Below are 72,089 nucleotides of genomic sequence, written 5' to 3'. Positions count from 1 at the left end.
GGGTTATCGAAAGGACACAAATACCCCATAAATAATATTCAGGAAGGATCTATGAGTTTCAATGACTGCGAAGAGTAAACATAAGCACTTCTTAAAAATTTAACTTACAAATATGCAAATATTATGATTTAATTTTGTATCCAGGACTTTAAGTAAACTATGCATACTGTAAACTGTGAATTTATGCTGAGTCATCATATTTAAGGCCCAGGATTCTATCAATCTTCATTAAATATTTATAAAACTTCTTATTTGAGATAATTTCTTTAAAATCTGTGAAATAAAGCAAATTTGGTTTAATTCTGAATGTTCCCCTTTTTCACCCTATATAGGTTGCATTTCTGTAAATATTGACAATGCAATTTCCCATAGGAACTCCTTTTACGGCTAAAACTGTACCACTTTTACTATGAAGTTTTGAAAAAAATCTTATCCTAGAATTGAAAGTTCATATGCACCACAATTTTTTTCAAAGGTCAAAATATAGGGCTGTGCGGCATATTTTCAACGTATATATGCCCTGAACTTCTCAGAGTTTAAACTTACACTAATTTTCTTAACTACCCTTACCTTGAATGAAAGGTTACCACAGATTTCAATGTAAACAATATGCACTTGTTTATTTACTGGTAACATTCCCAAGTTCTGTCTTTGCGATATGGAACACAGAGAGCATAACTGGGAACCAGTATGTAAACAAAATTAATGTTCTATGAATATTCTATTACTCCCCAAAAAAGGCGTGTTTTGAGAAACAGCTGTATTTACAAAGTGCAACCTATAAGTAGTGTGTCAATTCGACGCACCTTTTCTCATCCGGTTTAAAACATAAACTATCCGCCTCTGTTTGTCTGTTTTATATCTATATCTTTATGACACGTTGCCTAAAGATAGGTATACAATCTATATAAATGAATAGTAAACAGTTGCAAAACGTATGCAAATTTAAATAAGTTTATTTTGATATTTTACAGGTAGCACAAGCAATCGTTGCTTTGACATCAGATAAAACAATAAAGAGTACACCAGTGATGAATAATACAATACAGACTATATCAGTGATGAGTTCCACGACAGAGTCTTTATCAGTAATACATGATATAATACAGACTACACTATTGATGAATTATGCAAATCAGACTTCATCTGTAATGAATGATACAATACAGACTACACCAGTGATGAATGATACAATACAGACTACATCAGGGCTACATACTACACCAGTAACGAATGATAAAGTACAGACTTCATTAGTAATTAACGATACAATACACACTACACCAGTGATGAACGACACAATACAGACGACACCAGTGATGAATAATGCAATACAGACTACACCAGTAATGTATGATATAATACAGACATCACCAGTGATGAATGACACAATACAGACGACATCAGTAATGAATGATACAATACAGACTACACCTGTGATGAACGATACAATGATGTCTTCACTACTTACTAATAATACAATACTGACTACACCGGTGATGAACGATACAATGGTGTTTTCACTAATTACGAATGATACAATACTGACTACACCAGTGATGAACGATACAATGGTGTCTTCACTAATTACGAATGATACAATACTGACTACACCGGTGATGAATGATACAATACAGACTACACCAGTGATGAACGATACAATGGTGTCTTCACTAGTTACGAATGATACAATACTGACTACACCAGTGATGAACGATACAATGGTGTCTTCACTAATTACGAATGATACAATACTGACTACACCGGTGATGAACGATACAATGGTGTCTTCACTAATTACGAATGATACCATACAAACTACACCAGTGATGAACGATACAATGATGTCTTCACTAATTACGAATGATACAATACTGACTACACCGGTGATGAACGATACAATGGTGTCTTCACTAATTACGAATGATACAATACAGACTACACCTGTGATGAACGATACAATGTTGTCTTCACTAGTAACGAATGATACAATACTGACTACACCGGTGATGAACGATACACTGATGTCTTCACTAGTTACGAATGATAGAATACAGACTAAACCAGTGATGAACGATACAATGGTGTCTTCACTAGTTACGAATGATACAATACAGACTACTCCAGTGATGAACGATTCAATGATGTCTTCACTAGTAACGAATGATACAATACAGACTACACCAGTGATGAACGATTCAATTATGTCTTCACTAGTTACGAATGATACAATACTGACTACACCGGTGATGAACGATACAATGATGTCTTCACTGATTTCGAATGATACAATACAGACTACACCAGCGATAAACGATACAATGATGTCTTCACCAGTTACGAATGATACAATACAGACAACACCAGTGATAAACGATTCAATGATGTCTTCATTAGTTACGAATGATTCAATACAGACCACACCAGTGATGAACGATACAATCATGTCTTCACTAGTTACGAATGATACAATGCAGACTACACCAGCGATAAACGATACAATGCTGTCTTCACTAGTTATGAATGATACAATACAGACTACACCTGTGATGAACGATACAATGATGTCTTCACTAGTACCGAATGATACAATACAGACTTCACCAGTGATGAACGATTCAATTATGTCTTCACTAGTTACGAATGATACAATACAGACTGCACCAGTGATAAACGATACAATGATGTCTTCACTAGTACCGAATGATACAATACAGACTATACCAGTGATGAACGATTCAATACAGACTACACCTGCAATGAATGATACAATACAGACAACACCTGTAATGAATAATAAAATACTGACTACAACGGTGATGAACGATACAATGATGTCTTCACTAGTTTCGAATGATACAATACAGACTACACCAGTGATAAACGATACAATGATGTCTTCACTAGTTACTAATGATACAATACAGACTACACCTGTGATGAACGATACAATGATGTTTTCACTAGTTACGAATGATACAATACAGACCACACCTGTGATGAACGATTCAATGACGTCTTCACTAGTTACGAATGATACAATACTGATTACACCACTAATGAACGATACAATGGTGTCTTCACTAGTTACGAATGATACAATACTGACTACACCAGTGATGAACGATACAGTGATGTCTTCATTAATTACGAATGATACAATACAGACTACACCTGTGATGAACGATTCAATGATGTCTTCACTAGTTACGAATGATACAATACAGACTACACCAGTTATGAACGATACAATGATGTCTTCACTAATTAAGAATGATACAATACAGACTACACCAGTGATAAACGATACAATAATGTCTTCACTAGTTACGAATGATACAATACAGACTACACCAGTGATGAACGATACACCATTGATGACCGAAACAATGATATCTTCCCCAATTACGAATGATGCAATACTGACTACACCATTGATGAACGAAACAATGATGTCATCACTAGTTACGAATGATACTGTACTGACTACACCAGTGATGAACGAAACAATGATGTCTCTACTAGTTACGAATGATACAATACAGACTCCACCAGTGATGAACGAAACAATGATGTCTTCACTAGTTACAAATGATACAATACAGACTAAACCAGTGATGAACGAAACAATGATGTCTTTACCACTTACGAATAATACAATACTGACTACAACAGTGCTGAACGAAACAATGATGTCTTCACTAGTTACGAATGATACAATACTGACTACACCAGTGATAAACGAAACAATGATGTCTTCACTAGTTACGATTGATACAATACAGACTACACCAGTGATGAACGAAACAGTGATGTCTTCACCAGTTACGAATAATACAATACCGACTACACCGGTGATGAACGAAACAATGATGTATTCACTAGTTACGAATGATACAATACAGACTACACCAGTTATGAACGATACAATAATGTCTTCACTAGTTACGAATGATACAATACAGACTACACCAGTGATGAACGATACAATGATGTCTTCACTAATGATGAATGATACAATACTGACTACACCGGTGATGAACAATACAATGATGTCTTCACTAATGATGAATGATACAATACTGACTACACCAGTGATTAATGATACAATGATGTCTTCACTAGTTACCAATGATACAATACTGACTACACCAGTGATGAACGTTACAATGATGTCTTCGATAGTTACGAATGAAACAATACAGACTTCACCAGTGATGAATGATACAATGCAGTCTTCACTTATGACGAATGATACAATACAGACTATACAAGTGATGAATGATACCATGATGTCTTCACTAGTTATAAATGATACAATACTGACTACACCAGTGATGAATGATACAATAAAAACTACACCAGTGATAAATGATACGATAAAGACTACAACAGTGATGAACGATTTAATGATGTCTTTACTAGTTACGAATGATACAATACTGATTACACCAATGATGAACTATACAATGATGTCATCACTAGTTACTAATGATACAATACTGACTACACCAGTGATGAACGGTACAATACAAACTACACAAGTGATGAATGACACAAAACAAACTACACCAGTGATGAACGAAACAATGATGTCTTCACTAGTTGCGAATGATACAATACTGACTACACCAGTGATGAACGATACCATGATGTCTTCACTAATGAAGAATGATACAATACTGACTACACCGGTGATAAACTATACAATGATGTCATCACTTGTTACGAATGATACAGTACTGACTACACCAGTGGTGAACGATACCATGATGTCTTCACTAATGATGACTGATACAATACTGACTACACCGATGATGAACGATACAATGGTGTCTTCACTAGTTACGAGTGATACAATACATACTACACCAATGATGAACTATACAATGATGTCTTCAGTAATGATGAATGATACAATACAGACTACACCGGTGATGAACGATACAATGATGTCTTCACTAATGATGAATGATACAATACTGACTACAGCGGTGATGAACGATACAATGATGTCTTCACTAATGATGAATGATACAATACTGACTACACCGGTGATGAACGATACAATGATGTCTTCACTAATGATGAATGATACAATACAGACTACACCAGTGATGAATTATACAATGATGTCTTCACTAGTTACGAATGATACAATACTGACTACACCAGTGATGACCGATACAATACAAACTACACAAGTAATGAATGAAACAATACAAACTACACCAGTGATGAACGAAACAATGATGGCTTCACTAGTTACGAATGATACAATACTGACTTCACCAGTAATGAACAATACCATGATGTCATCACTAGTTACGAATGATACAATACTGACTACACCAGTGATGAACGATACCATGATGTCTTCACTAATGATGAATGATACAATACAGACTACACCTGTGATGAACTATACAATGATGTCATCACTAGTTACGAATGATACAATACTGACTACACCAGTGATGAACGATACCATGATGTCTTCACTAATGATGAATGATACAATACAGACTACACCTGTGATGAACTATACAATGATGTCATCACTAGTTACGAATGATACAATACTGATTACACCAGTGATGAACGATACCATGATGTCTTCACTAATGATGAATGATACAATACAGACTACACCTGTGATGAACTATACAATGATGTCATCACTAGTTACGAATAATACAAATCTGACTACACCAGTGATGACCGATACAATACAAACTACACAAGTAATGAATGAAACAATACAAACTACACCAGTGATGAACGAAACAATGATGGCTTCACTAGTTACGAATGATACAATACTGACTTCACCAGTGATGAACGATACCATGATGTCTTCACTAGTTACGAATGTTACAACGCAGACTGCACCAGTGATGAACGATACAATGATGTCTTCACCAGTTACGAATGATACAATACTGACTACACCAGTTATAAACGATACAATGCTGTCTTCACTAGTGATGAATGATATAATACAGACTACACCTGTGATGAACGATACAATGATGTCTTCACTATTTACGAATGATACAATACAGACTACACCAATGATGAACGATACAATGATGTCTTCACCAGTGATGAACGACACCATGATATCTTCACTAATTTCGAGTGATACAATACTGACTACACCAGTGATGAACGTTACTATGATGTCTTCGATAGTTACGAATGAAACAATACAGACTTCACCAGTGATGAATGATACAATGCAGTCTTCACTTATGATGAATGATACAGTACAGACTACACCTGTGATGAATGATACCATGATGTCTTCACTAGTTATAAATGATACAATACTGACTACACCAGTGATGAATGATACAAAACAGACTACACCAGTGATGAGTGATAAAATACAGACTTCACCAGTGATGAATGATACAATGCAGTCTTCACTAGTGATGAATGATACAATACAGACTACACCTGTGATGAACGATACAATGATGTCTTCACTATTTACGAATGATACAATACAGACTACACCTGTGATGAACGATACCATGATGTCTTCACTAGTTACGAATGATACAATACAGACTACACCAATGATGAACGATACAATGATGTCTTCACCAGTGATGAACGATACCATGATATCTTCACTAATTTCGAGTGATACAATACTGACTACACCAGTGATGAACGTTACTATGATGTCTTCGATAGTTACGAATGAAACAATACAGACTTCACCAGTGATGAATGATACAATGCAGTCTTCACTTATGATGATTGATACAGTACAGACTACACCTGTGATGAATGATACCATGATGTCTTCACTAGTTATAAATGATACAATGCTGACTACACCAGTGATGAATGATACAAAACAGACTACACCAGTGATGAGTGATAAAATACAGACTTCACCAGTGATGAATGATACAGTACAGACTACACCTGTGATGAATGATACAATACTGACTACACCAGTGATGAATGATACAAAACAGACTACACCAGTGATGAGTGATAAAATACAAACTACACCAATGATCAACGATACAATACACAGTACATCAGTGATGAATGATACAATACAGTCCTCACTAATGATGAATGATACAATACAGACAACACCAGTAATGAATGATACAATACAGACTTCAGGAGTGATGAACGATACAAAACAGACTACAACTGTGATGAATGATACAATGCTGTCTTCAATAGTGATGAACGAACCAATACAGACTACATCAGTAATGAATGATACAATACAGACTTCACCTGTAATGAATGATCCAATACAGAGCACACCAGTGATGAATGATACAATACAAAATACACCAGTGATGAATGATACAATACAGACTACATCTGTAATGAATGATACAATACAGACTACACCAGTGATGAAGGATACAATTCAGACTTCAGGAATGATGAACGAAACAAAACAGACAACACCAGTGATGAATGATACAATACAGACGACATCAGTGATGAACAAAACTATACAGACGACACCAGTGATGAATGATACAATGCAGACGACATCGGTGATGAACGATGCAATACAGACGACATCAGTGATGAACGAAACAATACAGACAACATCAGTGATGAATGATATAATACAGACAAAAGCTGTTTCATCAGTCAAAGAGATATTATCTTCATCAGTTAAAGAGATAGTATCTTCTCCAGTTGTTGTTTCTTCTACATTTTCCTCTGTTTTGCCTTCAACTTTAAGTGTGGTGGTTCCGGACAATCGTCTTTCAGTAACATTGAACGTGGAAGAAAGTGTTGATATTAATAGTCAGGAATTCAAAGACAAGATCAAGAAAGGTATATCCAATAACTATAAGTATGAACTAACAATGAAAAAATATGAAGAATTGATATTCTGTTTTAGAAATAAGTGCAATTAAGTTTTATTTTTACACAATTGCAAGTACCGTAAAAAACGATTTGTATGTCATCTATTGAAGTTGTGCTCGAAAGAAAAAAACTATCATTTTGAAAGTTAATTGAATGATGAAAGGGTATGTAAGGAAATATTACAGAAAGAAGCAACCTAAAAACGGTGAACTATTGAGTTATGTATAGATAAGAAAAAGTGTAACATTTGTATTTTTCTATTGCTACAGATATAGCCATTTAAATGAATTCATCAGATACGACGATGATTCAAAACCCTTTCCAAATGTTGACCACTTGTTGTTTTAGCATATACATAAGAGACAAGCATATTCAGAGGAGGACTCGACTGAATAAGTACGATGGAAATATCAAAGGAATAGTCAAATTCATCTGTCGGAAAAGAACTGACAATACCATGGCAACAAAAAACCACAAAAAAATACACAAGAGAACAATCTACAAAGCACAAAATCAAAAACCTAAACCTCATCAATATTCTGACTTATTTGCGGTGCTTTGGACCTGTGAGAAGATCATGTTACACATATGGCACACGTGTATGTACTGAATACTAGGATAACAAATTATTTCTCAATTTGCATCGACTTTTTGTAGATTTACATAGTTTTGTCATGTTTTTTCATACGTATTTCAAATTCGTGTTTAGGTCTTGAGGAGAGTTTTATTGCAGCCAGCGGTTCACCGCGAAAAAGGTCGATCAGAGATAAAAGACAAGCACACCAAGGCGTTGATGTTAAGGTATGTTTTAAGCCCTGGTCACAACGAACCCACGACACATCTATGCAGCGCCCCGACATGAAATTTGGTCAAATCACGGGTCATCTGTGATCGTCGTACGACAATCGCACGACAGTTGCACGATATTTTGAACATCGTTGCGCTGTCGTGTGTCGTGGGACGAAAATTGGACATGCACCTTTTTTACTCTACGATTTTTTGTCGTGTCACTGTTTTGTTGCTGTCGTGAGAGTCTCTCACCACATTCGTGCGACTTTTGCGCGATAAACACCTTGTCGTGGGTACCAACATAAATCATTTTATTTAAACAATCGTCGCAGGACTGTCATACGACAATCTCACGACTGTCGCAAGACACTCGTTATACAGTCGCACGATTGTCTGACAAATACCAAATTTCGTACGATGCTCGCACAACATTGATTGTGTGTCGTACGACAGGTTCACGTTCGTCGTGCGCATATTTTCGTGTTATTTAGAAGAATACAATTCGGTAGGAATGAATGTTTGGAAAAACATACCGTCTGCCGTTTAAAGAGGATGGTTATTCCACCAAAACGATTATGCTTGGCCATGCTGAATAGTCACCTTGCCGTACTCCAACAAGAGCAAAATATGGTCCTGTTAACGTTGATTCGAGCACGTGAACAATATAGGTTCGCTCGACGTTGGTTTGGTTAGGCAATGATCGAACGGCGCCTGATGTGTTTGCAGTGGAATACACTGATGCAAGAGTTGGGACGTAAACCTGCCGGTGATTTCGTTGGATTAATGCGGATAGAGCCTGGCGAATGTTTTAAAAACTTTTCCGAAGACTTGCCCTTCTCATAACAGTGACACGATAGTCGTGCGACAGTGGCACGACAGTTCCACGACAGTCACACGCGCATCCCAATACATGAAAACCTGAAAAATAGCCAAAAATTACTCAGGATTGCCGTGCGATTGTCGCACAACTGGCGCACGACTGTCGGACGACCAACTTGCGATAAGCACAATTACAGTTCAATTACTTTTCTTTTTTAATGTCTTCTACCCGTCGTGAAACCATCGTGGGCATGGCATAGCTGATGTGACTACTCGAAATATTTTTTTGTCATTTTGCACGACAGTGCCACGACAACTATTTTATAGATCTTCCACGACAAAAAATCGTACGATATGTTGTGACCGGGGCTTAATATAATGAAACACTGAAATATACTATGTGAACTGAGTTTGAAATGAAGCTGTAGGCTAATGTATATAAATAAAAGGGTATGAGGGGTGAACGAAAATAACACAAAAATTCAATAAAACTTAATTGACTTCAACAGTTCGACACTGGGTAATATAAAAAAAATGTCATATTTTATCTGTTAATCGCATAAAGTGTCGATAAAAAATGCAGAGCCAACCAAGTATATTTCGTCGACACGACATTCCTTTGTGAACAAAACAAAGAAAATTCCTTTAGATATCATTGCATTAACTTCGTTAGAAATTAATGTCATGTTTAGTAGTCCAATCCAAATCACTGTAAGTTGCATTTTCGTATTCAGGTAACAGAAACTCAAAGAGTTAATGGTACAGCAGTTGATGTTACATTTGAGGTTTACAAAGATGGTGCCGTTGTTCCAGCCACAGAAGCCGCAAAAACATTCAAGAAATTGTCTGATGTTGAATTGAGTGCTATAATTGGATATCCTGTACGTTAAGCATTCGACAAAATCTCTTTTTATCATATTTTTCTCTTTTATTTTTTTTTTTAAAGTTTATACATATATTTATATAAAAAAAATCAGAATGGAAATGGGAAATGTTTCAAAATGACAGCAATCCGACCAAAGAGCAGAAAACCGCCAAAGGCCACCTTGAGTCTTCAATTCAGCGAGAATCTCCAGCACACGGTGTCGTGCTTCAGCTGCCCTTTAAACAAAAATGTATACTAGTTCAGTGTTAATAGACGTCCGAAATATACACAATGACTAACAATAAAAATCATACAAGACCAATAATGTATTTTCAAATAATATTACTGTTTCAAATGGTAAATCCAAATTTAATAAAAGTAATGTATCATGTCGACGCACCTTTTCTCAACCAGTTTAAAATATTAACTATTCGCTTCTGTTATATATCTATTTCTTTATGGTATATTTTCTGAAGACAGGTATACAATCTGTATACATGAATTGTAAACAGTTAATCACGGCTGGTAATCTACACAAGCAGAACATTTGGTTCTGCAATGAAAACCGTGAGAGGATCTTCCGGTTGTACTTGAGTGGAGTAATTATCACCGCTTCAAAACGTATGTACATTTCTAAATCGTAATTTTCTTATTCAACTGATCAAAATATTAAATATCGGAGAATGCTATGCTGTGGTGAATACTTTAACGAAGAGATGCGTGTATCGTTTACTGTTGCACGTGGAGTTGAACTCCTACAAAATTAGTTGCCCCACGAGAAATTGCATAAAAAAGTGACATTTGAATTTTGAAATGGTTATATTAACAGACCTACAAGTTCAATTGATATGAATGTCGTTTTTGGCGGCGTGTACGCTGTCCGGTGTTGGTAGACGTCTTTATAAATCTAAAAACTACATTTTTTCATTATTTTATGCGTGTCTTTATATCCAAGCTATGAGTTGTTGAAACTTGCCTTTTGTTCATGAAAAAACATATTTGTGTGCAACAAAAATAATGGAATAGAATTTTAAAATAAATTGTTGGAAGATAGGTTTCATAATATGTTTTACGAAGAATAAAAAGAAGAAAAATTGTGTCAACGATTTTGTTTTCTTGCTACAAGTAAAAATTTAAATTTTCCCTATCAGCCCAATATATAGTTTTTACGAATATAGTTATTTCCCCTTGAATTACTTATTTAAAATTAAAAAAAAATGATTAAGAAAACCCAAATTTTGATATTTGGTTAATAAATTTGGATTGAAACAATTAACCACCAAGTTTTCTTTATATACATTAAACAGTCTAAATTCAAAATTCTATCTCATATTTTATTTTGCACTCAAATGTGTTTTTTTGTCACACGAAGATAAATGATCGATACCTTGCGTAAATTGTGATTTTTCGCAAATTTTGAGACAGATTTGCAACTCATTGGCTAGACTGTTAATTATTATAAGAAACATTCGTGGAATGTTGGGCGTATGACGATAGTGCATTTTTTTAAATTTTCATTTTTCAATTGCGTCGATCTTTTCTTTATATACATAACGAGTCTAACCAATAAATTGTAAATCTGTCTCAACATTTGCAGATTTGGGCAAATAACTAAACCGATCAAGTTATTTGCCCAAATCTGCCCCCAAAAAGACTTGGTGGTTTATTTTATAAATCAAAATATTAAACAAACATCAAAATTTCTGTTTTCACAATAATTTTTTTTCCTTCAAATAAACAATAAAGGAGAGAAAACTATGATAGGGAAAATTAAAATTTTCACTTAAATCAAGAAAAGAAAAACGTTTACACATTATTTTTTTTTATTCTTCGTTAAAGATATTATAAAACCTATCTTTCCACAATTTATTTCAAAATTCTATCTCATATTTTATTTATGCACTCAAATGTGTTTTTTCATGAACAGTCTAAACAAATTTTGGCAACTTTGAACAACTCATAGCTTGGATATAAAGATATGATTCCACATCCCCTCATGCATTCACGATGTCCTCAATTGTCCTCAATCAGAACCGATCTCCTCACGCATTAAATGATGAAAAAATGTAGTTATTAGATTTATTAAGGCGTCTATCAACACTGGACAGTGTACACGCCGTCAAAACGACATTTATACCCATTGACCGAAAGAAAACAAACTAAATTTAAACTTGTAGGTCTGTTAATATAACCATCTCACAATTCAAATGTCACTTTTTTATGCAATTTCTCGTGGGGCAACTAATTTTGTAAGGGTTCAACTCCACGTACAACAATAAATTACAGTATTCACCACAGCATATAGCATTCTTCGATTTTCAATATTTCGATCAGTTCAATAAGAAAATTACGATTTAGAAAATGTACATACCTTTTGAAGCGGTGATAATTACTCCACTCAATCACAACCGGAAGAGACTCTCACGGTTTTCATTGCAGAACCATATGTTCTGCGTGTGTAGATTACCAGCCGTGTAATTCGCAAACCGTATGTAAATTTAATTAAGTTTAATTTGATATTTTACAGGTAACACAACCAATCGTTGCGTTGTCATCAGTTAATACAATACAGACTACACCAGTAATGAGTTCTATGAAAGAATTTTTATCAGTAAAGAATGATACAATACAAACTATAACTACGATGAATGTTACAATACAGATATCACCAGTAATGACCAATACAATGCAGACTACACCAGTGATGAATAATACAATACAGACTAATGAAACAATGCAGTCTTCACTTATGATGAATGATACAATACAAACTACACCGGTAATGAATGATACAATACAGACTACACCTGTGATAAATGATACAATACAGACTACACCAGTGATGAACGATACAATACAGTCTTCACTTATGATGAATGACACAATACAGACTACACCTGTCATGAATGATACAATACAGACTACACCAGTGATGAACGATACAATACAGACTACACCTGTGGTGAATGAAACAATGCAGTCTTCAATTACGATGAATGATACAATACAAAGTATACCAGTAATAAATGATACAATACAGACTACACCAGTGATGAACGATACAATACAGACTATACCCGTGGTAAATAAAACAATGCAGTCTTCAATTATGATAAATGATATAATACAGACTACATCTGTAATGAACGATACAATACAGACTACACCAGTGATAAACGATATAATGCAGTCTTCATTAATGATCAATAATACAATACAAACTACACCAGTGATGAGTGACACAATACAGACTACAGCAGTGGTGAATGATACGATACAGACTACACCAGTTATGAACGATACAATGCAGTCTTCACTTATGATGAATGACACAATACAAACTACACCTGTGATGAATGATATAATCATGACTACAACTGTAATGAATGATACAATACAGACTACACCAGTGATGAATGATACAATACAGACTACACTTGTAATGAATGATACAATACAGACAACACCTGTAATGAATGATACAATACAGACTACACCAGTGATTAATGAAACAATACAGACTACACCTGTAATGAATGATACAATACAGACAACACCTGTGATGAATGATACAATACAAACTACACCTGTAATGAATGATACAATACAGACTACATCTGTGATGAATGACACAGTACAGACTACACCTGTGATGAACGATACAATACAGACTACATCAGTGATGAACGATACAATACAGACTACAGCAGTCGTGAATGAAACAATGCAGTCTTCAATTACGATGAATGATACAATACAAAGTACACCAGTAATAAATGATACAATACAGACTGCATCAGTGATGAACGATACAATACAGACTACAGCAGTCGTGAATGAAACAATGCAGTCTTCAATTACGATGAATGATACAATACAAAGTACACCAGTAATAAATGATACAATACAGAATACACCAGTGATGAATGATACAATACAGACGACGCCTGTGATGAATGATACAATACAAACTACACCTGTAATGAATGATACAATAAAGATTACACCAGTGATGAATGATACAATACAGACTACACCAGTGATGAACGATACAATACAAACTACACCATTGATAAATCAAACAATGCAGTCTTCACTTATGATGAATGATACAATACAAACTACACCTGTAATGAATGATACAATACAGACTACACCTGTGATAAATGATACAATACAGACTACATCAGTGGTGAATGAAACAATGCAGTCTTCAATTATGATGAATGATACAAAACAAACTACACCAGTAATTAATGATACAATACAGACTACACCTGTGATGAATGCTACAATACAGACTACACCTGTGATGAATGATTCAATGCAGACTACACCTGTGATAAACGATACAATGCAGTCTTCACTTATGATGAATGACACAATACAGACTACACCTGTGATGAATGACACAATACAGACTACACCTGTGATGAATGATAAAATACAGACTACACCAGTGATGAACGATGCAATACAGACTACAGCAGTGGTGAATGAAACAATGCAGTCTTCAATTATGATGAATGATACAATACAAAGTACACCAGTAATTAATGATACAATACAGACTACACCAGTGATGAACGATACAATACAGACTATACCCGTGGTAAATAAAACAATGCAGTCTTCAATTATGATGAATGATACAATACAGACTACACCTGTAATGAACGATACAATACAGACTACACCAGTGATAAACGATATAATGCAGTCTTCACTAATGATCAATAATACAATACAAACTACACCAGTGATGAGTGACACAATACAGACTACAACAGTGATGAATGACACAATGCAGACTTCACTTATGATGAACTATACAATACAAACTACACCAGTGGTGAATGAAACAATGCAGTATTCAATTATGATGAATGATACAATACAGACTACACCTGTGATGAACTATACAATACAAACTACACCAGTGGTGAATGAAACAATGCAGTATTCAATTATGATGAATGATACAATACAGACTACACCTGTGATGAACGATACAATTCAGACTACACCAGTGGTGAATGAAACAATGCAGTATTCAATTATGATGAATGATACAATACAGACTACACCTGTGATGAATGATACAATACAAACTACACCAGTAATAAATGATACAATACAGTCTACACCTGTGATGAATGATACGATACAGACTACACCAGTTATGAACGATACAATGCAGTCTTCACTAATGATGAATGACACAATACAGACTACACCTGTGATGAATGATACAATACAGACTACACCAGTGATAAATGATACAAAACAGACTAAACCAGTGATGAATGATACAATACAGACTACATTAGTGGTGAATGAAACAATGCAGTCTTCAATTATAATGAATGATACAATACAAACTACACAGGTAATGAATGATACAATACAGACTACACCAGTGATGAACGATACAATACAGACTACACCTGTGGTGAATGAAACAATGCAGTCTTCAATTATGATAAATGATACAATACAAACTACACAGGTAATGAATGATACAATACAGACTACACCTGTTATGAATGATACAATAAGGACTACACCTGTGATGAATGATACAATACAGACTACACAAGTGATGAACGATACAATACAGACTACACCAGTAGTGAATGAAACAATGCAGTCTTCAATTATGATAAATGATACAATACAAACTACACCAGTAATAAATGATACAATACAGACTACACCTGTGATGAATGATACAATACAGACTACACCAGTGATGAACGATACAATACAGACTACACCAGTGGTGAATGAAACAATGCATTCTTCAATTATGATCAATGATACAATACAAACTACACCAGAAATGAATGTTACAATAGAGACTACACCTGTGATAAATGATACAATACAGACTACACCTGTGATGAACGATACAATTCAGACTACACCAGTGGTAAATGAAACAATGCAGTCTTCAATTATGATAAATGATACAAAACAAACTACACCAGTAATAAATGATACATTACAGACTACACCTGTGATGAATGATACAATACAGACTACACCAGTTATGAACGATACAATGCAGTCTTCACTTATGATGAATGACACAATACAGACTACACCTGTGATGAATGCTACAATACAGACTACACAAGTGATGAATGATAAAAAACAGACTACACCAGTGGTGAATGATACAATACAGACCACACCAGTAATGAATGATACAATACAGACTACATTAGTGGTGAATGAAACAATGCATTCTTCAATTATAATGAATAATACAATACAAACTACACCGGTAATGAATGATACAATACAGACTACACCAGTGATGAACGATACAATACAGACTACACCTGTGATGAATGATACAATACAGACTACACCAGTAGTGAATGAAACAATGCAGTCTTCAATTATGATACATGATACAATACAAACTACACCAGTAATAAATGATACAATACAGACTACACCTGTGATGAATGATACAATAAGGACTTCACCAGTGATGAATGATACAATTCAGACTACAGCAGTGATGAATGATACAATAAATACTACACCAGTGATGAACGATACAATACAGACTACACCAGTGGTGAGTGAAACAATGCAGTCTTCAATTATGATCAATAATACAATACAAACTACACCAGAAATGAATGATACAATACAGACTACATCTGTGATGAATGACACAGTACAGACTACACCTGTGATGAACGATACAATACAGACTACATCAGTGATGAACGATACAATACAGACTACAGCAGTCGTGAATGAAACAATGCAGTCTTCAATTACGATGAATGATACAATACAAAGTACACCAGTAATAAATGATACAATACAGACTACATCAGTGATGAACGATACAATACAGACTACAGCAGTCGTGAATGAAACAATGCAGTCTTCAATTACGATGAATGATACAATACAAAGTACACCAGTAATAAATGATACAATACAGAATACACCAGTGATGAATGATACAATACAGACGACGCCTGTGATGAATGATACAATACAAACTACACCTGTAATGAATGATACAATAAAGATTACACCAGTGATGAATGATACAATACAGACTACACCAGTGATGAACGATACAATACAAACTACACCATTGATAAATCAAACAATGCAGTCTTCACTTATGATGAATGATACAATACAAACTACACCTGTAATGAATGATACAATACAGACTACACCTGTGATAAATGATACAATACAGACTACATCAGTGGTGAATGAAACAATGCAGTCTTCAATTATGATGAATGATACAAAACAAACTACACCAGTAATTAATGATACAATACAGACTACACCTGTGATGAATGCTACAATACAGACTACACCTGTGATGAATGATTCAATGCAGACTACACCTGTGATAAACGATACAATGCAGTCTTCACTTATGATGAATGACACAATACAGACTACACCTGTGATGAATGACACAATACAGACTACACCTGTGATGAATGATAAAATACAGACTACACCAGTGATGAACGATGCAATACAGACTACAGCAGTGGTGAATGAAACAATGCAGTCTTCAATTATGATGAATGATACAATACAAAGTACACCAGTAATTAATGATACAATACAGACTACACCAGTGATGAACGATACAATACAGACTATACCCGTGGTAAATAAAACAATGCAGTCTTCAATTATGATGAATGATACAATACAGACTACACCTGTAATGAACGATACAATACAGACTACACCAGTGATAAACGATATAATGCAGTCTTCACTAATGATCAATAATACAATACAAACTACACCAGTGATGAGTGACACAATACAGACTACAACAGTGATGAATGACACAATGCAGACTTCACTTATGATGAACTATACAATACAAACTACACCAGTGGTGAATGAAACAATGCAGTATTCAATTATGATGAATGATACAATACAGACTACACCTGTGATGAACGATACAATTCAGACTACACCAGTGGTGAATGAAACAATGCAGTATTCAATTATGATGAATGATACAATACAGACTACACCTGTGATGAATGATACAATACAAACTACACCAGTAATAAATGATACAATACAGTCTACACCTGTGATGAATGATACGATACAGACTACACCAGTTATGAACGATACAATGCAGTCTTCACTAATGATGAATGACACAATACAGACTACACCTGTGATGAATGATACAATACAGACTACACCAGTGATAAATGATACAAAACAGACTAAACCAGTAATGAATGATACAATACAGACTACATTAGTGGTGAATGAAACAATGCAGTCTTCAATTATAATGAATGATACAATACAAACTACACAGGTAATGAATGATACAATACAGACTACACCAGTGATGAACGATACAATACAGACTACACCTGTGGTGAATGAAACAATGCAGTCTTCAATTATGATAAATGATACAATACAAACTACACAGGTAATGAATGATACAATACAGACTACACCTGTTATGAATGATACAATAAGGACTACACCTGTGATGAATGATACAATACAGACTACACAAGTGATGAACGATACAATACAGACTACACCAGTAGTGAATGAAACAATGCAGTCTTCAATTATGATAAATGATACAATACAAACTACACCAGTAATAAATGATACAATACAGACTACACCTGTGATGAATGATACAATACAGACTACACCAGTGATGAACGATACAATACAGACTACACCAGTGGTGAATGAAACAATGCATTCTTCAATTATGATCAATGATACAATACAAACTACACCAGAAATGAATGTTACAATAGAGACTACACCTGTGATAAATGATACAATACAGACTACACCTGTGATGAACGATACAATTCAGACTACACCAGTGGTAAATGAAACAATGCAGTCTTCAATTATGATAAATGATACAAAACAAACTACACCAGTAATAAATGATACATTACAGACTACACCTGTGATGAATGATACAATACAGACTACACCAGTTATGAACGATACAATGCAGTCTTCACTTATGATGAATGACACAATACAGACTACACCTGTGATGAATGCTACAATACAGACTACACAAGTGATGAATGATAAAAAACAGACTACACCAGTGGTGAATGATACAATACAGACCACACCAGTAATGAATGATACAATACAGACTACATTAGTGGTGAATGAAACAATGCATTCTTCAATTATAATGAATAATACAATACAAACTACACCAGTAATGAATGATACAATACAGACTACACCAGTGATGAACGATACAATACAGACTACACCTGTGATGAATGATACAATACAGACTACACCAGTAGTGAATGAAACAATGCAGTCTTCAATTATGATACATGATACAATACAAACTACACCAGTAATAAATGATACAATACAGACTACACCTGTGATGAATGATACAATAAGGACTTCACCAGTGATGAATGATACAATTCAGACTACAGCAGTGATGAATGATACAATAAATACTACACCAGTGATGAACGATACAATACAGACTACACCAGTGGTGGGTGAAACAATGCAGTCTTCAATTATGATCAATAATACAATACAAACTACACCAGAAATGAATGTTACAATAGAGACTACACCTGTGATAAATGATACAATACAGACTAAACCTGTGATGAACGATACAATACAGACTACACCTGTGATGAACGATACAATTCAGACTACACCAGTGGTAAATGAAACAATGCAGTCTTCAATTATGATAAATGATACAATACAGACTACACCTGTGATGAATGATACAATACAGACTGTACCAGTTATGAACGATACAATGCAGACTACACAAGTGATGAATGATAATAAACAGACTATACCAGTGGTGAATGATACAATACAGACTACATTAGTGGTGAATGAAACAATGCAGTCTTCAATTATAATGAATGATACAATACAAACTACACAGGTAATGAATGATACAATACAGACTACACCAGTGATGAACGATACAATACAGACTACACCTGTGGTGAATGAAACAATGCAGTCTTCAATTATGATAAATGATACAATACAAACTACACAGGTAATGAATGATACAATACAGACTACACCTGTTATGAATGATACAATAAGGACTACACCTGTGATGAATGATACAATACAGACTACACAAGTGATGAACGATACAATACAGACTACACCAGTAGTGAATGAAACAATGCAGTCTTCAATTATGATAAATGATACAATACAAACTACACCAGTAATAAATGATACAATACAGACTACACCTGTGATGAATGATACAATACAGACTACACCAGTGATGAACGATACAATACAGACTACACCAGTGGTGAATGAAACAATGCATTCTTCAATTATGATCAATGATACAATACAAACTACACCAGAAATGAATGTTACAATAGAGACTACACCTGTGATAAATGATACAATACAGACTACACCTGTGATGAACGATACAATTCAGACTACACCAGTGGTAAATGAAACAATGCAGTCTTCAATTATGATAAATGATACAAAACAAACTACACCAGTAATAAATGATACATTACAGACTACACCTGTGATGAATGATACAATACAGACTACACCAGTTATGAACGATACAATGCAGTCTTCACTTATGATGAATGACACAATACAGACTACACCTGTGATGAATGCTACAATACAGACTACACAAGTGATGAATGATAAAAAACAGACTACACCAGTGGTGAATGATACAATACAGACCACACCAGTAATGAATGATACAATACAGACTACATTAGTGGTGAATGAAACAATGCATTCTTCAATTATAATGAATAATACAATACAAACTACACCGGTAATGAATGATACAATACAGACTACACCAGTGATGAACGATACAATACAGACTACACCTGTGATGAATGATACAATACAGACTACACCAGTAGTGAATGAAACAATGCAGTCTTCAATTATGATACATGATACAATACAAACTACACCAGTAATAAATGATACAATACAGACTACACCTGTGATGAATGATACAATAAGGACTTCACCAGTGATGAATGATACAATTCAGACTACAGCAGTGATGAATGATACAATAAATACTACACCAGTGATGAACGATACAATACAGACTACACCAGTGGTGAGTGAAACAATGCAGTCTTCAATTATGATCAATAATACAATACAAACTACACCAGAAATGAATGTTACAATAGAGACTACACCTGTGATAAATGATACAATACAGACTAAACCTGTGATGAACGATACAATACAGACTACACCTGTGATGAACGATACAATTCAGACTACACCAGTGGTAAATGAAACAATGCAGTCTTCAATTATGATAAATGATACAATACAGACTACACCTGTGATGAATGATACAATACAGACTGTACCAGTTATGAACGATACAATGCAGTCTTTACTTATGATGAATGACACAATACAGACTACACCTGTGATGAATGCTACAATACAGACTACACAAGTGATGAATGCTACCATACAGACTACACAAGTGATGAATGATAATAAACAGACTATACCAGTGGTGAATGATACAATACAGACTACACCAGTGATGAATGATACAATACAGACTACATTAGTGGTGAATGAAACAATGCATTCTTCAATTATAATGAATGATACAATACAAACTACACCGGTAATGAATGATACAATACAGACTACACCTGGGATGAATGATACAATAAATATAACACCAGTGATGAATGATATAATACAGACTACACCAGTAATGAACGATACAATACAGACTACACCAGTGGTGAATGAAACAATGCAGTCTTCAATTATGATCAATGATACAATACAAACTACACCAGAAATAAATGATACAATACAGACTACACCTGTGATTAATGATACAATACAGACTACACCTGTGATGAATGATACGATACAGACTACACCAGTTATAAACGATACAATACAGTCTTCACTTATGATTAATGATACAATACAGACTTCACCTATGATGAATGATACAATACAGACTACATCAGTGATGAATGATACAATGCAGACTTCACTTATGGGTAATGATACAATACAGACTTCACCTATGATGAATGATACAATACAGACTACACCAGTGATGAATGATCCAATACAGACTACACCAGTGATGAACGATACAATACAGTCGTCACCTATGATGAATGATACAATACAAACTACACCAGTGATGAGCGATACAATACAGACTACACCAGTGATGAGCGATACAATACAGACTACACCAGTGATGAGCGATACAATACAGACTACACCAGTGATGAATGACACAATACACACTTTGACAATGATAAATGATACAATGCAGACTACACCTGTGATGATTACGGGATCGGTAACAATATCACATATAGACGCGCTATCGCTTGTATCAATAGGGAAAGTTTCATCTATGACATCGGTAGATGAAACAGGATCACTATCAGCAATTGTGTCGTCTTCACCTTTATCAGAAACAGAATCAACGTTAGGAGTTGAATTGGCTTCATCTATTGCAGAATTTTCTTCGTCCGAAATTTCATTAACTATGCCAGAAGTGATAAATTCTTCATTACCCGAAGCTGGTTCGTCTACATTAGAAGTCGAAACACCAATACCTTCAAAAGTTGAATCGCCTACATCTTTTATCGGAATTACATCGTATGCGGTTGCATTTAATTTATCTGCACAAAGCATTGCGTCAATATCCGGGGTTGGTTCGATTACATCTGTAGTGGTGACTTCATCACAAAATGTTATATCATCTACACCAGTAAAGAACACTGAAATAACAAAGGTACTTACATCTACATTGAAGATGGATACTACATCATCGTTAAATGTTTCATCGTCTATTTTTGTGATGGAATCATCTATTGCATCAGTTAAAGAGATATCATCTTCACCAGATGTTGTATCATCTACAACGAATTCATATTCCTCTGTTTCGCCTTCAACTTCCATGACGCAACCCACTGTAAGTGGAGTGGTTGTATCATCTACAACAAATTCATATTCCTCTGTTTTGCTTTTAACTTCCATGACACAACCCACTTCAAGTGTAGTGGTTGTATCATCTACAACAAATTCATATTCCTCTGTTTTGCCATCAACTTCCATGACGCGGCCAACTTCAAGTGTAATGGTTGTATCATCTACAACAAATTCATATTCCTCTGTTTTGCCTTCAACTTCTATGACGCAACCAACTTCAAGCGTAGTGGCTCCAGACAATCGACTTGCAGTAACACTGAACGTGAAAGAAAGTGTGGATATCAAAAGTCAGGAATTCAAAGACAAGATCGAGAAAGGTATGGGTTATCCAATAGCTATAAGTATGAACCAATAATGAAAAAATATGAAGAACTTTGATATTTTTTTCTTGGAGATAAGTACAATAAAATTATTTTTTTACACAGTTGCAAGTACAGTGAAAAAAAGATTTGTATTTCACATCTATGGAAGTTGTACTCGAAAGATAAAATCATCATTTTAAAACTTAATTAATGATTAATGGTATATGGGGAAATGAAACAGAGAGAAGCCAACTAACAACGGTTCACCACAAAGTTATATCGAAATGAGCAAAAAAGTGTAACATTAAAATTTTTAATTGCTCTAATTAATCTAGGTAAGTTGTTAATGAATTCAGCAGAAGACCCGACAACCCTTTCGAAACGTGTACGAGTTGTGGTTTTAGCATATGCAAAAGAGACATGAAAGAGACGACGTGACTGGATAAGAAAGGTGAAAGATATCAAAGGGATAGTCAAACTCCTCAGTCGAAAAGAACTGACAATACCATGGCACAAAACGAAAAAAACGACCAAAAGACAAACCATAATCTACAAAACACAACATAAAACCAGTTGTATCTTAGGTGCTTCTGACGTGTAAGGTGATCAGTTTGCCTGTTCCTCTGATATATTTCGTCCCTCTTTAACACATATGGCACTTGTGTATGTACTGCATATGAACTGCATATAACAAATCATTTTTTTTTTCATACGTATTGTAAATTTATGTTTAGGTCTTGAGGAGAGTTTTATTGCAGCGAGTGGTTCACGGCGGAAAAGGTCGATCAGAGATAAAAGACAAGCAAACCAAGGCGTGGATGTGAAGGTATGTTTTACATTATATCCAAATAAAACAATGAAATAAACTTATGTAAATATAAAAAAAGAATTTAATGAGACAACTCTCCACAAGAGACCAAAATCTCACAGAAATTAACAACTATAGGTCACCGTACGGCCTTCAACAATGAGCAAAGTCCATACCGCATAGTCAGCTATAGAAGGCCCCGAAATGACAATTTAAAACAATTCAAACGAGAAAACTAACGGCCTTATATATATTAAAAAAAAGAACGACAAACAAATATGTAACACATAAACAAACGACAACCACTGAATTACAGGCTCCTGACTTCGGACAGGCACATCCATACAAAATGTGGCGGGGTTAAACATGTAAACCATGATTGAAATTAAGTCGTATGCTAAGTTTATAAATAAAAGAGGACGTGGGGTGAACGCAAATAACACAAAAGTACAACAAAACTTAACTGATTTCAGCAGTCAGTCTGTACCTAGAAAAAAAGTCATGTTTTAATCTCTTAATCCCCTCGAGTGTGAATAAGCAATGCACCGATATCTTCCATCAACACGACATTCTTATGAACAAAACAAAGAAAACACCATTGTTTTGCATTACTTAGTACTTTGAAATTAATTTCATAATTATCAGTCCCATACAATTGTGTTGTTGTACTTAATCACTATAACTTGCTTTTTCGCAGGTAACAGACACTCAAAGAACTAGCGGTTCTGCAGTTGATGTCCAATTTGAAGTTTACAAAGATGGCGGCATAGTTCCAGCAACAGAAGCCGAAAATACATACAAGACTCTGTCGGATGTTGAATTGAGCGCTACAATAGGTTATCCTGTACGTGAAGCCTTCTGTAAACCATATTTGTATTATATATTTCTCTGTAATTTCTATCTTTATCATATATATTCTAATTATACAATTGTTTTCAAATGTTGAATCGAAGTTACAATGTAAGTATAAGTAGTGTGTTTTCCTCAATCATTACTACAGTGAGATTATGAGAACTGCAATTATCACTTCACAAGTTCAATGGTTGCCATCATTGATTGGTTTGACTTTCTAAGTTCACAAGTGACATGACAATTCTGTTTTCTATCCTATGTCCACTTTGTCATGTTACTTGCTTTCATTGTTTAGTTTATTTATTTTTTTACACTAACTCCAGAATTTGACGGGTTATACAAACTTAGCATATTCATTCTGTACATGTATTGTAAGCAGTGGGTTTGTAAAACTTTTGTAAATTTAACTAAGCTTTTTTATATATTACAGGTAGCACAACCAATTGTTGCTTTGTCATCAGCTAAAACACCTGATAACGGTGTGAATTGGAGTGATTTTAATGGACCATTGATAATCATTCTTATAGTAGTCCCATCTGCCTTAGTGATCATAGTCACAATTGGATTTATCTACGTACATTGTTACGTTCGATCATATAGTGTTGATGGAGTAAGTTGTTTTACTTCAGTTTTTTGCTCCAAAAATCTCAATGTTTTAAAGAACACAGACTGATTTTTTTTCCTGAGCTGTTTATAGAATTATGGATTCCTTTTGAAACTTATATATTAAAATGTTATATGTCTCTAATTGACCGGTCTCTAACTGTTCAATAGCTGAAAGGAAAAGGTATGACAAGAGCCATCGTTTTGACCCCTGAAATTGTAAACAAGTAAAATTAGTCCATTATCATTAAATTTGATTGATAAATGAACAGGTTGGCTTTCTAACTTTTTTCATCAGAGCATGACTAGTTGGTCTTGTGTTGACGGAACGCGCGTCTGGCGTATTAAACTTTAAAGCTGACACCTTTTGTTAGCTATTATTCGTGCGTTTCTCTGTCCTATATGTTCTCCCATTTATTTGTATTGTAGTCCTATCGTGTAATGATGTCATTTTAATGCTATATTTTACATTACCATAAAAGCGGGAGGTTTGGCATGCCAAAAAACCAGGTTCCAATTGGCCAATGTTATATTATAGTTCGTGTCTGTGTGTGTTACATTTTAATGTTGTGTTTCTGTTGTGTCGTAGTTCTCCTCTTATATTTAATGTGTTTCCCTCAGTTTTAGTTTGTAACGCGGATTTGTTTTTTTCTCAATCGATTTAAGAATTTTGAACAGCGGTATACTACTGTTGCCTTTATTTATTGATATAGCGCAGAAAGTCATTTGTGATGTCACTAATACGTCAAATTCAAGTTGAAAACGATCTTTTTGAAGAAAAAAAAATACCTTTTTTATTCATACTTTTGTACAATCTTCGTGAGTGTCAAACACCTTGCCAACAAAAATATTTTACAATCATTAACATCTTAATCTTTTTCTAAATTTCTAAATTTTGCATGTTTTATTTAGATTCCAGACAGACGTCGATTGGATTTAGAGAGCGGAGAGAGCCTAAGTGGCTCGACCTCAGTCTCGTCAACCTTCAAACGTCGTACTGGGTCATTCAATGAAGGAGACACTAATCCTTCGGAAAAAGAAAATGCTTCCTTTATAGATGCATTCGATATTCATGAGACAAAAGTACAACCAATACCTAGACCTCAGTTATACCAACCTCCAACAAGACGGCAAAGTCTTTATTCTGATAGTTATGATGTTAATGCACAATTACCATTGTCACAGCAAGAAAGACAATCAAGTTTTGGAAACAGGCAGACGAAAAGTTTTGAATTACCTGACACTTTTGTTAGTCAAGCCCATTATGAAAGAGAAGATGAAGCATCTAACAGAAAAGATGCTGATAAAATGAAAAAGAATGAACAAGGACGTCGATATAAAGCTAATGAAAAAGCTAAAAAGAAATCTAAACCATTTGCACGCCGAGATTCTGATTTTCCAGTTTCCGGTTTTCAGTATACCCCGATTGAGGATCAACAACTAGATTCTGATTATTTCCATGGTGATTCATTAAATGCAATGTCGCAAGAAACCCAGAACTATGACTTAGAAAATGAAAGACGTTTTGATGGATATATACCATATCACACCCCAAGTTTCAAAAACGAGACACCACAGACTAATCAAAAACAAAATAATCTAAACAGAGAAGAAGCATATCGAGTAAGACCAACAGCACCACAATATGAGCCGTGTCCACCAGACTTCAATATACAAGAATACCTAGGGGATAAAAATCATCCAGGAAAGTTGGTATTTAGTTCAGACTATATTTTTGCAAATGAAATTGCTAATCCGGTTTTCAATCCACGAGAAACAACACTGCGATTTGTGGAAGATGAACAACACTTACCGATGTCTTCAGATCATTTTATCCCCAATGAAAGACTCAATACTGATGATGCCGTCTACTATACACAAAATTATCATCCATCTGTAGGCCGTGATCCCAGACATATTAACCAACGTCAACCTTCAGCTAACAATAGAATGAGGTATGTTACGATTTATATTTAACGGTGTAAGAGAGATAACTCAAACGTATTTTAAGTCATTTGATAAACTGATATAGTGTAGAGATATATATGTGAACACAACAGGTGTCCAATTAACATGATTAAGTCACTTTCGTCTTGACTGAAAATTTTCTCTATTTTCTTATATAACTTTCATCATTGTTCTCTTTTCTTGTGATAAATTTGTTCTTCTTTCACTAATGTTCACTTCTTTTTCTGTCAATTAAAGAAATGTGCATACGAAGAGAGACGAGGATTTGTAAAGATGGCCAATTTTTTTTGTAAGTCACTTTCTCTATCTGTTATAGGTTGAAGGATACACTTTTTTAATGGGTCATATATGTATATATATATAATAATGCTTTGTTGTATGATTCAAATAAAGTTTCAATCCAATCATGCATACCCTTTTCCTTGGTGTTTTCTTTTTTGCATACTATTTACCTCACTTCAGATATGTATGTATTTGTATATTTGTATATTTATTAATTGATTGTAATGAATAAATCCTCGAATTTACGTTATTAGTATGTCTTCTGTGGGCAGTTGGAAATTGTTGAATTGAATTATCGCCCTTGTAAGAAAAATGCATTATAAAACCGAGTTTAGTAAGTCTAATTGGAATATATTTAAATTCGAAATTCAATATGACCGTTATTGTGAACTTGTTTTAACTTAGAACTCCATAGGAAATCGTGGGATGTCAGTGATTAAAATCATATTGTATTCTCTAGTCACGATTGTTTTTAAAGCAGTATGAATAATTAGCAATACAACATAAACAATAATAAATGTGTATCCACAGGAAACCTTCCTCTGCTCACACCATCCCAAGTCCATTTTCATTGAGCTGTCCTGTGCAAAACACGAACTTTGAGAAAAATTTATGTATTACTGAAAAATTATTACACCAGGGTTTTCGATATCACAAACTAGTCAAAACATTTACTAAATTTTATCATCGGTATCATCATTCGTAAATATAGCTCAACATGCAGACTTCTTGTACGTTCAGGTATTTCACATCCAATATTTTATGGAAATATTCTTTATAAAGCACAAAAATGTCAGTATTCACCTCAGAAGCTAACAAAACCTTTAAATAGACTTATTAAGAAAGGATATAGTTACGATACTGTTGTCAGGTCATTAAAGATTGCATATTTTGGCGTTAATATTGATTCACTTATAATGTCTTTGCATCGGAACTAAACACATTTATCATTAATAAAAACCAGTTGTTGGCATGACACGGGTTATGTTCTTCTCATATATGTTATGATGGTATGATACTAAACCCCTCACGGGGAGGATTGTGCCTGATATTCATATGATGAAGACATAATTTTTCAACCAGTTTAATTGAAGTCCGGAGCTGGCATGTCAGTTAACTGCTAGTAGTCTGATGTTATTTATGTATTATTGTCATTTTGTTTATTTACTTTGGTTACATCTTCTGACATCAGACTCGGACTTCTCTTGAACTGAATTTTAAGTTGCGTATTGTTATGCGTTTACTTTTCTGCATTGGCTAGAGGTATAGGGGAAGGGTTGAGATCTCACAAACATGTTTAACCCCGCCGCATTTTTGCGCCTGTCCCAAATCAGGAGCCTCTGGCCTTTGTTATTCTTGTATTATTTTAGCTTTTAGTTTCTTGTGTACAATTTGGAGTTTAGTATGGTGTTCATTATCACTGAACCAGTATATATTTGTTAATGCGCCAGCTGAAGGACGCCTCCGGGTGCGAGAATTTCTCGTTGCATTGAAGACCTGTTGGCGACCTTCTGCTGTTGTCTGCTCTATGGTCGAGTTGTTGTCTCTTTGGCACATTCCCAATTTCCATTCTCAATTTTATTTTGCATATATTTCGAATATATTTTGTAAGAATTCATATAACTTCTTCATTGAGATTTGCATTGATTTTCGACAGCTCGACAGGAATAATCCTGTTCATAGGCGGATCCACGGGGATGGGCTGGCCACTCCTTTTCGTGGAAAAAAACGGTTGATTACATAAGGAATCACTGAAGCATGACTGGAGTGGGTCTCCCCTTAGGTCAGTCAGCGCCCTTCCCTTTATGAAAATTTCTGGATCCGCCACTACTGTTTTAAAGGATCCATCCACAGAAAATGGGATTCTTGTGGCGCTGTGTTGCAATGAATGAACATGACCATCATTGCTAGTATCAAGAAAATACTATAACAAACAATTGATTTTCTAAATTTTACAGTCCGTTATTGTGTAGTTTTTATTTCTTTACTCATCAAGATTAAAAGATAGAGCATTGAATGCCAGAACCCGGCAATATGCACATATGCCGAATAATGCTATCCCACCATCACTGTAATAGTTATCCTTTATGTGTGTCTTTTACTAGATATGTGTTATGATGGAGATCTTAAATAATTTATGGTGAATTTATTTGTTGTTGAAGTTCGTACAGTTAGATACTTCTGGTAAAACTGGACCTTCTACGTCAGTTGGTCTCGAGAAGATAGTTCATGTGTATCATTTGCAGTCCTAACCTCAATTTCTTATTTGATATCATTTTAAAATTTACAACTTTTTCTAACTTCGGAACAATTCAGAACTTGACAATTTGGATACATATATCAGAGGTTTATCTATTGCATGTTCAAAATGGGTTTCTTTCTTGGTAGAATGGGGCGTAAGTTAAACTCTTTTCGGGGGAATAATTTGTAAATTCGTGCTATCTTGATATGTCGGAGTTATCAATGTCGGAGTTATCAAGTGTCAATCAACAATGATCAACTCAATTTCTATTATATATATTTATGTTTGAACGGAAATTCATCAGCTTTGGTAGACTGCCTATCTTTATGTAAGCTTCCAGGGGTGTAGATTTACCCTGATTTCTACGTAGTGAGTAAAACAATTTGAAGCTGGGGATCCAAAGACCCGCAATGTAACTTTAGAATGGTTTGGTCTACTACAAAACCGCAGTATTGCAAAACAAAACCATCATTCGATTACCAGATGCAAACAGTCAAACTGCATTATGTCAGATTGATTGGTTGTTGTTTGCTCATTGACAAAGATAACATGCATTTTCAGGACGCGAACAAATAAAAAAAAACTCATGTTAATAATTTGATTCTGTCAGCACGAAAATTAGTTGGTACATTTGTTGTTATCGATTGAGTCTGTAACTTGATAGGCCGTGGTAGCATTAAACAGAGAATGGCATTTGTTCTTGCAATAGACCGCCTAAAGATTTTTGTGGTTTATTTAGAAATAGACTGACAAAGCGCGGACTTTGGAAGTATTCATGATGAACTAATAAATAAGTCCATTATTTATGTTACCGTTATCATGGCTGCAGAATGTGTAGCACGATATATTGGCGGATACCCGGTTTTTTTTCTATGAAAATCCACAGTAGATTTTGTATTTGTGTTTTTGGCCATTATGATCTATTTAAAAAAAAAAGCAAAATAAAGTTTCATACGACGGATCCAGCCATTTTAAAAAGGGGGGGTCCCAACCCAGGGTAAAAGGGGGATCCAACTATATGGTCCTATATAGTATATATATGCTTCCATTCAAATGCATTGATCGTCCAAAAAAAGGGGTTCCAACCCCAGAACCCCCCTCTCCCCCATTTGATCCGCCACTGAACACCTGCTAATACACAATGCCTGAGATTACAATAACAGAAGAGATTATATGTCATTATAGTAATCTCCATTTATAACTTTTTTTAATCAATAAGATTATCATAACCAAAAATTCGATTTTAAAATACCAAAATAACAAATGAATTCCAACAGGTATGTCATGATTATTATCATATTTAGACAAATAAGTATAAATTAATCTATCAAGATACACAAGAATACATAAAACATCTTGAGGGCACCTTGTATTTAAAATTGGCGCGTAATAAAGGTCTTCCGAATGTAAAACCACTCGGAAGACGTTTGCTATGCGAATGGCTTCGTGACAACCAAACAACCTGGTTTTTACTGGAAATATATAATTATTCCTTGGCTTAATTCCAAGAATAAAAGCCGGTCATAAAAGTTAAGAGTGAATTATTTTCTTCTATAGGTAGGGTAAGTTTGAAAAATGTACGTCAAGGCAGAATAGTGTTTCTAATGTTACAAACGACAAGCATGACAGGAGCCAGACGAGTTTGTCATAGAAAGTAAACAACGGGGGTTTTATATCTTGGTTCCTTCATAATTTTGATTATGAGGACCCGTCACCCCTTTTCCTTTTAATCTAATGACTCCCATCATTACATACAACAGGAATAATAAATTTTAATCTTTTGTGAGTTCTGGTTGCCGACCTTATTCAATATTTATTGTCAACATGATCCATAATGGGCATGTTCCTTGGTAGTGGATTTCAATCTGGCAGAACATGACATGTACACAGTCACTTTGAATAAACAATGAAATAAGGCACTACAATTTGGGTTCTACAACAAATGAACAAGTGATTCTAACACCAGTTCTATCTGATCAGTTCTGGAAATCTCTGAATTCGGTAATGTTAACGAATTCAGTAACATTTACCAAATTTGGTACCGTATTTGTTAATGTTACAGAATTCTGAGATTTCCAGGACTGATCTAAATTAAGTTACATAGAGAGACCTTATGTCATGAACATGATGAAGACAATCAGATTTTAGAGCACCTGTTTCATACATTTGTACATGTAGATAACTGTCAAATTATGCACTTTCCCATATCTATGTCACATTGCTTGTGTTTTAATTATGTCACATTAAGAACTGATTAATAATCAATGAAGTCATTCACAAGGATTGACCTCAGGTGGAACGATGTAACTCATTCATAAAAAACAACTCAATATTGGTTCAAGGAATTTCACTTTGATCTATAATGTACATACATTTGTAATCTAGCTATAGTTGCCCTCGCTAAAACAAAATACCAATCAAACTGCTCAGACAGTCCTGATACATGCCATCTCTCATCTACCTAAATCCTCAAAACCACCGGTACATGTTCTTAAATAATCATTCTTCGTTCCACAGAGGATGCTCCGATAACAACATTTGAGTCATTGAAAGCAGCTGTCTTAACTTACACTGTCAGCAATGTCAGGCTTCATGTATTATAAGTTATTAAGTAAACTTATCATGCTTATCAAATATTCAATATGTCAATACTATTACCTTAATCTATCATAATCATGTGTTAATATAAAACAAAATAAAAAAGTTAACTAGTAACTACATGTATTTAATATAAAAAATGTTACATGTACCGGTAATTGATTTTGTAAATGCTTCCAAATTTTAATGTAAATACTGTTCCATTTTTCAATGCCAGTCAGTGATGGATCCAGGGAGGGTTCCAGGGATTGGAATTTAACCCCTCTTTTTTAACAATGCTTTTGATTTTGGTCTCTGCTTGGAACCCCTCCGGCTCCCTCCCCCTTGTGTTGGAAACCCCTTTCATTAAAAGCTGGATTTCACAGCACAAATGTCAAACATAAACAACATATATACCATACACTTCAGTGTATTGAGAACACTAACTAAAAAATAGATAAAGTATTGTAATGATGTAAGTTTCAATAATTCCTGCATATATAAGTCCTTATGAATTACGTATGTCTGTTTGATCAAAGATTGAATGAAGGTCCTACATGATTGGAGTGGTTTTCAAACTTTTTTTATTTTTATCCTTTTTACTCTTTTTTTTTTTTTTTATCTCAGCACACCATTATTATGCATTCTTTGTCTATTTGTCTCTATTTTTTCTTTTTTGGCAAATAATTCTATTTTATGTAAACCCAGTGAGTATTAGGTACTTTTATATAATGTGACTTGGATGGAGAGTTGTCTCATTGGCACTCGTACCACATCTTCCAAAATATCTTTCTTGTTGAAGTTGAGGAACAATTTTCTCCTTTTTGTTATTGATTATACATGGACTACATTTTACATTGTATATTTGACATTGCTCTGGGACTGCAAAACAAACTATTCAATACATGCAATAGGTTGGGATCAAACCTTCAAACTCAAAAGTAGGTTTTTTTCTAATTATCATTCATAATAAAACATTGATCGCTATATTGAAAACTTGCAGTTAAATTTAACAATTTTTGCTTAGTTTAAAAAAGTGGTAAATCATCCATAGAAATAACTCTTGGAGGGATACCCGCTGATTTGAAAATGTGGCACTTGTAAAAATAATGACTTGCCAAGTTCAATGTACAAATGTAATCACTCATAATTGAGTACAATTGTATATAATCTACAAATATATCCGACAGTCCAACCAATAATATGTACATGTACATGTACAATGTATATATATAAGTGCCTATATATAAGCTAAGTTAGAAATATCTTATTTCTGTAGTAAATTAACAAGTAAGTGATATAATGAATTGTGTTACATGTACATGTAATCATATGTTCATTATTTATTTAAACTATACAAATTTATACATTAAAATTCCTATTTCAAGTCATCACTGGGTTGGACATAGATTGTTATAATCAAAGAGTGATGAAGACCTATAAACAATCATTGATTTAGTGATCATAATAAACTGATCATTTATGGCATTGATAGTTTTATTGTCTTGGGAATTTTTTATGTACCAACCTGTAATTATCTCATTGTTATCATCTCAGATGCAATTGATTACTGAATACATTGCTTACTCACTTGAAGCTTAATGAATTCAGCAAGATTACACAATAGGATAGGAAATTTGTTAAAATATAGAATTTAAATAGTGTTAGACTTGTTTAAAAAAAAATCTGACTTAGAACACATGGGGAAAAATGTGATTACATGAAAAATTAATATTTTGTGCAAATAAATGTACATGTATGGTATTGATTTCATCTGCTACAAATTTGAAATTTGTTATGATTAGATCTTGAACCCATGTAATAATTTATTGTGAGTGGCATCTGTACATGTTTGTTAAACAGTTTTTAATAGATAAAATAATATAAAGTATACATGTAAAGTACTTTATAAGTTTTATGATCATACTAATTTATTGTTTATTACATGTGTAATATAGTACTTTGGTACTTGTATTTTATAATCTAACTTAAAGTTAAATAATTTTGATACAGCTGGTGCTTTGTGTTGTAAAAAAACAAAAGATGCACGTCTAGAATCGAATCTTCAACAACAGACAGGTGCTTCAACACCAAGTCGACAAGTGTATTAAAAATTAAATTTTATTTAACAAAACTGCAATTTTTTTAATTATTTATTTCATACATATACAGCTGATATACAAAATGACTTTTGTCATGTACACATGTGCATTCCAACATACTTCTTATAAAACATTTTATATATTGTGATTTTTTGATTTTTTTATTTCAGACATGAAAAAAATGATGTTTGTTATGTGTATTCCAACATAATTCTTTCAAATAATTTTATTTATTGTGACTATTTTTCCTGTGACTTTTTTTCTTGAGACTTTTTTTCCTGTGACTTTTTTTTCCTAGAGGTTTTGTGACTTTTTTTCCGTTGACCTAATTAAAAGGTAATTTCACAAAATTTAAGCAGATTCTTAATTTTATTATTTTTGATTTGAGACCCAAATATACTAAATATAATGCAAATATAAGGTAAAAGTCTGAGTCAGCCTTTTCTCGCCATATTTTATAAATCAAATATCTCGAAAAGGAGCTCCATGACCTATCATTATTTTTAGCTTATTTTTATTCTTAACTTATACTTTTCCAGCTTAAAGTATTAATTACATCCTTAAACATGTTTAAGTGACTGTAATCAACACAGCCAAATTGTCAAAACAATATAAGTAAACAACAAAAGACCACTGACATCATTGACATGGTTTCTGACTTGTGACAACTACATGAACATTTGTCATGCTTTGAACTCTCAATCCTCCCCTCCCTCTTTTATCTAAATCTTTACATTATGTTTTACATATTACCCATTCCAGATAAGATAAAAAAATATATATACATTTTGTACCGGTAAGCAATTTTCAACAGCATACAAGTTCTCTACTGAATCTTCTGTCAATCTCTGTAATGTTGGCTACTGGACATTTTACAACTATAACAATCAATTATGTATATTTATCATATTTTTAATACAATATGATTTTAACTATCGAAATTTTTTAACATGCTTTGATTTTTCTTATAACTTTATATACATTGTAATTCCAAATCAGTGCCTGACTAAATCACACTTTCTAACAAAATATTGATGTAATAATAAGCTTCCAGGACAAAGGATTTAAACATATAAAATACTCATAGGGACTACCCATGAGAAGATTCACTTAATTGATTGTGTTAACCAATAGTTAAAGTTCCCAACTGGTTTGTACATAAACTTCTATACAGATAGTTATCAATTTTTAAGGTCAATATTTAAATGTATTTTTAATTTATCTATGACTATACCTGTACATGTATGGATCAGTATATGTATATATTGAACTTATTCTATTATGTTGAAGTTTGCAAGTCAAAAAGAATATATATGTAAAAAAGCTTGATTCATAAATTTAAAATAAGGTATTCAAGTTGTATAACATGTATAAAGGGCCAATGAATGTTTTTAAATAGTTGCAAACCATTTGAAGCTAAAGTCAAGGTCAGGTAAATCATACCTTATGTAGATTTTTTTCATTTTTTGAATACATAAAGATCGTTTTATTTATGAATATTTCAAATAACCTACAATAAAGAGTTCAGAGCGAGACAATTGTTGATTTTGTTCTTCGAATAAGTAAGTGTATTTGGTTGATATACAATATATATACATGTAGTTAAGCATGTTAAGTGTAAAAGGGGCCAGCTGAAGCCCTCCTCCATGTGCAAAATTTTCTCATAATGCCTGAAGACCCAATGATACAGGGAAAACATAGAGTTAACCTTGTGAACTTGTGAGTGAAAACGTAAGTTCACAGAAATTTGGATTACACGTTTTAAGAAATTAATTTTTTTAGAGAAAATGAGAGTTGGGCTGGTTATTTTCTGTCTATTTCTTGCTTATTATGTACATGTACATGTAGTAGGCTTTTAGATTTTAAGTAACAGATCTAGATGGATCCATGACAACTAAATGCAATATTCTTTTTTTCTCGCAGTTGGAACATAATTATGTTATCACAATACATTGTACTGTAATTGTAAATAATCATCTAGTCTAATGGCATCATACAATTGAAAAATCAATATTTATAATTAATTCATACATTGTATTTAATGATACTGTGAAATATGTGTTACCCTGTAATGAAAGTTTCATGTATTATACATTGTACATGTACATGGATGTGGAATGACTTTTTGAGGAGACTTATTGTTATTAAAGTAATTGCATAAATGATTAAAAAATTCATGTAAACAAAGTAAGTACATAAAATTGAAAATGGAAATGGGGAATGTGTCAAAGAGACGCCAACCCGACCATAGAAGAACAGACAACAGCAAAAGGTCACCAACAGGTCTTCAATGTACAAAAAAAACGATGCAGTGAAAAATTCCCGCACCCAAAAAAAAAAATTGAGGGCACAGGTATCCTAATTCAACTGTGTTATTTTTTCAGACTAGGGCAGCTTAAGAACATTAATTATTAATTTTGAACCTTCAAAAAGGTATAAAATAAAGTACAAGTTATATACATGTATAAAGAAGAAAAGAAAACACCTTTTTGTTTTTCACAGGTTTTTTAGGTTCTTTCATGAGTTTACAATGTATGTTTTATTTCGTGATTAAGTTTGATAAAAAATAATGTTTTTCAGTGTCTGACTATATCTAAGATTTGATTTTTTGCAGATTAGAAGGAGTTATTGAAGATGTTAGCAGTACAGAAGATTTCATTTACATAACTGATCCATATTCCCATCCCTATCATCACATTGAAGATCATAACTCAACCATGGAGCCACCAATATTGGTATATATATTTGAATTAATTTTTTATCATGTTTTTTTTGTAACCTTTACTGACCTAAGACCATTATTTTCCCTAAACCAAAGGCTATTTATTGTCATGTTCTCATGTTTAGCCCAAATACATGTATGACTTTGATAATTGAAAACGAATTACGAGTGGGCTTCACACACAGTACAAATTAGTGTAAACCCACTGATATGGTTATACAACAAATGGAACAACTAATTCCTGTGGCAGTTCCAGGATAAGAAAATAAAAAGGAAAAAATAGAAAATTCATGAATTTTTTGTGTTTTTGGTGAAAAGGACCTTTCTTATTTAATTTCATTTGAGAGCTATTTTAGCTGTATTTGATATCTATATTTCTGTTGTCTGTCAATCCATTTCCTTTTTACATGTTGATTTGTTCATAAATAATAAATGAACACATGCATATAGAAAGTTTTTGATCATTTTTCTGCCATCTTTTCTGAAATTACATGTACCAGTACAAGACTAAATCTTTGCAAACAAATTAAAAGTCACTGAGGGTATTTCTCAAAGTAATCGCTTCTTAACATTATTTATAAAAAAAAAAGTAAAATGATACTTATTAAAATACTATCCTGTTCTCTACACATTTTTCTTCATTTATCAACAGATGACAGCTGGCCATGTCGAACAGCTGGCAAAGATGAGTAGGTTGCCGAAGCCTTCGCCTGACCAACAAACTAGATTTTTTCCTGCAGTCAAATTACGAAATGTTACATATCATCCACCAGAACCAACGAAAGATACCACAACCAAGCAAAGACCTGAGATATCTAGTGATACTAATACTGATATTGATACACCAAGACTGCCAACACGGGCAGACTCTAATAAACAACTATTCCAAAAGGTATTTAACAGTAGTAGATTGGGCAGACTATGATGTAAAGGTTTAGAGGTAGATCTGACCTTGCAGTCATAAAACTTATGAGTATGATTATCCTACTGAGACTCTAAATTCAACCAATCAAAATGCTGAATTTGGTTTTTGGAGCACAAATTTAAATTTTATAACCTAATAAAATTGAGAATGGAAATGTGGAATGTGTCACAGAGACAACAACCTGACCAATGTGCAGTAAACATTAATTGAGTATCAACACAGCCTCATTGATCAGTACTAAGTCTACTGGAAACACCAAATCCAGTAGTTTAATTGGTTGATTTCTGAGTCCAATTATGATATTCAAAATGTGTATGACTGTGAGGTCTGGTATCTAGGTTAGAATTGTAACATAGATAATGTATTAATATCATGCTTAACGTATAATGTATCTTAATTATGCATGTAGTTTCTGTCATGTAATGCATGGAACAAATAATATTTCAATAAATAGTACCATGATTCCAAGCGACAATTAAATACAAATCAAATGCATACTTTTTTCACTACTCCCACTGTCCACTGTGTATTCTACTACACTTACACCATTATATTAAAGATTTGATCTGTTTAGAAATTCCTTTTGATAAGCACTTAGCTGATTTTTACAATATTGACCAATTTATCTGTTTGTATTGTAGTTATTTGGCACTTCAAATTACAAAAAATCAAAACTTAACATTCTTTTAAAATGTTAGTAGTTTATTTTTAATTTTAAAATTCAGTAACTTAAAATACCTTATCACCTCACATGCACACCATAACTATGATTTATATGTATTAGTCTGGTTTTTTTTTACAAAGAATCCTCACATGTTTGCCTTCAAAATTTATATCTGCTGACCCTGGCATTTTTTTTAAATTTTTAATTATGAAGCCAATATTATTTTTGAAATAGAAAAAAAATGCATAAAAAATGTCTAATAAAACCATTGCTTGGATCAAGGTATGCTAAAAGCAACATTAAGTTTCGGTTCTGAATTCATTATGATAACTCATTTATCAGATATTACTAGCTAGTTAGAAACTTTATAAGCATTCATTTAGTAACTATTAGTATATAATATTTCTCCTAATACATTTCCTGCTTTCTGCATGACTATTAGTTCAAAATTAAACATCTGACTTCACTATGCTGGATAGTTATAAATATTAGTATATGCACACTCTTTATGCTCAGCCAGCATATTTCATCTTCTTTTGCTATGATGACATTTTCTTTTCAGACTTCTATCCTTGACAATGAAGATGGAGCTAGTGTTGATAACAAGTCAGAAATAGAACGTTTACGTAATAAACTACGACAAAGAGAACGAGAACACCAAAAGCACCTCGGACATGAGGTGGTTAATTTTATTTATGAATTTATCCTTTCAAATTTATTTTTGTCCAGCCTGCAATATTTTGTCGCAGTAGCAAGACATAGCAATCCTACATTATGGAGTCTTGGGTATTGTCAACATTAAGTAATAGTTTGTGGTTAAAAATATTTCTAGACATCAAATTTTTTGTCAAATCTTCATAGATTTATGTGAAACATGGAAGGAAGCTGTTTTATGACCTAAAGAGAGTATCCACAGCTAAATTTTGAAAACAAAAATTATTTTTCTGTATTTTACTGATAAATGGCCTTCATTTTTCTTTGCAATCCCCTTTACATTCAGTTTAGAAATACTTTTTTTACACATCTATATATTTGTTAAACTTTCATGGAGTTTAAGTACTTTTAATTATTGAAAACAGAATTTATATTCTGACATTTGGATTATGAAAAAAGCATAATTTCCTGATGGTTTTACTTTACATTAATTAATTTTATTGTCAAATTTGTTCATTTGAAAGGTTAAAAGGGTGCACAATAAAATAAACATTCCTAGTTTTATTTTTTTGAAACAGGAATTGAAGTAAAATAAATCTGTAAATATTTAGAGAAATTTTATCTTTTCTATTAGTCTTTAATTCAGTGGGCAGTGTTTAAATGTCAATTTTGTTGACATCAAGTTTCTCATAGTGTTTTCAGTCACAGCAGGCTTAGAGATATTAATTTTCACAGTTTTTCAATATTGTGTGGTATTTTCCACGAAAGAGCATATACTCAAAAGTACTAATATTGTTGTTTTAAAAAATAGACAAGATTAAGACATATACAGTGTCCATTTCCAAGGTTTTAAGGATATTTGATATAGTGGTTTCATGGTTTGGTCATTCTGATTAAGGTAATCAAAAATATATATTCCTTTGTGTACCGATGTAATGCTTATACAAATAAATTCTTTTTTAAAATGATTTATGATGAAATATTGTGTTCTGCTAAGATATTTGAGAATGGATTAGTAAAGGTTATTTGGTTTTCTTCACATTGATATCTTATAAAACCAGGCATGAGCCACAATGTTTTTTGACTGTATGTAAAAATCTGATAATTGCTGTGTACTAGTATTGTTCTATTACTGAAATGTTTCCCCTCCGTTAAACAGTTTTACTTATGACTTAAGCAAGTTCGATAATGTCTCCTCACACATTATAACATCCTTGATAATGTGTGCTCAGGTCTTAAAGCCGTGATAGGAGAACTATAAAGCAATAGAGTAGGGTGATATAGGCAAAGGGAAGGATGATAATACTTTTTAATGTGCCAATGATGACCCTTATGACTACTATTTTTCTGACATAAAAGAGATTTTTTCTTCAAAAATAAACAAAACACTCACATTTTTCATCTGAAAATCTTCTTTTTGTCAAAATTGATTCTATTATGAAGGGTTATTTAAGCATTATAATGTTAAATGCTAAACACTATATCCTTGAAAGGGACCTATGACAATAGTCTGTAAGACAAGCAAAATGTTTCACAAAAAACAGATTTTAAAAGAGAGTTTATTTAATTCTCGTTATTTATTCAATATTGATAATAAACGCCAAAAAGACTTATTTATATTGATATAGAAAAAACTAGCTGATATATAGCAACAACCTATTCTCACTCATAAAACCTTTGATTAAAACTTTATTTTGATCTAAGATATAGTTACTGTACTAATTATATAGATACAATGTATAGTTCTTTGCTACATATATCATCACTTTTTTTTTTTTTATTCAAATACTTAAATAATTAAAACCTTTCCATGTTTTAATAAGGACATGCTTCATATTTCCCAAAATGAGTATATTTTACATGTTTTTGCAGTTTTTGTCGAGCCTGCAACTTTTGTTGCAGAAAGCTCGACATAGGGATAGTGATCCGGCGGCGGCGGCTACGGCGGCGGCGTTAGCTAACTTCTTAAAAGCTTTATATTTTAGAAGATGGAAGACCTGGATGCTTCATACTTTGTATATAGATGCCTCATGTTACCAAGTTTCCGTCAGTCACATGTCCAATGTCCTTGACCTCATTTTCATGGTTCAGTGACCACTTGAAAAAAAAGTTCAAATTTTTTGTAATGTTGAATTCTCTCTTATTATAAGTAATAGGATAACTATATTTGATATGTGCGTACCTTGCAAGGTCCTCATGTCTGTCAGACAGTTTTCACTTGACCTCGACCTTATTTCATGGATCAGTGAACAGGGTTAAGTTTTGGTGGTCAAGTCCATATCTCAGATACTATAAGCAATAGGGCTAGTATATTCGGTGTATGGAAGGACTGTAAGGTGTACATGTCCAACTGGCAGGTGTCATCTGACCTTGACCTCATTTTCATGGTTCAGTGGTTATAGTTGATTTTTTGTGTATTGGTCTGTTGTTCTCATACTATATGCAATAGGTCTACTATATTTGTTGTATGGAATGATTGTAAGGTGTACATGTCTAGCGGGCAGATGTCATGTGACCTTGACCTCATTTTCATGGTTCAGTGGTCAAAGTTAAGTTTTTGAGTTTTGGTCTTTTTATCTAATACTATAGGTCAACTATATTTGGTGTATTGAAATATTTAATGATCTTTATGTCAGTCGCGCAGGTTTTATTTGACCGTGACCTCATTTTCACGGTTCATTGCACAGTGTTAAGTTTTTGTGTTTTCGTCTATTTTTCTTAAACTATAAGTAATAGGTCAACTATATATGTTGTATAGAAGCATTGTTAGCTGTACATGTCTGCCTGGCATGGTTCATCTGACCTTGACCTCATTTTCAAGGTTCATTAGTCTTTGTTTAGTTATCTTGGTTAATGTTAAGTTTATGGTACAGTTGTTATAAAGCTTAGCTTTTTACTTAGGACTATCAACATAATATCAATGATTAGTATAGAAGGCGAGACATTTCAGCGTGTGCACTCTTGTATTAACTGCTGGTTAGAAATATTTATAGATGAAAAAATATTTTAAAAGTAATTTGAAATGATCATTCATCTGAACTGGTACAAAATTGTTGATTGAAATCTATATTTGGTGTTTTGATGTTTGAAATATTTGACAAATACAACAAAAGTTGATGAGAAGATAAATATCAGAGACTATTTTACACAAATCACTTCTGTCGTTCTGAGGAAAAGCGATGACAATTTTTCATTTATGCAATAAGATGTTTCGACATTAATAATTTAACTCTCTTCATTGCTTCATAATTGCATTTGATGGCTTTTTGTGTGGTCCTTGTTATATATTATATTGATGTTTTGCCGACTCAAAAACCATAACTAATGGTTTATTAATAACATCATAAATGAATTGTCTTTTACAGTACTTCGACCCAACAAAAGAGAACAGAAAAAGGAGAATATATACAAAGAGAGAGAGAGATAGAATGAGAAGAACAGGAAACCAGTCCTACGATAGTCATGATGAAGTCATGTCAGAAATGGATTTCAGGTAAATTAAAATATGTTTTATGACTTTGAAAATAAGGATATTTATGGAAGAGGGTTTAAGGTATAATGCTAGCTTGTAATTCTGTTTGTCCTATAAGTCCATTCATCTAATGTTACATAAACAATTATACTGAGGTTGTTTAAGATAAAATGAACAAAACTTAAGTAAATAATTTTGAGTTATTGAAGCTATGTAATTTTTACTGTGAAAGGAACATAGTAAATCTATCTTTAATAAAAGAGTTCTTTTCAACGGTAACTGGTATAAACAATTTCTCGTGGAGAAAAATATGAAATTAAACGTTTTACCTAATTTGAATTAATGAACTCCTTTTACACATACAAGCAAATACCAAATTTGACCATGGTGTAGAAAATAATAAATATCAGGACCAATCTCCAGTGGTTTTTGGTCTCACTTTGAAGGAGTAAAAAAGCATGACATATGATTGCTGTTTCAAGGGTTGGTGGTAGTAATGACTACATCGTCAGTTTGTGATTAGGCCAACTTTTGGAGAACCACTAGTGTTAGATCAATGATACTTGGTATGCAGTGGTATTAACAGTGGCACATCTCATTCCCATGAAGATTATTAGGCCCCACCCTTCAGTTATGTTCTAATAACCTCAAAACTATTGCTTTGTTTACATTTATTAGTTTGTGATTAGGTCAGTTATGTGGAACCAGTAGTGGTAGGTCAGTGATATATAGTATGCAGTTGTATTCTCATTGGCATATCAGATTTCCAGGGAGATTATTCGGCTATGTACCTTTAGTCATTGACTTTGAATATTTTGCATAACTTACAAGTATTGATATTTAAATTTCAACATTTGCATTTTACTATCAAAATGCATAAAGGCATATTTCTGTTTTAACAGTTTATTATGAATGAGTTATGCCAGTTGACATAGACAATTTTCGGGAAAGTACAAATTTACAAGTCGTCTAAAAATGTTAGGAGATGCGTCACAGTGAGAGGCACTAGTAATATATGGTATAATTGTTTGGATGTATATGTGTCACAACAAAAGATATATATCCCTTGTAATGAGAAACTTAGAAAAATAACTATTCTCACATGTCAATAACCAATCAAATATTTGCTTTGGATTACATGGACATGGTACTAAAACAAAATTGCTATTTATGGTATATTTACTTTAATTAGCTGTGATTTGCAGATAGAAAGATATATTGGTAAGCTGTTGAAAATTCTCTCTGAAGCAAATATTAGACCAGTTTTCAAATAGTCAACTTTATTGTGAAAATATAAACTGATTAATGTTTGAAATGTCAATTCAAATCCTGGTTTAGTTGGTTTTATATATAAGCTTCCATTTTGCTTTTTATAACAATCGAAAGTATGCAGTAATAAAATCTAATCTTTATGACTTTCTTGTAGACATATGAGAGGGTACCATTCTGGAAGAAGTGGTTGTTCTACACCAGGTGGCAGTGTGGTATGTTAACTGGTTAATTTGCATTGTGTTAACCTTTTATTGGGTGCACTATTCATTAGATGGTTTGCATCATATCTAGGCTTTGAACATTTCCACAAATTACCATTTCTTTTATGAAAACTTCTATAATATCACATTTTCCCAAAATGTATAGTGTTAGTCATCACTAAAGGTATGATAAGAGGGCAAATCATATGCCTATACATTCTTTCTATATATTTGTTATTTGTTTTTTTCTAAAGTTCACAGAAAAATCATATGTTAATTGAAGCTGTTTATTTTACATCCAGGTCTTTTAGCATTTGGTTGAGGTACTAAGATTCTTTTTAACACAACGAAACCATATCATTTTGTAGTAAATATAATTTAAAAGTTGTTAATTTTTAAAGGTCAGCATACTTTTGAAACATAATTTAAATATGTGTTAGACAACCACAATATCTGGATCTGCTTTTGTAAATAAAAAATAATTGAATAAGCATTGTCACAAACACAGATTCACTCCTTGTTGTTGTCTTGCAAATTTTGCTGATGTAATAGTCTTCAAAGTGCTTATACCCTTTAAAAACTTTACAGGCTTTAAATTCTTAATATTAACTTAACGAATAAATGGTTTTGTTGATTTTAGTAAAAAAAAAATCTAATTGAATTTTTCATTTTAACTAATGTCACATTATCTCAGATTATTTTTTTGTGGGAACACTCCCTAAGTATTTAATTTGGAGATGAGTTATTATTAAAATTAACTTTGGAATTCTGTTTCACGGCTTTCAGTGGTTTCCTTATAGCATTATCTTCAGCGAGAGAAAACTTTTGTGACGTAACTGTTAAATGGTTTGTAATTTTATAGGGAATCTGTTTTTCCAAATTTAAAAGCATTTGATGAAATTGGATGGATTTTCATCAGATAAGGCCAAAAGATGTCTCGATACGTAAAGTAATTGAAATTGAGATAGCACTTTTAGGAGAAAGTACTTTTAAGAATATTTGTTTTATGTTGAAGGGTTTCTATCGAATTTCAAAATAATATTAAAGTACCTCTCTGTTATGGCTACACATGCTACAGAAGAAATCTTTTTTGACTTGTTCACAATTGTTCTGAATTATTTATGTTTCATTTCAGTCTGTTTAATACTCTTATTTGGTTAACCTTTTAGCACCATTTTTACGTAACAATAGACCTGCAACATCAGTAATTGCCGACATCTCTTTATATAAAAAAGAAGATGTGGTATGATTGCCAATGAGACAACTATATATATATCCACAAAAGACCAAAACGACACAGACATTAACAACTATAGGTCACAGTACGGTCTTCGTATAGCATAGAATCCAATTAAAGACTTAAGCCTATGAAACATTTATGATTTCTTTGGGTTATAAAGGCATTACTTGCCTTTATAATCATCACAATCATTTCAACATCTTTGAATTGTATAGGTTGAATACTTTTAACATAAAAACCACCTCAAAATATTGATAATGGACCTTAAGGGGCCTTATTTAGTTGGTATTTTCACTAAAGCATTTGTTTTATTGATTCACATATTGACTTTACCTCACTACATCATTTCCAAATATCCTGAATTTATCTGAATAAAGAATTGAAAATAAATAAATTCTAAGACTTCATCAATGCGATCTTCAAATTCATATCAATTACATGAAATAACGAGTTTCTGTAAATAAAATAACATTTTCTCATTTACTCAAATTACATCATGGTAAATTAGTGTTTCTGTAGCAAGTTTCACCAATAATTAGTTTTCTCCTATAACTGCCTTAACTACATGTTAAATTTATTTTCACACAAAATAGTAAAAAAAATTGCTTTTATTTTTCAACTTTGACTTTACTTCATAAATCTTTTCAAATAGGATTGGTGCCTTTACAACTGTGCAGTAATTTCCCTAGATGTCTTAAGACTTGATCTACAATGTCATTCCAAAAATGTATTTCCTTTCCCTAAAATAGTTAAATAATTATTTCATGTTTATGGAAATTACTTAATAGAGTCCAGTTTCAAAATTTTGTTGTATTTCTTCCTTTCATACAGATTGAAAAACATCTAAATTAAGGATGTCTTTTTAAGTCAGACCAGTGATCTTGTTAAAAATGTGTTTTAGAACATTTTTTTAATATTTTTGAATGTGTTAACACTTTATTTGATTTATTGTATTAACTAAACTAGATATATAGATGTTGATGGGGGGAAATATGAGGAAACCATGCAATATATGTCTTGTTTGTTCAGCATTTTGTCTCTAGATCTAGAACAAGTTGTTTCCACATGATTTTTCAACATTTTTATATACATGTATTTTATTAGATTTATTTGCACCTTCAAACCTTCACTCCTACAATGTAGGCCGTGATAGTTTTTGGGATATGATTGCTTTCAAGCAATCTGTTTGCTTTTAACATTGACTCAGTGCCATGCCCTCACATCAACCGTTTTATTCTAAGCATAAGGAACATCTCAGATTCTTAAGATTGTCTTGCGTTAAATGGTAAAAACAAACAAAAGGATTTAATTTAAACAGCTGTCCTATAATGTTCTTCTCATAATCTTCATGTTTCGATATTTCCCTTGACTTGTATGTGTGTTTTTAATCGCGCAGAAAATCAGAATTAAAGCAGTAATTATATTTAGGGATTTTATAAAGTTAGAAACACTTCAGAGGGAATTCCCCAGTTTTGATAACATGCGAGAGTTCTCTGAATTCCGATCGATAAATTTATTTCTGTCATATAAGAACTGAAGTGGAGTTTTCTTATATGTCACCGTTATGAAACTGATATTTGATATTGTACTTCCATAATGAAATGGAGGTCGTTTCATTAACATTTGATATACGGCCTAGCTTCAAATCACAAGTCTAGGGTTTGTTTAGGTAACTATGTGCATGCTTTAAATTTTCTTGACTTCAAGGGGTATCAGATTGAATGATTGCTCTTGATTCCCCACTCCGGTCCATTGATTAATTTGAAACTCACGAGATCCTTTCTATGTCTGTCTGCTATTGAGGGTTATTGTTGTTGCATAATTTTAAATCATATGCATCATTTGAATTAAAATAAATGTAGTCCACAACATAAAGGTGAAACTAGAACACCCCTTCAGCCGAAATGGAGTCTTCCATATTATCGCTTCAAGTTGTCTCCTTTGTACTTTTATAAATTTTGAAAAAAAAATACGACGATATGTGGAGAAAAATTAACGTGTTCTGTTGATAGACGTCGTATTATATTAAAAGCAATCGCAATTTAAACAGAGGAATGTGTATGGAAAGGAGTCATGCCCACTGACCCAAAGGAAATTAAATATTTAAAGAGTTATGGGGTTCCACCTGGAATTCACGTAGGAAAATAGGTGATAAGGTACGAAATTAGATACCTTCTCTCACTCTCAGTGACTGCTGTGGAAAGTAAACTTGGAATTGATAGTACAAAAATAAAACACAACAAGTACATTGTTCATATACTTGTATTGAGGATTGGCTATTTTTAAAGTTGAATAACTATTCAGATTACGTAAATTACATTTTACCAAGCATTTTAAATGTTCAGTTGAATTATTTTTGAAAATAATACTAATACATGTATCAATGAAAACAATGGCAATCGTATCCCTCAGAGTAGTCTGCCCTTTGATTGTTTTGTTTGGTTGGTCTAATCATTTAACTTGTCTTGATTAACAGCTAAGATAAAGTTCACCATAAAACAAAAATGATTTGAGTAGGTATCTAACAAGTATTGAAACTTCACTTCATCAAGTTTAAATGCAGTGGTTGAGTTTATATGAGCTTTTTTTTTTACTATAATGCAATTTATCAATTATCAATTGCATATTCTAAAGGAGAAATATCCATTAGTCAAACAAATAAAACAAAGATATATAAAATGCAGTAAATTGTGTTTATGCGCGACAACATAGGGGGAAAAATACCCATATTGAGACAAAATGAACTTGGAACTGTAATTAAACTGATGGAAACAATCTTATTTTTGCAATAACCTGTCACTAGCATATTTTATTACACCATTTACTTCACAGGAGAAAACCATCTTTATTAACCACTGAGCTATAAGAATGTCTGAAGATAATATTTTCTAATAAAGCTTCTTATGGTATAGTATGGTATATTGATACTACAAAATGTACATCAACCAGTAGTTACAATGATTTCAGATCCTGAAGACCTGAACAACTTTCACAAGCACAACCTCCTATGGAAAATTAAAATTTTTTTAAATTGAATAAATGCAATAAATATTAAAGTTGGAAAAATTTACCACATTCATACAAGTTATATATATGTGTCAGAGTTTAATTTGTGTAAATTCAAATGTTTGTACACACATTTATTGCGATTTTTAAAGAAATAACAAAAATATGAGATTAAGTAATTGACTTACACATTTTGCTTTTTATATGTGATTTAATTGAAACTTTGACTTTATATATCCTATAGTTCCTGGTGAGTGTTTAAAGCTCCTTGAAGTCTGAAGTTCGAAGTTGTTCTTTACCTCCAAACACGGATTTTTATAAGAATAATGAGCATATCTTGTTCTTTTTTCTTCATAGGACATCACTAATGTCTCAAATGACCTTCACCTCAGTTCTTATGTTACTTGTTCCTTTTAACTTTGTAAGTCACCACAACTGTCTCAAGAATTATCACATGAATTTGGTAAATTTTATTGGCCTAAAAGAATTTGTTGATGAACTTCTCTTTAATATTTAATGGTATTTTTAACAAGTCTCTTCCTACTTTTTTTTTTATAGATTTGGCTTTCCATTTAATAGTTTATTTCAGTGCTGCTCCCTTCTTATTTTTGTATAAATTTGACCTCAACTTGTTAATAAAAGGGGTATTGATAGTTTTCAGTAGAAATAACAAGCATTTGACGAACAACATTACAAGTATAAAAAAAATTATAAATCTTTCTCAGAAATTTCTGCTGAAAATATTCCAATAAAACCAAAAAATTCTTTTAAACTATAAGTTCTTATTGCTTGATTCTAAACATGTCACAGAACAATGTAATCCCTACATACTAAATTTTTTGATTTAATGATTTTTTTCCTGGAAGTTCTACTAAAGTCTTTATCCGAATCAGTGATTAAGTAAATGGTTAACGTCACATTCCAGTCCTTTCCCTTAATGTAAACAAAGATTTATAGAGAAATACGGACAACATGGTTTATTGAAATTAAATGGATTGTACTTTACCATGCAGAAGATTTCCGTTTTACGTAACTTTCTAAATTAACAGCTAAAAATATTTCAAATTGATTAAAGAACTATGGCTTTTTCAAACTGAAGTTCAAGCGGAAGATTTACTAAGTCGACGTCCTGACAAGAGAATTTATATTGATATGAAAATGTTTTCATGTGGTACAAACAGGTTATATTGGTGAGTTGAGTTGTTGAGACTTTATAACTTTGATACAGCACAGAAGTGTTGCTATGACTCTTCATTATACTTCAGCATAATAACTGTTCTACTCCTACTTCATTTCAAACTACTGACTTTGGATTTTTTTCTTTCTCAGTAAAATATGTTGGAGTCGGATGTTATTGTTATGATTGATGATTAATTGAAAGGTCTGGTCTCATGGTCATAAAACTTTCGAGCATGATTTTTGTACTTAGACTCGAAAATCAACCAATCAAATTGCTGGATTTCATGTTTCGAGCACGATTTTTGTGCTCCAAGCACTGAGCAAAGTTTTATGCCTTTAAGGCCTGAAGTTTGTAAAATTGCTTGAAAGATAAAGATTGTTTTTGCTCAATTTATTGATTTTCGGGTGTTAAATGTAAGATAACAAAAAGTATTATTCAAGATGTTGTACATATATATAATTCCTATCTTTCTTGAGAACCAATGCAGTTTTTAATATATTTGACGGCGTCAAAAACGGACATAATATGCTGTTTCCAGCGTCTGACCGCGTCAACAATGTATTAGGTCTACTTAATGGTGGACCAAATAAGGAAGGTCAATCATATTTGGTATGCAATAAATCTAAGCATTGGCACATCTCATTTCCATATGTATTTGGCCCTGCCCCCCTCAGTCATGGTCTATTGAATTTAAAACTTTTTACATGTATTAGTTTGTGATTAGGTCAGTTTAAGATGAACTGCTAATGTTAAGTGAATGCTATTTGGCATTTCTAGTATTGTTTCCATGGAGATTATATAGCACCACCCACTCTTCATGGTTTATTGACTTTTGAATTTTTGTCTAACTTATATCTGCTGTTTTAATTTCAACATTTGTATAATTAGAATAACAAAAAAGCGAAACATATCTCTGTGATAGCAGTTTATTTTTTATTTATAATGAAAAAGAAACAGTTGATTACCATAGATTGAAAACTGACTGTGACTAAAGGGATTTGTGCAATTTGTATTTGATTGTTTAGTAGTAAAGTTTGGAACCTGTGGTATATGTGCCAACTAAAGCAAGCAACTACTAAGGATTCATATATTTTCAAGGGAACCAATTTTTCATGAATTGGGAAATTTTTTTGCTTGGCATGTACATCCTATAAATTTAACTTCTTTGAAATATTTATTTGTGGTTTACCATAATACCAACGGAATCAAAGCAAATTGTTCTCCGGCATAAATAAAGAATTCACAGTACATCTTAATCAAGTAATCAACCTTTTACTATTAACCATAAATGAGTTTAATTAGGGTGATAACACATTTCGGAAAGGGTAGAAAATTACTTTCAACAAAAACATTGTTTCCTCTAGGGGTTGTCAGAATATAAAATATGAGCGATCCATCGCTTGACATTTACCACAAAGTTGTTAATCTATAACCAGACAATGACTTGACTTATGTAATTGTAGCAAAAATTCCTGTTGCAGAAATAACCAATAACCAAAGATATTAATTTGTTATAAACTCGTCTCAAACACTCAGACATTGTTGTATATGAACTCCGCAGGGGGGATTATTTTGTCAGAGTTTTCAATCGGACATGAATAGGACAGTGACAGAAACACCTTATATGTTTCACACTTCGGTCTTTTGGCAGTTTAACATTGATTTCTATATAAAAAAAAGTTCTGATAGAGGGAAATAAAATACTTTCCATATAAATTGACGATGGATAAATCTAATGATAAATTTCGTTGATTGCTTTCAGCGGGTGTTAGTACATAAAACTTTTTAATTCCCCAATCAATGTAATTTTACTGAACAAAAACTCCTATAGGAGATATCTGACAGACGAAAAGTGATATTTGTATGTATGTATTTTTTACTATCAAATTTTCCATGATGCACTTAGTCAAACTAATTGTTCTCCTAGAATTTCTTACCAAAGTTATTTCTTTTCAAATAAATCAGCACATACCAATTACAAGATATGATTCTCCGCCTCCAATACTGAATGAAAAATCAATGGTATATTTGATCCTACTTTTAACAAATTCTGTGTCGGAGAACTAATCAATCATTCCACTTGGCTGCACGTAAACCATTTCAAGAAAATGGAAAATATTAAATGCTCTCCAGAAGTTTTTCTCTGATGGTTTGATATATATATATATAATTAATGTGCTTTTTATGCAAATTGTAATTTCTGAGAAGTGTAGTTACTGGCTTTGGATAAAACATTTAATACTTATAAACATCAGAACTAGTAAGTATTGCTTTCATTTTATTTTTATTTTTTATGTTTACACAAACTTATATATTTGCATGTTCAGAAAAAATTATCAAAGTTTTTAATTGAATCTTTTCTTTCCATTAAAGAAAATATAACTTTTGTTTATTAAAAAAGAATAAGTTACATTTTATAAAAGGGAAATAACCATCATCATATTTGGTTTAATTCAGCCAATTACTTTTTAATCACCATATAATTATTTTTTAAATGAATATTTATACCTTCTTTTGTCTTTTTTATATTCTTAAAAATGAAGTTTGTTTACTTAATCAAAGTTTTAAATTGTCAGTGTATGCAAAAACTGACATTAAAATTCATTAAAAGATTTTTTATTTCTGCTTTTTCAGGTCAATATTTAAAAAAACATGATAAAATTAAAGTCTTTTACTATTAATTATATATATAATAGAATAGTATCTACACCAGTATGCAAATTTGTCTTTCATTATTTTAAATCCAGTAAAATTTGACATTAAAATTTAAAAAATTTATGTCATAATTAAAAAGTACTTGTTGCTTGTCCCAGAACTTTATTTGAGACAGATCTAAGGTAATAATTGGGGAACAAAATTCAGCTACATATTAAAAATTGTAAATAAGTTAATTGCCTCTTTGCATTAAAAATGCATATAGTTTTACTCAAAAAGATATGTTTTGAAGCAAACTGTCTTTTTGTGTAAAGCTGTTGCACAAATATCTTAATGTTAATGACAAGATCTAAAAATGAATTGAAACAGTTTTTGATGTTTTGCACAAGATGTAAGAGGTTCTGATGTCAATATATAAAATAAAATTTCTGGAAAAATTGCTCACATCGTTTAATCAGTTACAAAAATTTCAAGGAAAAATCGACGAGAAATCTGTTCTATATCATTTGCCCCAACAGAATTAAGGTCCATGAACTCATGAAAAAAGCAGTTCTTCACACTTTCATTTAATGCCTACATATATGTAGCTAAATTTACATACTAGATTAGAAACAAAAAAAGGGGGTTATTTAAAGATCCTTTAACTGAATTGTGGTCCATTTATCTCAAAATTTCATGAAAAAATGAAGTTTCATAAAGAGTCGTAAAAGCTCATTTGGTCTTGTGTTGTCCATGTTTTACATAATATCTTATAATTAAATCTTCTACAAAAAATGATACTTAGCAAATGTCAATAATAACTGTAAACATTTACACCTTATAGTACTAGTTTCTTTCCAATCGATTTTGTTAACAATTCCATCCAAATTGAACTTTCTTAATCAAGTTAGGAAAATTGACCCAAAACACAACAGTTTTGTTTTGTTAAATTTCCTTCTTGACTAATTAATTTATTGTTTTCAAGTAGATTAGTTCCATTTTGTACTCCAAATAAGTTTCTTTTCAATTGCATTTATAATTGCACAAAATGTTTAGAATAATAAGGGATTTGCTTAAACAGTACTTTTACGGATAGTTTCTCTGATGTATTATAGTAGTTATCATATGACCTTATATAAACTTTTTTAACATTATATACATACAGTCACACATATTATATAAAAAGAAGATGTGGTATGATTGCCAATGAGACAATTCTCCAGAGTAGATCAAATGACACAGAAATTAACATTTATAGGTTACCATATGTCCTTCAACAATGAGCAAAGCCCATACTGCATAGTCCGCTACAAGTTTATATTTTTCCTCCGCAATAAGTTTCTTTTTTTAAGAGACCCTTTGATAATATTGCTTGTAATAAGCAGTTAATTTTTCTGTAATTGAACTAAGTTAGTTCAGGAAATCTATCATAAAGTATTTCTAATTAAAGTATAAAACTGTCAAATAATAGGAAATGCATTTAGCATTGACTGTGTTTACAGATATATATAAGTACAGGTTTATACTTTTCTAATGGATACCAAACATGTAACATATCCGTAAAATGAGGGTCTGGATAGGGGGGGTCTGTTATTCTGTAAACATTTAATTTTCACCCGTTTTTCTCTAATCTTTAAAAAAATTAACCCCTTTTTTCTCTAATCTTCAAAAAATTAACCCCTTTTTTCTCTAATCTTCATTTTTTTGCACATTATTCTCTAATCTTCATTTTTTAAGGGCATTATTCTTTAATCATTTGACCCCATCCAAACCCTCTCATATATCATTCTGGTTTCTGTGCTATTCTGAAGTCTTTTCCTGGCATATTTCATTCATATTACAACTTATATACCAGACTGATCTGCAACTGATTTTTACAGTTCTTATGATGGGCTTTAACACCACTTTCTCAGGTTAGGGGAGGGGGTTTAAGTGCTCATAAACATGGTTAACCTTGCCACATACTTTATTTGCCTGCCCGAAGTCAGGAGCCTGTGAATACAGTGGTTGTCAAATCTGTTTCTATGATGTGGATTTTTCTTATAATTCTTGAAAGGCATATGGTAACATAATTCTTGAAAGGTATATAGTAACCTGTAATTGCTTATGTCTTGGTATTTGAACTCTGGTGAAAAGTTGTCTCCTAGGTAATCATACCAGGCCACATCCCTTTACTTTTATTCAGTACCCTTTACTAATCCAAAGAACCAAGTTTTATGTTAGTTTAGTCATTGAAATTGTTTTTCCGACATTTTACATATTTCCTGTCTTGCTCGTTGAGTCCATGGAATTCCCTCTGGTTTTGTATGTTACCTTGATTTTTCTTCTTGTCTTTGAGAGATTTGAATATCTCTAAAATAGCTGCAGTTTACCTTTCTTTATGTCCTTTTTGCTCCCATAGTATTTATGCATCTTAGTTTGCATAAATGTTTGACTCTATACTCTGGTGATGGCTTATCCAAAAAAATGCTCTCAAGATGTAACAATTTCCATATTATTTGTAACATATGATATAATAGTTCAACAATGTATATTACATTTGTCCATGAAGGTATTAATTTAGTCAGATGAAGTTGAGATATTGATTAGCACTTAAGACCACTGTCAATTACAATCTTATATGAATAAAAATGTATCAATAGAAAATGGCCAAAATAAATTGCTTCAGAACTTTTCTAATCTTCCAATTTCTACATGAGATTTTGATAATAGAATTAGACTTGGAAATGAATGATTTCAGTTGTGAGTAAGCCGTTGTTTTGCTTATTTTTTATTCAGTGACCAAAGAGTAGATTCTGTGTTTTATTTTTGAAGTAATTAAGAGACTCATTTCTCGATTTGATGTATTCTGATATACAGTGCATTAATAAGTTACGAGAACTTTTTGCTTGATAATTGGTTTTTATTAATGGAGTTCTTATATTGCTTTGAATAAAACATTTATCATTATGATAGTAGCTATATATGATCAAATATAAGTATATAAGATAAATGCCGGATCAAGTTTTGTTGTAATGATAAAGCATAAAAATTGAATGAATGGATACCAAAACAAGCAACAAAATAATTAAGTTACTTTGGAAATTGGAATATATATATAGTTCTAAATGTAGTAAAAGGGGTTTTGGAAATATATGTCATATAATAGAAATGTCTGATAAGCAATTATGAGTTTTTGTCTTTACATCAATTTAGTATATATGCTCTAGACTAGAAGTTTGAAAAGTTATGGAAAATATAACATTAAAGAAATAAATCATAATTGATAAAATGATTACTATTTAAAAAGTGAGACCACATATATGGTTTTATTACAAATAGAAGAGATGTTTAGCAGCAAGGGAAGCATTTACATTAGTCTGAATTACATACTTGAAGATATAACCATCTTTAAAGAAACTGATATTCTGATATTTGATAAGAATATATCTATTTTGTTCAAAGAATCAATTTAACATATGTCTGTGCTATACAGAAGTCTTAATAAGGATTCACAAGATTTAATAAGAAAAATTCAAAGTATACGCTGTATTGGACAGGAATTTTGAAACTGATGGTAACATGTTTTGATCACTACTACCTCCTTGGCCTCCCCTCCCCCTCCCCCCAAAAAAAAGAGAACAAATGTGAATAAAGGCTCACACTAAATAAAGATTTTTGACTTTATCAGTCGAGTCAAAAATCTTTACGTATAGTAAATTATAAATGAATATTTTGAATTTAACTTTCTCTTTCTTTCCAGGATGAAATGAAGTTAGGACGTAACATGAGGGCAGCTCCACGTAGGATTGATTCTAAAGATGGAGTTAGAATGTCACAACGTAATACTACTAATAAGGTTTGTATTCATCACCAGTTCATGCAATTATAGGTTTAACCTATTTCTGTGCAATTACTATAATCATTATCTTCACATATATGAATATAAACGAGTTTTAAAGTAAACACTAGCACTTCTGCAACAGTGATGTCTCTCTCTGAAGAGCTGCGTTTTACGTAAGGACTTAGTGAAATCTCCATGGAGTTGGTCGACAGTTCATTCAGTTTGAATACTTCAATTACTCTTTCCTGCAACATGTAACTGAGAGCAATCAAAAGTTTTTACTTTCTAAGAAACAATTATTATGGCACCCTAAAAATATGGCACCCCAGTCAAGATGGTTCAATGGAACAACATTCATCACCAAGAATACATTTCATTTTACATAATATTCAACGTCATCTTTTTAAATCTAAACAATTTTTCATTCCAATAGAAATAGAAATCCTTTACATCGTTTGATGAATGAGTGTGCATTTATATGCATTCAATGATTGACTTGAGAACAAATAGTCATTTATGGATTTATTTTAAGTTTTATATTGTATAAGAACATTACAAGTGTTAATATTTGTATTCCGTCATTTCATCCTTTATGCTTTGCTGTTAATTGTTTCTCTAAGTGACAATGTTTTAGCTGATGTAGATACAAGATAACTAGACAGCTGTAATTACCGTTTATTGCACATCTCATGTTAAAGTTTCCAATATCAACTTGTACGCCAAAACTGACAGCCTAATATTGCATGTGAAAGAACTCTCAGACATTTCATAGCTGAAACAAAAGTAATTTCAAGATATTTTCACTGTCAAGATAAAGCTAAAATAAGTCGTTTTTTCTGATAAAAACAATTGATTATTGTATTTCAAAGTAAAATCGTGTAAACAAAATATATCTGATGAATTCTTAAGGGAAAACAATTAAGAAATAAATGGACAATGCCATTAGTTTTACTCTTAAGTAACATTGAAAACAGTTTTAAAAAAAATCTAAAGGGGATGATAAATTACAGGGAGATGGAGCATTTGAATCTAATAGTGTAGATGCATTATCATTCATGTGATAGCAATTTTTTTTTATTTCAAAGTTTAAGTCGACCATGATTTAAATGTTCATGAAAGTCAAGTGTGACAAAAGGTAGACTTTTACAAACTACAACGAACGAAAACATAATTTTTCTTCAATCTAAGAAAAATTAATATCATCAAATATAGAAGAATCAATGTAGTATTTGACACTTTTCCAAAATATGGCCGAAATGATACTGTGAACAAACTACTTTTAGCTGATACTTTGTTTTTGATTAGCCCTTTCTAGTACACTTCACAGCTATTGAATTTCAAGATTTTAAAATATATTTCATAGTCATAAAGGAAAGATCAAAGTTTTCGTATTCCTTGTGATTTCTATTTATGTTATTTTTCTTCTCGCAAAAGTCGCAAAATAAATTGCTCCCGAAATATTAGTTGTTTACAGTATGATAAAACATGTGACTATCTGAGGAATAGTATAGATTATCAAATGAGATTGTATTGTATTTTCAAACTAATGCAGCATGATGATACAAGTGCACAGCCTTTATTAGAAGTAGATTATAATCGTCCACAAGATGTAGTCTCAGAATACTTCACCAATACTCATTTACCACAAAAGCCTAGTGACCTTGAACCAAAGTTAGAGGTCAGACCTCTGTCAGGGTCATCTATTTCTCCACAACACCCTACTCAGGTACCAGTATGTGCATGTTTGATACAAATGCATGTGCTGGAATTAAATGGGTTTTAAATTCTTTTGCATGATAATTTGGAAGTTATGATACTTACGTCATTTTAGCATGACAGTGTTCAAAATTATGCTGTTGGTTCAGAACAGTATTTTATTAGAAAGGAGGGACGTCATTTCGGTTATTTGGTAGATATTAGTAAAAGTCAAGTAAATATATCTTTGTTGACATGCATAAATGCTGATAGAGTGTGATGATAAATTTTCCTGGAATGGCATACTTTATTTAAATTTGTCCCGCCTGGCCATTATATACTGCATGTTTGTTTATTTTAGATGTTTGCTACTTCTCAGAAGGTAAAAAGTGCATTTATAGTGTAAAGATTGCATTAAAATAGAAAAATTATATTGGATATTAATTTAGAATAGATATAGATATATATATCTGTTTGATTCAAATAGATTTTTTTGTGCTAGTATGATTTTAGTTCATGTGGTCCATAAGATCAGTGTGACTGTTATCTAGGCAACATCAATCCATTTAACAAAAAACTCTTCAATCACTAGATAGCTTGTAGCCAAACAAAGCAATAATTATCCTCAGGCTATTAGTTTCAGACTTGTGTGGTTAATTGTAAATTGTAAATCAACCAAAATTGCTGCCATTATTGTAAGATTATATCATGACAGTATTACAGGCAATATGCATATGCAAATTTTTAAGCAAAACCGCTTTCAGAAAATGTGAATATAAGCTGGATTCCTTTATGACACCATTTGACTGTAACACCATAAGCAAAATTTGAAGCAAAAAAATAGGGTATTATACAGTATCATTGGATAGTCTCATTGGCATTCATACAACCTTATTTTATATATTTTAATTTTAAGAACCTTCTTTGCAAAATTAACATTGCACACAAGTGTTATCCAAAATGATTGTTTTGGCTATGGAATAGCAAAAAACAAACATGACAGAGTACTGCTTTTATTGACAAGTCAAATAATTAAGATTTTGCATAATTTATTCTCTATTTGGTTTTGAAAATCAGAGATACATATATTTGATTCTAGGTCAATTTTTGTTTCAAAGTATACTTTCTCAATTGACTTTCAAATTTTGTTATTTTTCTGTTTTTAAGCTAAAAAAAAACTGAAAATTTTGAAACATTGTTGGAAATTATTTAGGAAAAACCTTCTTTCAGACTAAAATTCATTTTTATTGAATTATAAAAGATTTGTTAATGGTAAATTAAATACCTCTAGATCTACAGACAATTGCTTTATATACAAAAGTTTGTGGTCAACTTGTGTAAAACCTAATACTCATTTCAATTTGTAATGACTTTCAATATTATTATATGTCACTATCTGAACAGAGAAATTAATGCTCCAATGTGAATATTTGCTAGCATTTGTAAGTTAGTTAACCCTTCATTTTTTTGTCAAAATTGATGTAAGATGAATCGATCTTTTTCTTGATATCATCATTTTTGTTTAATGAAATAACTTTATGAATGAACTTGCACTTTCATATCTAAAATAAGAGATTTTGTTCTCTAATGTGAATTCCATTTATTCTATCAAAAATTTCTTCGCATTGATTTTGGACAACATTAATTTAAAAGCGTATTTCTGTGTTATACCTTGCATACATATATATACTGAGTTTCGATTTTTAACACAATCCCTACATGGTTTTTCTAATTAGTCAAACTGACAGATTTTTTTTGGAAATTGATCGATTATTCTAAGGATTTGAAAACATGCATACAGAATATTTCCAGCAATTTTCAGAACTAATAGATTTTAGATTTAAATGTTAACCAGATGCTCCGCAGGGCGTAGCTTTATACGACCGCAGAGGTTGAACCCTGAACGGTTGGGGCAAGTATGGACACAACATTCAAGCTGGATTCAGCTCTAAATTTGGATTGTGATTAAATAGTTGACACAGCATAGGTTTCTGACACAGAATGAATGTGTTCTAATGAACTTAAAATTTTTGTTTTCTCTTAGAGCAATTCACTATGCTGTTGAATATTAATCCTCTCAAAACAAGAATGTGTCCTCAGTACACGAATGCCCCACTCGCACTATCATTTTCCATGTTCAGTGGACCGTGAAATTGGAGTAAAAACTCTAATTTGGCATTAAAATTAGAAAGATCATATCATAGGGGACATGTGTACTAAGTTTGAAGTCGATTGGACTTAAACTTCATCAAAAACTACCTTGACCAAAAACTTTAACCTGAAGCGGGACAGACGGACGGACGGACGAACGAACGGACAGATGGACGGACGGACGGACGCACAGACCAGAAAACATAATGCCCCTCTACTATCGTAGGTGGGGCATAAAAATGTTTGAAGAAATTTTCTTTTTTATTTATGAAATTTCAAATGAGAAAAATTGAACCCAATTTTTTTAATCACATCCCCCTTTCCCTTATTCCAAAACTAATCTCAATTAAAATTTCTAATGGAGTTTGCAACAATAACTACTCATTTAAATACATCATAAAATATTAAGATGTAAAAAAAACTGCTTGTTATCACTGAATGTTATTTATTATAATTTATCAGTTGGTAGTAAAAAGTGAATATACATTGTATATTGTATATAACAAAGATTTAAGTTGATTCTGGACAAAGAAAGATACTCCAATTAAAAAAAAATCTTGCTATTGCACAATATTTTGCAATTAGATATTTCTTGCTTACTATTCTGGACAAAGAAAGATAACTCTAATTAAAAAAAAATTTGCTATTTCACAATATTGTGCAATTAGATATTTCTTGCCATTGCGCAATACTGTGCAATTGAAAAGACTTGCTATTGCACAACACTTAATATAATAATTTTAGATCCTGATTTGGACCAACTTGAAAACTGGGCCCATAATAAAAAATCTAAGTACATTTTTGGATTCAGCATATCAAAGAACCCCAAGATTTCAATTTTTGTTGAAATCAGACTAAGTTTAATTTTGGACCCTTTGGACTTTAGTGTAGACCAATTTGAAAACAGGACCAAAAATGAAGAATCTACATACACAGTTAGATTTGGTATATCAAAGAACCCCATTTATTCAATTTTTGATGAAATCAAACAAAGTTTAATTTTGGACCCCGATTTGGACCAACTTGAAAACTGGGCCAATAATCAAGAATCTAAGTACATTTTTAGATTCAGCATATCAAAGAACCTAACTGATTCATTTTTTGTCAAAATCAAACTAAGTTTAATTTTGGACCCTTTGGACCTTAATGTAGACCAATTTGAAAACGGGACCAAAAGTTAAGAATCTACATACACAGTCATGACAGTTAGATTCGGCATATCAAAGAATCCCAATTATTCAATTTTGATGAAATCAAACAAAGTTTAATTTTGGACCCTTTTGGCCCCTTATTCTGTTGGGACCAAAACTCCCAAAATCAATACCAACCTTCCTTTTATGGTCATAAACCTTGTGTTTAAATTTCATAGATTTCTATTTACTTATACTAACGTTAGGGTACGAAAACCAAGAAAAATGCTTATTTGGGTCCCTTTTTGGCCCCTAATTCCTAAACTGTTGGGACCTAAACTCCCAAAATCAATACCAACCTTCCTTTTGTATTCATTAACATTGTGATTAAATTTCATTGATTTCTATTTACTTAAACTAAAGTTATTGTGCGAAAACCAAGAATAATGCTTATTTGGGCCCTTTTTTGGCCCCTAATTCCTAAACTGTTGAAACCTAAACTCCCAAAATCAATCCCAACCGTTCTTTTGTGGTCATAAACCTTGTGTCAAAATTTCATAGATTTCTATTAACTTAAACTAAAGTTATAGTGCGAAAACCAAGAAAATGCTTATTTGGGCCCTTTTTGGCCCCTAATTCCTAAAATGTTGGGACCAAAACTTCCAAAATCAATACCAACCTTCCTTTTGTGGTCATAAACCTTGTGTTAAAATTTCATAGATTTCCATTCACTTTTACTAAAGTTAGAGTGCGAAAACTAAAAGTATTCGGACGCCGGACGACGACAACGCCAACGTGATAGCAATATACGACGAAAAATTTTTCAAATTTTGCGGTCGTATAAAAAATTTCCACATATTTTACAAACATTTTCAAATAAACACTTTGGATATTAAACTTCGAATTAATGAACCCCCCTTTGACAAGATTATCAAAATCTAATGCGGATTAACAATTAACTTTTGTATTATGTCCAGTGTTGTCACATTTGGATGAAAAATTTGGGAGATTTGATTTTGGACCAGACTGTTAAAATATTGACTGTTAAAGTATTAACACATATCCAAATGTTTGAGAAATATATTGAAAGAAAATTTTAGTTGTTTCATTAAAAAAGGGATGAAGAGGGATAAAAATAGGATGTGTTTTATTTCTATAGGTACTCAATATATAACAATAGCATTAGTTTACCCAGCAAAAATGTTCTGTCATATGTGGAACAATATATATTGCTTTTTTTGTTCTGCTATTTTTTTAATATATAAAAGGCATAAACAATTGAAATCCTACAACACCAATTATAAACAGTATAATTGCTTTCATCTACTTCATTTAGAATCTGATGGAGAGTTGCTCTTTTGGCAATCATACCACATCTCAAAATTTTTATAAACATCTTTGACATTTATTTCAGGATTTGATAGAGATTCTTAATAGACGACAGCAGCTACTTCAACAGCAGCGAGAGGATCGGAGACGGTATCTCCAAGATCAGGAAGCCAAGGAAAAAGCGAGAGAAATTGTCAACCTAGCATACTTAAATGCTGATAGCACTAGAAAACGAAAAGAAGGAGAGAAACTCTTAGATGATGCATTTTCTTTAGCCAAAAATTCTCAAAAATTTAATGATGGATACAAAATGGAGTCTAGAGAGCATAGTGATGCACGAGATGGAGGGTCTTCACCAAGAGGATTTACATCACAACAATCGGCAGCTGATCAGTTGTGGTCTGATGGACATATACAGGAAGAAAAACGTAATAGTGTCACATCAGAAAATAAGAAAGATGATGACTTTTTTGATGAGAGTCCAAAACAAGGACCTAGTATGGGAAGTGAAGACCACATGGTGAAATATGTCAGGGATGAACTTCAACGATTAGAAACATAAGGCAACAATATTGTTCAACACTATTTAGATTATATACATGTATTGATATTTAAAGCATTTGAGAAATAAATACCAGCAAAAATCTAAAACGAGAAAAAACAATGGAACAATTTTTGTTTTAAAGTTAGATATACAAGGTTTGAAATTGATTTGTGAATAAACTAACAAATGAAATAAAGTTAGATTCATGGTGAAGTTATAAATGTTGAACAATTTGGCTTGGGTGTACTCATTTAGTTCAGAACAATTTAGTTTTAAGTACGGCACATGATACACTTACTTAGTGATGTTTGACTTTATATTTTACTTACATATATCCAATGCATTTATATCATTGATACATAGAAATATGTACAAAACCAATCAGTTGGTATGACTACAGATTGTAAAAGGAAAAAGGGTGCATAACATTAGGTTATATGTCATAAAATATAGGAGGATCTGGAAAGGGTATACAAAGGGAAAATGATGTGCCAAAAGTAGTTATGACTAAAGAAAATGGGTAAAAAAAATAGAATAGAGAATAATGGGCGCTTAAAATAAAAAATAGAGATAAATGGACCAATTAGAATACTGAAATGCAGTCCCCCCCCCAAAAAAAAAATCCAGACCCTCCTATATATTTGTCTATGTTGATTTATAAGGTGATAATCAAATATATTATTTTCAATCATAGAACTTGTAGTTTATTGCTTCAGTCCCATACAGTTTGCTGTGTACTAAATCATAACATTACTTTACGCTCATAACATTACTCTACGCTCATAAATTATTTTTCTGGATGTTTTGCTCATGTTTAATTGTGTAACTAATTGTGTGACTTGGTGCAATTACATTTCATTAGATGCTATTCTTTTCTTCATGTAATGTCTGAAAAATGTTCTCATATATCATAAACTTGATGTTTTTTGGCATCATTGTATTACTTAAGAGAATGAATCACTTTCTGTGGATTCAATATTATTTGTTGGGTACAAACTTACATGGATGTTGTGAGCATTGGCAAACCATGAATTCAAGCATTTAACAAAGTACAAATAGTCTATAAGCTTGTATGCAAAGAAATTTTGGCCCACAAATATATAATCTTTTCCTCCTATCTATAAAAGAGTTACCCATGAAAATAATCGAATCCACAGTATCATATTGATACAGAAATATTCCATATTTCTATAAATTCTTAATATTTTGGTTTTGGTATTCGTAACAGTATTCTTAAGATATAATTTTCCATTATAATCATTAAAACATTTTTTTTTTCTATATTTACTTAATTTATAAAATTGCACACTTATAGATATTTGTCTTAAGTTTTCTAAAACAAAGGTACTGGCTTCTGTTGTTGTTAACAACTGTTAGTAGTTTATCTGTTGGACGTAGATTTATTTAGCTAGGTTTGAAAACTGTAGACGTATGATGCTTGCTTAATATTTTTTCACATAATGTGTATTGCTATCTGTGCTATGTTTTAATATATATAATTCATTGTAATTATTAATTTATTTTTATAATTTTCTATGTGTTTATTGTTACAAAGTATCTGTGATAATGATTACCAATTTTAATAGTTTTTCGGTTAGGTTCATTTTAAAATAAATACTTTGTTTATTTATATATTATCTGTCTCAGTGGGTTTTGTAATCAATGTAATTAGTAAGAATTGTGATAAAGTTGAAAGTAGTCATTTCACCTCCATCAAAGGCAAACTAGTGAAATATAAAATAAAATCTTATCTATAAAGATAAGTACATTTTTCTGCTTATTGGTCAGGTTGTTGTGTACATAATTATGTCTACAGAAAACAACAACAAGCGCGAAATAGCGTTTATAAAATTTTGGTTAGAAAGAAATGCGGCCAAAAACTTCGAATATATTTGACACATTCCCTATTTCCATTCTGTTTTTAATTTTAAAATTTCATAATCATTGATATTTTTACAGTTTAAATTTCACAAAAATTAATCACAATGATTAATAAAAGAATAAATCTAATTCTGTCTGATAAGATGATGATTAAATAAAAATATCATGCAAGATACAAGTTAGCTAGAGTCTCCTGCAGTTACCTAATTACATGGAAATTCAAAGGAGGTACTCCACTGATTAGGCATCAAGTTTATTGTAATGTTATTTTCAAAACAGTGGCGCTGACTGACCTAAGGGGGCGGCTTCAGTCATGCTTCGGTGATTCCCTATGTTTGGCTCTCAAAATACATCTGGATTTTTCCAAGTATTGTATTGATGCTCTCATATAACATTTAGTATTTTAATCCAATTAGATTTTTACTATGGAGTCATTACCAAATAAGAAATACAATCAATTCCAAATATTGCTACCAAAACATGTCCATATTACAACTAAAGTATCTTAAAATTTCCTGAGTACTTATTTGATGAGTTCCATGTTAAGAGACAAGATTTCAAAGTTCTGTAAGCAGTCACTATTTCCTTTTTTATCCTCTTTTGCAATTTGAGAGAAGTAGGTACAATAAGATGGTTGATGAATTGGTTTCATAGAAATTACTAGCACCTGGGGATTATTTTAGCACTACATTCCATCACTGTTAAACTGTGTCTAGCTAAATAGTGGAGTGCCCTCGGTATGACCTCTGTATGACCTCTGTGTACTGACCATTGTGAGATTAAGTATCCAGATGATATTATTTTGGACAAGAATAATGTCTATCTAGGACATTTCAATGTTGAATTATATTTAGTACATATATTAGACACTTTAGAGTTTGAGACTTATTCTTTTAAGTGTGTAGAAATCATATTTATAAAACAAAAGAAATTTCACTCTCAAAATTTATAAAATTTGTTTATTTTTCCCATATAGAACTTCTCCTTTAAACATGTTAGATGGATTTCATATTTTAAAATTTATTAGCAAATGGATCAGTGATAATTTTCACTTAAAACTATGAAGTCATACCAAAATATATTCCGAATTGGATCAAAACTATTATAGAAACAAGATTTGGAGACTTATGTGTACTTATTTTTAAAACTTTCATGCAGTTTTAATCATTTTCAAATAGTTGAATAGTTTTTCATATTGTTTGGAATAAACTTAAGTTATGTGAAAAAATATAACAAGTTATTTCCTGCTTTTATCCAAATCCAAAATTTAATCCAAATATTTCTATATCCCATAGCCATAGCCCAAAAGTTTCCATATTTTCTCAAAAAAAATGTTGTATGTTTAATATTAATGGGCCTGAAATATATGTTGAAAAAAGTCAATGAATCATTTTAGTTGACAGACTAAGCTCAATAACAGTATAAATGTATTATAATCAGAATTAATTTAGAAGTTAGATATTCTGTGAGAACTTCCACAGAATGTTAGCATTTTGATTTTTTTTTACATTACATTGGTTAGTGATGGATGAACAGTTAAATGTTCAAATGTTATTTTTAGAGTTTGAAAATAAATCTGATCTGAAAGTACATTTATTTGTTTATGTTCTTAAACCAACTCCTTAAAAAAATTACAAGGATTATTCAAAAGATACTGGTGTGGGGATGGAAATGAGCAAGTACTCTCAAGACAATGTTTTGAAAAATACTCTCTTAATTGCAAACAGGACAACTCTCTTATCATGAAATATGAATGGCAATGAGACATATATCGACCAAAACCAGAGGACAGTCAAGCTAACAGTATAATCTTAATGTCAGAAAATTAAAAAAAAAATGTTGGGCTTGGAAACTATGGGAGGGTAAGGTTCACTTGATCCATTCAAATGTTTTAGTGCTGATGGATGGATGGTTGTTTGGTGGATAGTATTATGACATTGTTTATAACAAAGTTTCCAGTGGAACTTCTGTTAGGCGGACACATATATGTTGACAGTTTAACATGAAGTGGCAAATAAAATGCATATTCAGGTAGAGAAAATGTTAATGCCATATTGATATGAACCATACTTTGTACTAGACCAACATCTTGAGCCTGTAACTGTTATAAACATGCTAGTTCTTTTGTTCACTTCAGTGCCGAATAAAAAATCATGATACTTTCAGATATTGATCTAATACTGTTTTTTATACTGGAGTTATAAAGACTTAAGATAAAGTCCATTGTATTGTTTACACAAAAATAAACTTAATGATCATTTTCTGTCCCTCAACGAGTTGCTGAGTGCCAAAAAAGTGATAGATTCAACTGATATTTCCAAAAGTATAATTTTTCCTAAATTTAGGAAACAAAAAGTAAGGTTACAGTAAAAAGAAATCGGAATAATCATACATTTTTGCCAAATCAATTTCGCAGCAAAGTTTGCCTAGCATTTCTAACCTTGTGTTTGCCAAGTACAAATAAGTAGTGTATTTCCAAGACAATGCACTGCTGTTTCCCTTTCTACTGTAAAGCTATATAAAAACAAATGGTAAAAACTCAGAAATAAATTCATGACATGAAGATAATGTGGTAAAATCCCCTAACATTTGTTTCTTGCTAACATCTAAAATAAAATTCTTCGCAAACATTATTGATGTCACAAACACAACTTCATATGGTGAGTAACTGTATTTGATAACTGTTTACACTCAATACAATTTCCCTGTGCAAGCAGAATGGTTGTGGAATAAAGTGAAACATCTATGCATTCACACAATCTGATTAAAATACAGATCTTGTGTCCACACCAAGCTTACAAGGATCTGACAACACTGTTCTGGTTATTATAAATCATCAGCCAAAGAAATTTTGGAATGTGTGAATCATTACGACAAAACGAAAGGATCCTGAAAGGTCTCTAAAACAGAATAGAACAGAGCATGGTCAGATCTTTGTAAATAAACTCATCATAAATATCAGGACTAAATTTTGTATATACGCCAGACGCACGTTTCGTCTACAAAAGACTCATCAGTGACGCTCGGATCCAAAAAAGTTAAAAAGGCCAGATAAAGTACGAAGTTAAAGAGCATAGAGGACCAAAATTCCTAAAAGTGTTGCCAAATGCAGCTAAGGTAATCTATGCCTGAGGTAGAAAAGCCTTAGTATTTCAAAAAATTCAAAATTTTGTAAACAGTAAATTTATAGATATAACCATATCAATCACAATTCATGTCAGCACAAAAAGTGCTGACTACTGGGCTTGTGATACCCTCGGGGAAATAAATCTCCACCAGCAGTGGCATCGACCCAGTAGTTGTAAATAAACTCATCATAGATACCAGGACTAAACTTTGTATATACGCCAGACGTATAAGCGAGGCTTACACACACTGATATATATTTTAATCAGATTGGCATTCACAGGTCGTTGATAAGTCATCAAAAATAAGTACAGATCCCTTCTGTATGATAAGCTGTTTCTTCTGTACTTGTCACAACAATTGAAATTTAGTTCCAGTACCAGAAACTTAAAATCATTAACATAAATATCTAAAGGTTATCATGCAATTGCTTAAAACGTAAAACCCGACTAGATGTTGACGAGTTTGGCCCATTTTACTTTATGGGTCCCAACACATATAGAGCTATAAGAAACTAACCCTAATACCAGCCTATTCCTAAAATCTAATCCCAACCTCGAAAAAAGTCTAAACATAACCACAAATGAACCCTTGATTTCTAGTTCACCCCTTAAATAAAAGTACTTGTCATGATATCAACAGCAACTGAATTTGTAAAAATGGAGATACCATGGGGCACTCATAACATACCAGTAAACAAAAAGAAGACAGAGAAAAGAATACCTTAAGAATTAAAAGACAACAGTTTAAGAAATATACACAGAAAACTGAGTTGAAAAACATGAAACCCTTCCCAAAAATTAAAAATATATTCTGCTGAAATTACAAAAAAAAAAACAATTGGAGACAATAAGTATGTCAATACTGTGACTGTTTATTTACTCTAACTATTACAGTTTTGCTTCCCAAAAATGGAAACAGAGCTTTGATCTTATAAAAGTGCACTCAAATCAACCATATTCATTTCATAAACACTTGAAAATAAAGTACATTTATAAATGAATCAGTTAATGCCAGCACTCACTAGAAGAAAGCTGAGAGAACTTTTCTCTTGGCCATCTGAAAATAGTCTGTCCCTCTGGTATCTTTCGTCCCTCTTTTAGTGCTAAACCACTCGGATTTCAAAAACGGCTTTTGAACTTATTTGGATGAGTCTTTAATAGACAAAACGCGCGTCTGGCGTAAATACAAAGTTTAATCCTGGTATCTGTGATGAAGTTATTTGGCAGTGAAAGAAAATTATGATCGTATACTATGTACACGTCAAGTTTATGTCCCTCATACAACTATAGATTGATTGCTTGTTGGTTACTTTACGTCCTGTGGCTTATATTTCATGCATGTTCAAGACGATACAAATATATAATAAAGCAATATGTGTTTAGGGCCCATTTATTTTTATCCCTCAGTGATTTTTTTTATTTTGGAAAATTTTTATGCATTTTTTTTTCACCTAGTGAATTCTAGTATGTTATACTGAAGATTCTGCTTCTAATATTATCCTGGACCAGTCCCACAAAGTGGTGAACATCGTAAACTTTGCTTCGTGTTAGACCAGTATGAAGAGAATTTCATAACATTTGTCTGCCCACTTCAACGGAAAAGTATTCTTGGGAACTCTGAACATGCAAACACTGTACTTTAGATCTGGTTTAAAACCAATTATTTTGCATACTTCTTGCATACTTAATACAATTTTCCTATAAACAAACAACAGACTTGTCTTTCCATGTGAAAAAAATATCTATCTAATTTAAATCTTTGTTCATGTGGGAATAGGAAATCCAATCTATAATGTCAAGCATTAATGACAAATTCCGGATAACAGACTTTCTTATTAACTTCTTAAAATTTCAAACATGATAACTGTATACAAAAAAAAATCATTATCTTTTGTTTGTCTGACAAATGAAACAAAGCTTATCATGATAGTAACTTTTAAGCCGTACTTTGTAGTAAAATTTATCGTAAGACCCCCTTCATCAATTTGTTCGACCGTCTGCCCACATTTTGCCTCCGGATGTCTTTCTAAATTCACGCATTGGAAAAATTCCAGGGAAGCTATTGCTATTGTGTACCTCATGTTTTACAACTTTCTTTTTACCCAAGTGATACTCAATTTCACATAGATGAAAATATTACCTTAGTCGTATTTGGTACAACTTTAGGGAATTTTAGGTCCTCAATGCTCTTCAACATTGTACTTGTTTGGCTTTATAACTATTTTGATCTGAGCGTCACTGATGAGTCTTATGTAGACGAAACGTGCGTCTGGCTTACTAAATTATAATCCTGTTACCTTTGATCATGTTGATAACTATGTATGGCTCTCTCATAAATATATAAAAAGTTATAGCAAGCACAATATCAGATTCGGTCCCATACAGTTTGCTGTGTACTAAATCCTAACATAACTCTACGCTCATAACACATCTTTCAAAAAGTTTTACTCATGTCTAAAGGTGTCAATGAAAATATAAATGTTTTATAATCAGAATTTATTTAGAGTTAGATATTGTGTGAGAAAATCCATAGAATGTCAAATATTCTGTGAGAACTTCCACAGAATGTTATCATTTTGATCTTTTTACATTGCATTTGTTAGTAATGGATGAACAGTTAAATGTTCAATTGTTATTTTTAGAGAAATAAATCTGATCTGTAAGAACATTTATTTGTATGTCTTTTATATGTCTTCAAACAACATCCTGAAAAAGATTACAAGGATTATTCAAAAGATACTTGATATGGGGATTGGAAAACGCAGGTGCTCTCAGGACAATGTTTTGAAAAATACTCACTTATTTGCAAACACGACAACAATCATATCATGAAATATGAATGGCAATGAGACATAAATTCACTAAAACCGATGGATGATAATACTCACAGTATAATGGTAATGTCAGAAAAAGATAAATTTTTTGTCGGGCTCAAAGAAAGGGATTACTTGGTCCATTCAAAAGTTTAGTGTTGATGGATGGATGGCTGATTAACATCAAGTGGCAAATTAAATGCATATTCAGGAAGAGAACATGTGAGTGCCATAATGAATATGAACCATGCTTTGTACTAGACCAAAATACCATCCTGTTTAAAACATGCTAGTATTTAGTTCTGAATAAAAATGATGATAGTTTCAGATATTGGTCTACTATTGTTTATATACTGGAACTATAAAAGGCTAAGACAAAATTCATTGTATTGTTTACACAAAGATGAACTCAGTTTCCATTTCTGTCCCTGAATGTGTCACTGAGTGCAAAAAAAAATTCTTTCAAATGCCATTGCAGAAACCATA

General features: G+C 32.2%; 1 protein-coding gene across 5 annotated transcripts; it reads left to right on the top strand.

Annotated features, from left to right (window-relative positions):
* Positions 1-23,258: 23,258 nt before the first annotated feature.
* On the top strand, positions 23,259-67,254 carry LOC143083087 (uncharacterized). 5 transcript variants are annotated; one of them, XM_076259295.1, is made up of 13 exons: positions 23,259-23,721; positions 24,441-24,532; positions 25,212-25,358; positions 25,797-25,976; positions 26,882-27,924; positions 37,755-37,875; positions 38,515-38,754; positions 40,014-40,130; positions 43,471-43,598; positions 45,004-45,061; positions 56,852-56,947; positions 58,989-59,009; positions 63,323-67,254. In XM_076259295.1, exons 1-13 carry the CDS (start codon positions 23,274-23,276, stop codon positions 63,797-63,799), a joined length of 3,168 nt encoding a protein of 1,055 aa, XP_076115410.1. In that variant the 5' UTR covers positions 23,259-23,273; the 3' UTR covers positions 63,800-67,254. The 5 variants fall into 5 exon arrangements, with proteins under 5 accessions (XP_076115410.1, XP_076115408.1, XP_076115409.1 ...); XM_076259293.1 differs by lacking the exon at positions 58,989-59,009 and adding an exon at positions 58,485-58,658; XM_076259294.1 differs by lacking the exons at positions 40,014-40,130; positions 58,989-59,009 and adding an exon at positions 58,485-58,658.
* The last annotated feature ends 4,835 nt before the right edge of the window (positions 67,255-72,089 follow it).

This window comes from Mytilus galloprovincialis, chromosome 7, assembly GCF_965363235.1.
Source record: "Mytilus galloprovincialis chromosome 7, xbMytGall1.hap1.1, whole genome shotgun sequence".
Classification (NCBI taxonomy): domain Eukaryota; kingdom Metazoa; phylum Mollusca; class Bivalvia; order Mytilida; family Mytilidae; genus Mytilus; species Mytilus galloprovincialis.
This window is presented reverse-complemented; position numbering and strand designations above follow the sequence as displayed.

Coding starts and splice junctions, on each gene's coding strand:
- LOC143083087 (XM_076259293.1), top strand. CDS start 23,274: ATGGAATCATCTATTGCATCAGTTAAAGAGATATCATCTTCACCAGAT. Junction 38,755..40,013: donor ATAAACAACTATTCCAAAAG/GTATTTAACAGT, acceptor TTTTCTTTTCAG/ACTTCTATCCTTGACAATGA. Junction 45,062..56,851: donor CTACACCAGGTGGCAGTGTG/GTATGTTAACTG, acceptor CTTTCTTTCCAG/GATGAAATGAAGTTAGGACG.